Consider the following 60,948-nt stretch of genomic DNA (forward strand, 5'->3'; position numbering starts at 1 on the left):
TCTGGAATGAGACTCAATGAAAACAAAACAAAGTGTTATGAGGTTTTAAGGGAGGAACAAGGCTAAGTTGAACAGAATCATATTGGCTGACTTGCAACACAATGGAATAGCCTCTCTGCTCATGAATGTCACTTTCAGACAGTGATATATTTCGTCTATTTTCCTTACCATTGTACATATTTTGTGCACCTCAACTGTTTTGAGGTTATGCCTTTCAGAAATCAAGGTGCTGATGGAAGTATGCAAATGAAGTGTAAGTTTTTGTTCCTCAAAATGATCTTGGAACAAAACCTTTGAATATGAATAGGTACCGGTGAATATTTTTTCCATATCTGTTAGTAATACTGTATTGGTGGTATTTAATTATTTTAGCTTCTGGCATGCAAATAGAAATTATTCCCTGCTCATGTTCTGCAACCTCACATGCAATGGATGGAAGATAAAACAATTGGGTATGGTAGGGAAGGAGGTAAGGCTGTTAGGAGAAATCCAAAGAGGGCAGGAAAATTGGAAGAAGGGCATATGGAGTGGGAATCAATATTGAAGTTTGATGGAGGATTGTTGGATCAGCAAGATAGAGTGAGGTAGGGATTAGGCATGCTGGATGTAATGAAGGGTGGAAGGAGGCATGTGAAGTTAGAAATGATTTATTGTGATGTAAGGTTCAAGATAGGGTGTTCAATGGCATGTTAAGTTGGACTTAAAGTGTGGTATAGTCTAGGTTCTGACAAGGACGGTGCCAAAAACATATGGTAACTGGTAAACTTTTAATGATAAATAAAATGTTTCCAAATTTTCATATTCCATAATCAATCCTGAAATGAAATAATAACCAAAGAGATTATATTATCATAAGAAGCATAGTTAAGTGAAGTATATACAAGTACATGCATATATTAGGAGTAAGTAAGTGGCTATTATCCTAAAAAAATTAAGGAGACTATTTCTCTTTTTATAGATTTTGTCTGACCTCAAGTGTATAAGTCTGGGTGCCTTGAAGATGGAGAAGCCCACATTGTTTTCCAAACCCTCAAAAGTTGAATTTGGTAAGTATAACTTTATAAGCAAAGTATTATAGAAATTTATGGTACAGAAAGGCATTTTTGTGTAATGGTTTGATATATGTTACATTAATTTGAAAACATGTGCCTTCTCTAATGATATAATTTGAATACTGTGAAATTAATCAAAAAATATGACTTACAAATAATATTCTCATTGACAGTATTGTATTTCAATTGCTCTTTGTTTATTCACATGAGAAGTAACTTTCAACATTTTTTGAGTGTATGTAACCATTACGTACAATGGGTAACCATCCGTACCATTACAAAACCATGGGGGAGGATTGTGGGTACACAAACTCACAAACATGCATCCCAAACACTCGTTGATCCACCCCTCCTATACAACCCTCTTTTCCCCAAAAATGTCAATGTAGAACTCTGGAACAATTATTAATATAGCCACCAACAGTGGCTACAATCCTAATCTAGTTGACAAAATACCTTGGTAAAAGCAAAAAGTAATGTTCACGAATAGAATTTCCTTCTCTCGATTCAAGAATCGAAAGACTTCAAGTGGTGTTTGGTCCCATTCCTTGGAGATATCACCTATAATATCTCCAAATTCATAGCTAATGGTAAAGACAAATAAAGTTGCTGTTGCGGCATCTCCCACAGTTTCTTTGGAATTTAAGAAATACTTCTCAAATTGGGCTTTAATAAACTGAAAGGTGATAGTTGCAACATCACTTATGTGAGTCAGATGGAGAAATTTTAAGAAGCAAGCCAAAGAACATGCTAGGTGTCTTAAAAATCAGAAACCCTATTCTTTCTTTCCAAGGCACCTCATAGAGTTCAACCAGAATAGCAATTGTTTCCCCAAAATACTGCATATCCTCCATGAAGGATTAAAAATGGATGCTCTTCAGTAAATTGACATTAGAAGGCACTTGGCAACCCCAAAATGATAATTTATAATGAGCAATTCTACCCACAACCATTCCCTCTCCTTTACAAGAAACTAACCATGAGGGGAAAAAACAAAACAGACCCTTAATTGCACCTGATTGCCCCCTCCTCCTTTCCTATGCTCTTCCACCTCATCTCCACACCACAGCTTCTTTCTTTTCTCTTACCCAAATAACCCCAACTCTCAACTTCAAAATTACACCCTTCCTCACCCCCCAAAATTAACCACCCCCTCCTCTCTGTCTTAAGCATATATATTCCAATGCTGTACGTACAAGGTTTATGTAAAAAGTATTGGGAAAAGTTAAGAAAAAATAAATGTATTTCAGATTTTGCTACAATGCCTCAAAATTCTTCAAAGCCCATCCCTCGAGCTTCAACACATTTTGTCAGTGGTTTTTCCACGACTCAAATGATAGACCCCTGATAGGAGGATTCCAGAGCATCCTTAAGGGTACATGTGCAAGCTTCTTTGACAGCAATTAGGGTCCCATGGTGGTGTCCTTTGAGGGAGGATTTCACTTTTACAGAAAATTACAAAATCTTTTAATATAGATATCAAATACTTCATCAAAGTGAAGCCTGAAACTGTAGAGTAGGCACAGAAAGCATTCTACTCTTTTATACATATATATTTTTTTATGGTAATAGAAATGCAAATTCAAAATCCTCTTTTTTCCAGCCTCAACATCAATATCCACTGTCTTTTAGATGCTCCCCAGTACTTAGTCTAGTACCGCGAAAGACTGTGGGTTTCCGTCTCCCTCTTATTCATCAATAACATCTTGGAATGATTGCATAAATGGCTTTTAATATGATGATTTGGCTCATAATGCACAATTGAGTAATCATAGCCAACTATTAAACCATCTTTCCAGTTTTCTCTAATGATCTCTTGGATATGCTTCACCTGTCAATGTGTGAATTTTAGGAGAGCTTGTGGTGTATTCCACTAAACATCGACCTCAAAAGTCAATATTTTATTAGATTTGAATATTTTTAAGTATGCGCTTAGCTGGGAAGGATGAGAACACCTGGGTCCACGATCATCAAAAAATTTCTGTAAGCTACAAGTGGTATTGAGGCAGCATGTAGCCTCTGGGATTGAGCTATAATATCCTCGTGCTGTGTTTACATTTACTCCCTTGTTCATCCATAACATTACCTCTACTGTGTCAGCCGTTTTAATGCCCATGTCATGTAGTCTCTCTTCAATGTTTACCCTTATCTTTTCACCTGTCTTTGACTCATCAGGAAATTCTGTTGTGAAAATGATGCAAATTCCACCCTCTGGTAGTATTACATATGATGTGACTGTCAAATAGTGGCTCCTTTTATACTTTTCCATCCCTAAATTGCAGTCAGAAGCACATTTATTCCATTGAAGGGATACGTGCACTTTAGGCCACACATTATCCTGGATCTCCTTATCATTTACAAAGACATGCCTTGTGATCATTGTATTGTGTATTATCTTTCAAGTCAATTTTGCCAATTTGATTATCTTGTGCAGCTCCTTGAAAGCCATTACGGCTTACAGCCATGACAATGACACCATTCTCCATAAATATTCCTTACAGCATATTTTTTAGGACTGGGGACATGAAATGGTGGATTTTCTGTCTCAGACCTTAGTGATATGCCTCATCAGTTGGGTAGTACTTGATTTTTACACAAATATGGAGTTCAAGTCCATTTTTGTGTGCACCCAATACAGTTTTTCACATATTTGTTGCAAACTGGAATAATTTTTGCCCATACAATGGCAGGGGTGTTTTTCCTTATCAGAATGAATCAGCCATTTTCTTATCTGTCAGTTATTTCTTTCTTCTCCATGGCCACATTTGCCAAGCTGTAATTCCTAGTGTTATTAGAAGACAAAGGGAGTCAGAAGATACTGAGAGGCGTGGAGATGCTGAAGAAAGTAATAGAGGGAGAGATTCTTAGTGTATAATGTAGAGTGAGAAAAAGAACAGGGATTTAGGTAGAATTACGAAAGGTAGAAAGTATGCAGAGGTAAAGAAGTACTTATTGTAAAATGTAGTTCTGGATTTAAGGTAATTTTTTTATGTTGTATTAATCAGGGATTGCAAGGACAGTAATGTGTAATACCTGGATCTAGTGGAAAAATACCATAACCTGGTAGTATACTGATCATTCATAATTGGTGTGACATGTGAATGAAGAAATCTCAATATTTTATGTGAAACCTTGCCACATTTATTTGTTTCAGTGATACCTGATGGTACAGAAGATGAATCTACTATACTTGCCACTCCCATGATTGATGCTGTATCAAAACTGGGTATGTTTGTTGGTGATAAGAAGTATGCAGTGGATTTTCTTGGAGATATTTTGTAAATAACTGTTCCTTTATTTAATTGAATTGTAATTGTACAATGTAAATAAAAAAATCATTTGTGCAAACATTGTTTGTGTTAATGATTCCCTATTTCTGTGTGACTAATTTAATGTAAGTATTGTATAAGCAAAGAAAAGTTATGTATTTTCAATTTGAACCGTATATTTCAAATTGATTTACATATCTATTTCTGTGCCAAATTAAGTGTAATGATAACTTGACTTATTTCTATATTATTTCAAAAGTAAAACATAGACCAAGTTGCAGCATTTTCAGATAAGGATGCAAAAATAATACTGAAGGGGCCCTTTGAGTATGCTGTATATGAACTATGTGTTATATAAATGGCAGGTTTGGAGAAGGTTTCATTTTAGCAAATATGTATTTTTTAGCTCAAGTAATAAGTATTTTGTGGCTCATTTTCTTTCATGTAGTGGTGAGCAGAAGACATGATTGTTGAGAAACTAAAAAATTGCAAAAAAAGTCATGCATAGGTGATCATGCAAAAGTGCAAAGAAAGCATTCAGATTGAGTTACATATAATTAATTGGTGAAAGCATACAGGAACTTTTTGAAGGTATTATATTTGGACAAAGAATTTTTATCAAGGTATGGAGCAAGGATAACAACTGTGGTCCTCTCTCAGCTGAAAATTTTTCTCCTATTACAAAATGTTACATGAGTAGTTTTATGATTCCCAGGAGCTAAATAAAATGAAGAATGTAATGTGCAATAATTTTCTCCAATCTCCCAGAATTAGGTAAGGAGTTTTAATGTATGTTTGAGTTCATTCTAGGCTTCACTGCCTATTTTCTTTTTGTGGGGATTACTCTGGCCAGAGTAGTATATGGGGCTGTTGTTTTTTAGTAATTATTACATAGAAATGAGTGAGGTATCTAGATAAATATTATTCTGCATTTCAATGCAACAATTTCAGAGCATAAAAATCATTCGCCTTGACTGGGAATGACTCCGTTAAAAGTTACTGTTGCGGCATCTCCCGCAGTTTCTTTGGAATTATTCTGCATGTTAATTGATCCTTATGTACATAATGTAAATTACAGTTGTTAATGTTGATATGTTTTTTTCAGAAAGTCATAGATTGAAGTAACTCACAGTATGGAAAAGATTGTGATTAATTTCCTTCTTTTGAAAGTTTACAGTGCCCGACAAACCCACTATGAAAAGATGTGTGTTAATAGAAATGATAGGCCATCATATGGCACAGTTTTGTGGTGGAAAAGGAATTTTCAAACTAACCATATGTTGATCACGGATGATCCGAAATGTAGAAGACATCACTCACAGACAATGCTGCCACAGTGAAGAAAGTGAACTTTACCCAATGAGACCGAAGAGCAACTATCCAAATGATCATAAATGAGACTTATCTTAGCAACAGCCCTGTCTAGGAAATTATTCACAAAGAACTGCTTATGTCAAAGGTGTCTGCATGCTGGGTTGACTTCTGACTCTTTTCAGAAGCAAATATGGTGTAACCCTTCAAGGGAGATGTTGAATTTTTTGGAACAATATAGAAGAATTTTTTTGGGTCCCCTGGTAACAATGGATGAATCTTGGATCTATCTATATGATCCAGAGAAATAAGAGATAAGGAGTGAAAGCACAGTGAGTCACCTCCTCCCAAGAAGGCTAAAGTGCAGAAGTCTGTAGGGAATGTCATTGTCTAGTTTTTGGGACTGTCGTGGAGTCATCATAACAGACTATGGGGAGAAAGGTCTGACCAACTGGTGCCTATTACTGCATGCTGCTGAAAAAATTGTTAAATGCTCTAAAAACAGGAACAGCATGGCATTATCACCAAAGGCTTCCATCCTCTTGCCGACAATGCACCAGTTCACTCATCTTAAGGTGCAATTGAGGAATCAAAGTAGTGTGACTTTGAAATTTTGTCTGATCCCCCTATTCTACTGATCTCGCCCCAAGTGACTTGCTCACTCTCAGAACTCAAAAACCATTGCGGGGTTGGAGATTTGACAACAAAATTGATTTCATTCAAGAGGTGGGACAATGGTTTTCAATGCAATCTGCTGAGTTCTACAATGACAGTCTTCAAAGGCTCAAGAAATGCTGGGAGAAATAGGTAACTGGATAGTGACTATGTAGAGAACTCTTAAGAATAACAAAAATTAAGTTTCTAGCTCAATTATGTTTTAGTAATAATCGAAAGTTTACAATACCTACTCATTTTGCAGTCCTCTCTCCTCTTCTAGCACAAAGTATTTTACATGGGAGATGTACAAAATCCAAAAAATTAATAATTTTCCTTGATTACCTAGCTTTTGAGTGATATGGGAGCAATAATTCAGCATGAATGATATGTAAAGTTGCATATAAAATGCCATTATGGGTAATGAGTTTTTAGTTAAAATACAGGTTTACCTGTATTTAAGGCAATTTGCCCTCCCATTTCTTGGAATGCAATAAGATGGCTCATGGGAAAGAAATTTATGATTTTTGATGATCTTCTAGTAGCTTTTCAGTTTGCAAAGAATATATAGATTTATGGATTAGCCAAATGTGAATTCTTGGAACCACACAGAATGTCTTGGAAAGATAATGGGAGCAATCCCCTGTAAAACAATGAGGGGATAATGATTTCTGAGGGAGATTTGACTTGTCTGATCCTTTTCCCCCTGCTCAAGGTTTTTATTCAGTTTTTCTTGTATGCCTATTTTTTAAACTCTTGAATGATTTTTTAAAAAGATCCCAAGAAATAACACTTGGATGGCATATCATTGAATAATTGGCTCGGGCACTAAACACTTGTCAGTTGTTGATAAATAGAACATAATGGTCATAAATGTGGGACAAATATTTTTCATTCGGTCAGCTATCATTAAAGCAGATCAAGAGATAGATCTTCAACTATTAGGGGAAGAGAGAAGGGATAAATTTGAAGATGTCAAAAGGGGATTTTTTTGCTCTTATTTATTTAGTTTTTGGCATGAACATTAAGTGAAAATACATCAATTTAAAAATGCTAGTCACATGAGAGGGGATAGAATATTGGATCATAAAATTGAGATTAAGCCTCATCATTCATCTAAAAAGCTATGTTAAGATCATTGATTTAATCAAAGATCATACCATTACTTTAATTGGAAATCAGTTATATTTCCTGTGTTTTCAATAGACACACTCTCACAAAAGGATCAATTGTTTGGCAATCAGCCCTTAAGTCATAGCCTAGAAATAATGAGAGGGCAATTCCAAAAGTACGTAACCCTACAAAGAAAAAACAAAAATTTTGGGAAAAAATTTATTAATTTTGCAACCTAATCTCCTATCAGCTCTATTCACTTTTCCCAGCGATGTTCAATAAGTTCGATACCCTTTTCATTATAAGAACTGTCAAGCTCCTCAAAATAGCCATTAACTGCTGACATCACTTCTTCACAGTTGGAAAATCTTTGACCACCGAGCCATTTTTTTAAGTTTGTGAACAGGAAATAATCTGAAGGGGGCCTTTTTTGCTATACTTGCATTTTTCAAGTATTCAATTGTTCCCAGCTCAACTTTGTGAAAGTTAATGTTCATTAAATGAAGAACGCAATGCATATTTCCACTGTTCTTTAGTGGAAATATACATTTGTGTTCTTTATTTAATGAATCCCAGGGGGCTAAATCTGGCATATAGGGTAAATGAGGTAGCAATTCAAACTTTAATTCATGATGAATAAAATTGTCTGAGGCGTCACTTTGTGGAAGCGATTCATATATTCCCCATTTCCCTTTCTCTTTCCCCTCCTCCCTCTTCTCAAACACCTCCCCTCTCCAGTTCTCTATCCACTATATAAAGCCCTGTGTCTTCTGTTCTTTACCTGATGATGACTTTGTAAGTCGAAACCTAGGTCGTGTTAATAAAATATATGTGGAACAACCAAGTATTTCTTTCTTTTCCGATTTAATTCATGAATTTTGGCCATTGTAATGACAGATTTGTGAGCTGGTGCAATGTATTGATGAAACGTCACTTTCTTCTCAGCCAAATACGGCTGCTTTTGCTTGATCTCTTCGTTCACCTGCTTCTGGTACAACCCATGATTATCCCCATGTTATCATTTATTATTGTGATGAGCTTTACATGGTGGCTGTTTGTCAACGTGGGTGTGCAGCACTAAGCTGCAGAGTACACAAGACAGACTTGTGGCATAGAGAATGGAACCAGAAACTTCCGAGTTGCTTTCACCATTCCTGTATGATATCATTATAATTATTGAACTTCTTTAATTTGTATCCCAGGTGCATTTTGCCTGAAGTGAGCGATGTACTCAGAATTATTACTGTATTTCCTGGACCTTGAGACAGCAGTGCGCAAGAGGCACTGTGGATTTTCAGGTTAAAATTTACAAAAAATACTTGGATCTGATAGAAAAGATTGGATAGTTTTGATGTAAATATTGATTAGCGTCATATCAGTATTTTTTTATTGTCACTGGGCCAAAACACCTTTCAGCTGCCTTGTTTCCGTGTTTTGAAGCATATACTCCCATCTCCGTAGCATAGGAGAGGGTTTGTGTGAGTCAGAGAGGACAGTCAATTGATGATTGAAACCGACAACATTTTTAATTGAGGCAACAATTTTCTATGTCTAATGAAGGAAAATGTATATCGGGCCAATCAGCTGGTGTTTGTTTATAGGTCAAAGTCATACCCATTTACACCCAGCCCATTAGACACAGGTTGATTTTAGAGCACATTTTGGAGTTTAAAAAAAGTGCATCTAATGGGCCAGGAAATATAGCAAGTGAAAAGAGTTCATGTCTTATTCATATTGGTCTCCGTTCAGCAAAGTATCTTCCTAGTACCAATGGGCCACATTGAGTAATTTCACCCATCTGTTATCATTTGGTGCCTTACTGTTAATGGTAGGTCATATCTGTACAGTCAAATTTTGTAGTTGTGCCCGACAGGTCTCACGTCAGCTCAGGATTCAACTTTCATTGTCATCCGAAATACAGAAGTAGAAAACTTGGTTGGATTCATAATTATTTATTGGAAAGTGATCTTGCTCTTCATTGGATTTCTCTTGAATTAATTGCCAGTTTACACAACCCCTGTTTACACAACTTTGCTCAAGGAAGGACTGAACCCATAGCCTTTGGATTGGTAGCACTTGCTATTACATACCGGACTATACTTACCTAATACGAGGGTAATTTGAAAATTTGTCGGAATAAATAGAAATAAATCACTTAACTCAGTGAAACTCTTTATTTTTCAATATAGCCTCCCTGTACAATAATGCACTTGGTCCAGCACTGTTCCAATGTCTTGATCCCATCTCAAAAATTGGATTCCTTCAGGCCTGCAAAATACCCATCTACTTTGGCTGTGCTCTTTGCTTCAAGAGAATCTCTGTCCACCGAGGAAAATTTTGAGCTCTGGGAAGAGATAGAAATCTGATGGAGCCAAATAAGGTAGGTGTGTCAACAACTTATATTTTAGTTCATGTATTTTTGCCATGGCAATGACAATTCTGTGAAGTCATGCATTGTCTTGATGAAAGATGATGATCTTCCTAGCCAAACCTGGCCTTTTAAGTGTATCTTTAGCTGTTGTTGGTGTATGAGGTTGGTGTTGTATTGTCCAGAAATCGTTTGACCAGTGGGAAGATAATCTATTGGTAAAATCCCTCACTTTCCTGTCAACCGTATTGCCTTTGCTTTCTTTGGTGGTGGTGAATCAACATGTTTCCTCTGCTTTAATGTTGTTTTGTCTCTGGGGTGTAGTGGTAAACCCAAGTTTCATCTGTGGTCACAAACCAGTGTAGAAAATCTTGTTAGTTGCCCTTGAAACGCGTCAAACATTGTTTGGAAGTTTCCATTTCATGCGTTTGTGACCTTGCGAAGAGTCGCAGCACTCATCTAGCTGATAATTTTCTCATATCCTATCCCTGTGTTAAAATGTGATATGCCCGATCAGATGACATCCCTACAGCTTCTGCAATTTATGGCAATTTCAGTCGGCAATCTTCCATTACCATTTTATGCACTTTGGCAATAGTGTCTGGAATAGTGGCACATATTGACAGACCACTGCATGGATCATCATCTAAGCTGTCCCAACCAAACTAAAACTTGTTCGTCCACTTGGCAACAGTTGAATTTTAAGGAGCAGAGTTCCCCAGTGTGTTCTGAAAGTCGGCATGAACTTCCTTCACTTTCATACCTTTCTTCACCGCATATCTCTTCATAGAGCACTGATGGGTTACATGTTTACTCATTAAGGATTGTGTATTACTAGGTGAGGAACTCGTGCTAGCAATGATATCTGGTGGTTTTTCCAAAAACCTTTCAAACTACCCTCATACATGAACTGCTGAAAGAAGAGACTTAATGCAACAAATATGACACATGATATAAGGCATTTGACTTTTATTTTCATTTTTTTGAGATCAAATAGCATTAAGGGCTAAGTAATTCCTTTGGAAATTTTCAGGTCCAGGAAAACTTTTTTTTTCTAAGGGGCTACTTTTGAATTGGTTTATTTTATAGACTCAGAAATACTTAAATCTAGTGTGTACATCTTATGTGATAACCTTTCTTTTAACTGCATTAATCTAAAATATGACTAATGTCAGATTCACATATATTTACTATACATACAAGATTCCATAACTCTGATGTGATTAATGTTATTGTAGCTGCTGGCATTCTAAAGTAAAGCATGGAAATGTCAGAGAAGAGTTTATGAAACTGATAGTCCTTGGAAATAACAAATCATTTCATCTTGAACTTGAATGTAGAAAGTACAATACAGATCCTTAAAAGATGTAGAACATGACAACTTTGAAGTCAGTAATAGGAATGATTCCTTGGGCAATCTTTGAGGGAGAAGCCATGTTCCATTTGGAGAAATATTTCTATTTATAAATTTTTGTGTAAATTAATTTTAGATTGCACATTTCACTTTACACTACATGCTCAATTTTGGATTTATGGGACTTCACTAGTTGGCAAAACCGTAAACAAAATTATAAAAGAGCATCTGTTTTGTAAGTAAAAATTTTATTCAAATTAAATGGGAATGAATGATGATACTATGAAACTAAATATAATCTAGCAATTCCTCCAACCGAATTTATTTACATTACCTGAATGCAATGCATACATATCAATATACTTAATATGACGTGAGTTCAAGTTCATACAATATTTGAACCATCAACAAGGACCATTTTTCCTTAACTTCAAATGGAAATGTAAAAATTATGAGACCACATTTTGAATTAAATGATTTTTATTCAATTTTATCAACATGTTAAAAATACCAATAATAACAATATTTCTCTTACAAAAATAAAAGATTAAGTCAAGTACAAATATTTTTTGAAATGTAGAAACAAATTATTAAATTATTTCATCCAACAAGAGAAAAATCTTGTCAACCAACATACAATAATGCATAAAATTTTCAAGTACATAACTTTTGAGAATATATTAGTTTTTCCAGTTCAATGCATGGCCCTCTCCAAATGGGGCTGTCATGCGGATGAACCAAACAATTTTTACAATTTAAGTCCATTGAATCAAAATATCTTTGTAAAATTAAATGCAGCGTAGAGTTTAAATGGCCAAACAATTTAAAGTGGAAAGATAGAAACATATATTAGTGCAGTAACAATAGATTTAAGTAAAGGAAAGAAATTACCTAAAATTTAACATCTGTCATAGAATACTGAAAGCATTCACTACAATTCGTTGTAATTTCTCGTCAGCCTTTAAATGTTACCTATTGACACTAAAAATGATTTCCCTAAAAAGCTTCCTATTTAAGTGGTATTATGTCTTTCAAGGCATACACAGGAGATATAAAATCACGCATTTACAAAAGAACTCCCAATGTAATAAATGTCTCAAATCTTCAATACTTCTCTATTTAAGGTATTATGAACCATTATATCACCCAAAAATTTCTCTGTAAAATTTAACAATCAACAAGCATTCAGTGATCATTTCTCAGGCTCCCTTGACAGTTCTACAATCCTGACTGTGTAACTGGCAGCTCTATTATGCATAAGAATGTGCATTATTTAACTTCCAGTTTGCTGCATGATCTTTGAAATATTTCTCATATCAACTGGCTTTGAGAAGTACGCAATAATAATACAAATTTTGAGTTTCCCCTATTTTAATTTTAAATCTCATGATGGAGATACCTTTATTTGAATGTTAGATGTCACAAAATCAAAACATTTTCTTCCTATTTGCTGGTGGCTATTTCTCGTCAATATGGGTGCAATCATGGAAATGTCCAGCAAGCAGACAATGCATTCATCAGCACAACATCCAAGTGACTATAAAATTACACCATGTAGAGCTTTTGTTTTACATATTTTCTAACAGCTCCTTGAATAAATCAGCGAGAGTAATATTCTTATGATGAAATAAAGTAAACAATGAGCTGGTCCCATTAAACTGTACGTACATCACACTACATATAACATTATGTTCTCAGTTCCATTGAACTACTGATCTGTATATTATTTAGAAATTCTTTTATTATCAGTTTGCATTTTCTTAACTTGAAAAACTCATATCAACATTTTATCAAATTAAAACAGAGGAGAGCTAGAGCAGATAGCTTAGCAGCTAAATTAGTTAAATGATTAATTTATGGCTGTTAGGTGATTTCAATGAGACAGAAATATTGGATTCAGGGAAGGTAAAAAAAAAGTTCATGATCATCCATTAAATTGTTTAAAAAAGTTTATAAACCATTGACCACTGGCTATATGGCTTCATTCATAACAACCCAATATCTCCTTTGATAAATTTTATTTGCGTAAAGATTGATGTTTATGAGAGTATTCAATAGCTAAAGTAGAGCATGCTGGTAATTACAATAACAAGAAAACGTTGCAATATAAAAAGGAGAATCACCATATACAGAATTCCAACAAAGTGCATGAATCACATTGATAATAGCAACCGTATTAATTAATGCATACTTCACTGGGGCGAGGGTATTTCATGTTAGGTTACATAACAAACACAGCTACTGAAATCCCTCTACATTCCCTGATAATCTAAAAACACCGACAGATTTTGTTAAAATCAAGATAAAGGCAAGAATGAACTTTGCCTGGGTCCCCATGCTCAAGTACTAGATGACTTTTTCATTACTACAAGCTAAGAATAAAGTCTAAAGATAAAAACTTGGTCTTTTTGACACTTGAAAAATGAAAATACTAAATTTTGGTTGCCGATACCATTTGACTAAAATAAATTAAAGTTGGAAAAATTTAGCTCCTCTTGTGTGTCCTCACTGAATTCAGTGGAATAAATCAGGCACTTCATGCGAAAAATGATCAAATTTTCCATTTTGTCTCCTCAACTTATACCTTTAATTCCGCATGTACTTTTTGTTTCTCAGAATCGAGAGGATTGGATTCAATCAATCTTACACCATAGGATTGGGAACTAGTGGCTCTTTCAGTACATTACTGTACATACCACATCAACCTAAGGGTTAGGTCAGCTGCTGATTGTATATAAAGTATGTATTTATTTAGTGGTTTTAATATCACACTTAAAGCCCATTTCCTCATGACAAATTCTAAAGTGTTCCTAAAAGAAATGTCTCATACTATAGACATGCACACAATCATTCAGTCTAGTCACACATCTACCTATCCATCCATGAATTTGGCACCACCCATAAGTGATGTCACAAACGTAAAGAGATAAAGACTCATTTCACCTGATGCTATGTTATCAGGAGGGATTTGCCTATCCTTGACATTATGGTAAGCACACTTACACTATATAAATTATTAGCACTCTTCCAACCTATAACCTGGAGCTGGCATCAAAGCAGTACTATGCCTAGAAAACCTCAAGGGGAGGGAGGATGCATTTTCATAAATGAACAAAAATAACTTAATGAATTTTTTTTACAAAGAAATTTGAAAATTATGTTAAATTTTAAAATATTTGTGCTAACTTAGTGGCTGCAATGCATCCTACACTAAATAATGTAATGCTTGAGGGGCAAAAAGGTGTTCAAAAGTAGTGTTGAGCATACAAGAAACATTAATTTTGAATTTTATTAATGCAAAAAAATATTCCACAAGGGGAGGATAATGGCCCTGCATCAAAGTTGTTATTTTGCAGTGTACTTAAACTTTCATTTCAGTATTGCAACAGGAGGTTACAATTTTTTATTCTGTTCCTTCCAAACATAGCTCCTTGTGAAGCATTTATTTAATTTCATTTTGCAAGCAGAGAGAGACAAAAATTTCTCATAATGTGCACATGAAAATTAAAGCCAACTTCTACCGTCATCCCTAAGCTAGGAGTCTCTTGAAAGCATTAAAATGTGAGTTGTTTGTGAAATGGGTATGATAGCATTTTAGAGGGCAGCCTACTTGAGTGCAACATAGTGTGGCAATTGGAAGAGAGGGATCAAATATGACGAAAAGAATTAATGGCATGGGTGGTGCCTTTTCAGTGGACATGGGCCATCACTGGACATGACACAAATCACAGGTGGAAAAGCAAGCACGAAAATCACATTAAAAACACTGTAACATTTAGAAAAGTTAAATTGTGATTGAAAACACTCAAAAATTCCAACATAATTCCACTTATTCATCATGTTCCCATTAACTTTGATGGGAAATTCAAAATTATAGATTTTATGAATTTCCTAATCACTAGACAACCTCAACAGGCACACTCGATGTGAAGTATATGTTGTCTTCCATAAATATCTTTCAGTAATGAATGAAATAAAACATCCATGCACATTTATAGAAAGTAAACAGATAAATAAAAAGAAGAAAACCTTGACTTTTTTGTGGTACCTATTCAAAACTTGGACAACAAGCTAAATTTTAGCTTTAGAGGCACTTCAATCGATTACTTGAATTGAATTATTAAATTACAGTTTACCTAAGTACCTGGAGGAAAAAAATAGCTGATGTTAATAACCAATGGACTTGTTATTGTATGTAGCCCTCAACTAAATGCACTTGATAAGAAATGTATATAGTTAACATTCATCCCCATACTCTACAGCACTCTAATGCATACAAGTAGAAAATTTGTTTGTGCAAATAATGGGCCCTCTTTAATGTATCTTGATAAGGTTATTATTATAAGTTTATTATTTAAAGTAGATTTAAACCCTATTAAATCAACATATTCCATTTTGCTGTGAGAAAGGGTAGTGTGTATAGTAAGTTTTCCAAATAGTATAGCACAATAACTTATCAGCCAAACAAGAAACAGGTTCTGATTAATATGACCATAGTATTATTATTTTTCTCTTTTACCTGCACTGGAAACTTATGTTTGATAACCTCACCTACTGAACAGAAATAAAAAGCGTAGAGCAAACAGATGCTAAGCCAATTACACTTTTTTATTGAGTGTACCTTTGATATTATGATATGAGTGCCAATGGTTTGAATTTCTTGTAAAATACATATTGCCTGGATAATGGTTGAGAAAAATCGTTAAGTCAAGGCTATAAAATAGAAAATTCGTATAGTCAAATACGGTAAATCCTGATAACAGCAGAATGATCACAGCCAAATGTAGCTCTCCCCTTGTATGCATCCCTCATTCAATAATAGTATGACATAATAGCCATGTCACCAAAAGAACATGTATACATGGTTATACTTGCAAGCAAATAATTTTGCAATACTGTATTTTTTGGCATATAAGGTCGGTCATTTTTCCCAAAACTGTCACATAAAAATCACCTTCCACCTCAAGGTAAGCTCATGTTTAACCTTTTGGCTTTTAGCGAGCAGTGGTTCCAAAGATATCGTGCCGGTAATCTTAACTCCAAATTAGTTTTTAAAAACTGGTTCAGAGATTAATTTAGAATTTAAAATTGTCATTAGCTATTATCTAAGGCAATACTAAATAGCCTTTTATTCACCCAAAATTATGGTGAACTGGCTATTTGCATATTAAAAATGAGAGCTTTCTGAAAACAGAAGATGGGCTGCTCTACGTTGTCAGAGAGGACAGAACAAATTAGGCCCCTTAGAGGTGAACTCCTAACTACTTCTAAACTTCATGCTGGCAAGAAAATTATGTATTTATTAAGGTTATTATTGTCAGTATCATTAATCATTGTTCAGTAAATCACTTGCATATTTAAATAAACAGCATTACATTCATATTGATACTTATCAGATAATATTATGGTGGGATCAGCAGAAAGGCATGCCTACCCAATTGCATAAAAATCAGCAGCAATAAGGAGCATGGGAACTGAGCTACTTCAAAATATGCTGTGGCATCCCGAAATCAAAAAAATGTTCTTGACTGGGTAAGAAACTGAAACAATCAAGAAAGTCAATATACAACCTAAATGAATATACAGATAAACAGTATGAAGACAAAGTTTCATGTTAGAGGAGCTAAGGTGTTGAAGTGACAGCAAATATAAGCATTTTTTAGCGAAACAATAATGGCTGCTGAAAAAGAGCATAGTGTTTTTACTGATAATATGGTTTCACGGAGAGTCATAACCGAGCTTCAAGAACAAAAATAGAAAGGAAATACCTGAAGGGAATGAGAACCAAATATTTCTTTTATTTCACTAATATATTGTGTAAAATATATAAAATCAATCTAAAGTCGAATAAACAGCAAGCATGGCTTGAATTCCACTATGTACCATCTAACAAGACAATTATTGGCAAAGGTGGTGAAACTGTGACCATTAAAATGTCCAGCTACAAAGTATCTCAGTTTACTGCACTACTGATTTGCTACTGATAATATCATCATTATTAATATGTTAAAGGAAAATATTCCACCATAAATTTTGTACATGGAGAACATGTCATATGCTAAGGGCTGGTTTCGTGTGCCATGATTTCTTGTCTATAAAAGATGTAGTCTAAATGCACTTAAGAACAGAGTAGAGGATGAACAAAACAATTAGTTCTAACACACAGAAGAATAAATGGTGAACTGCTGTTTTGATAAGCAAGCAGTTGAAGGGGTATACAACAAGAATTGTATGGGAAATGTACCTACAGCACAGCATCACTGGGCCATATCGAGAGACACACAGTAGCCCAGGTTTGCCAAAACATTAGGAATGCTTGGAATAAAGCATCAATTGAGAGAGTTGTACGGTCGTTTAAAAATTGGGACATCCGCAGACACAAATGTTGAAACAACCCTGAGGATTTAATGGGTAAGAAGTTGATAATGAATAGAATTAATTAGGTTACTATAATGATGGCTTTATTGGGTTGGAAAATTGATAAAAATGGTTGCAACTTCCTCATTTTCTAGTTAAACAATTTCATTTATTACCTTATGTTTTCTCAATTTAATTTTTAAAACTCCTTATGTGTAGTGAAAGTGCACTCTTTCAAATTCTCTGCGTAAAAACATATAGATGATTTGATTTTAAATTTCACTCATGTATATGCAACCAAAAATAATTTTCTTGTAATATGTTTTTAGTGTTTGCAGTAACATGAATCAGCTTGAGGCTTAGAAATTAATGAGTTCCATACTATGAATAACATCTATGCAAAAGGGAAAAAATGTAATTTTATTTTTCAAGAATATGCATTTAAGATTGAAATTGTTCCTACCTTATATGCCAGTAAATACAAAATGTTAACCCATGAAAGGAACCCTGAATATTCAAGTGATAGATTTTAAAATGAAGGATTTGACTGTTACATTTTTCTCAGTACACCTGCAAGCATGGATAGGTTCTTTAATTCCCCATAATAACCTAATCTGCACCAGGTGGGCAGTTTCAAACATAAGAACTTACATTACATAATGTATAATTTCCTATCACCCTACTAGCAAATTGTGGAAAGTCCATTGACTCCCACACCCAAATAGAAAATCATTTCCAAATTGTGCATATTTGTGATCTTAGAAAATGTTGCAAATATTTGCACTAAGAGTGTCTAGTATCAACTTTGCAATTACTACTTTCTACTATATCCATTATGTCTGCAATCACATTTAACAAAGATTCACACGACTTTCCCCAAACAAAAGGGGTAAAAATATTGTGCAGCAATTTCAATTAAATACTGGCTAAAGTACAGCCTACATAAGACTGGAAAGTAGATAATCACATAATAACATGTGTGAGATAATTGACAACTAGCTTTGGCTACATTCACACGCTAAGCACCAATTTTGAATTACCTATATAATTCAAGTATAATTTGAGCTATTGTAATTATCACTGCTGGGTGACACTATGTCACACCTTATCAAAGGCTAATGATTACATCTGTGAGTAAGCACATGTTCTAGCATTTACATCAATTACAGGGATCCCCAAAATTTGTTTGTTGCCTTTCTCATCCATAAGGAAATTTCATACACCCACAAAATGCCTCTTAATTTAGTTTTTAAAAACAAACGATCCATACAAAATACAAAATTGGGAAATGGACTAGAATTTAAAATAGAATGTATTTTTTCATAAATAATATAATGTTCGTTGTTAGATAAATTCAGTGACTTATATAACAGTCAAGAAAAAGCTTTCAAGAGGTAGCGATCAATTTTGCAAATTGTTAAACAATTTGTCACAGAGTAATAATAAATATAAGATTCTCCTTTCAAATTTCTTTTAAGCTTTTGGCTTCTCCCATGGCATTCACAGCTTCTGCACATCCCTTCCCCTGGAGTCATGACACAAATTTTGGGAAGCACTGATCTAAGGTATAAAATTCTAGAAAACATCTTTCTTGACAATTCCACTTATAAGTAAAATATCTATGGAAATAAAGATCAGCAAAAGATTAACATGTACTCCAATGTGCTATTAATCTAAATATTAGCGTTGATAAATTCCTACAAAAATATATCCACCTAAAATATAAAGCTCTCTATGTATATTCTTTTTTTTCTAAGGCCATGGATGAAGCTTTAACTAATTCCAGCAAGCACAGGGTCTCCAACCTTTACCATGCCATGCTTACGCAATCCCAAGTGTATGCCCATGACAGGAGATTCACCAATGTATTGCCGAATTTTTTCATCCATGATCAGTTTGTAACTGAAAGAGATTTTAACAAAAAGTGATAACTCAGTTTTGGCAACATAACAGAATTCACATTATGTATAGTACGTACCTCCTTAATTCCTTCAGAGGCTGCATATCATCCGCCTTCTTCCCTGAAAATGGGTCAACAGTGGTCAACACACACCTGTTAAAAAAAAGATAATGGGAAAAATAAGCAAACAGGCAGACCATTGGGTGATTCAATAAATAGGGAATGGTGGAAGAGGACAATTTTTTTGACCTGCTAAACTTCACAAAAAATTAATTAAAAAATTTTTTTTGTAACACTCACTGTACTTGTACAAATGTATTTTGGTGATCCCAACCACCTTCATCAGGGCAAAAGGTGTAACTGAGAGGAAGATCAGGAAAAGAGGGGATATTGGGGGGGATAAGGATAAGCAGGGGCGTATAGTATGGGCAAATGGATGCTGAGGGAACAGGAGAGGAAGGTGTTAGCTAATGGGAAAGGTTTGATCTGGCATGTTCGAAGGATTTAAATAACCAAATTCAAGCTACCACCAGAGGGAACATTCTCAAATAAAATGTTCGTGTTTCCCATGAAAATTCAATTGTGAACACATAATTCCGCAGAACTCTCATTTTAAATGTCATAAAACCATTTCATTTCCATGTTCCACCAAAATATCCCAAGTATTAGAAGTATAACCTTAGACTTAGAAGCTGATCAGGTCAAACTAGATGTATCAGTGGGAAATACTTATGTAATCTGTTGGTACAGATCCCTAAGTGGAAATTTAGATGAATTTTTTTGAAATTTTCGATTAACTATTTAAGTTCATCACAAAAAAGAACAAAAACTACATTATCTGCGGTGATCTTAATATTCATACATTAATTCAAAGCAAAGTTTTGCTCAAGCTGAGCCACCTATTAGAATTTTATGGTTAAATATCTTTGATAAACTTGCCTACATGACAAACTAAAATGATGGCTATCAATATTCATTATATAATTAATAACAAAAAAATTGGCTGACAAAGTTGATGTTTCTGTAACTGATCTAAATCTATCAGATCACTATGCCCAACTGGTGGCAGGGACTCCTCAAGTTATGGCAACCCCAAAAGTTTATAAAAGATTTCACACCAAAGAAAAATTTGAAAACTTTTGTGATATATAGTACTATCAAAAGTGTCTTGGGTTAATTTGTATAACTTAACATGTGTGCACGAAAAATACAAATTATTGCTCGGAAATATTAAACCAGTATTTGAAAGCTTTCAAAAAAAGCTAGTAGAACATTTTCGGTAACAAATGAAGTTAAAGCATCTGGCAAAAAACTCAAAGAGTTAGGTAGGATAAGAGATTTAAGGGATGTTCTCATCCTTGATATTGACTACAAGATGGCCAAGAAAGAGCACCCTAACCTTTTAAAAAATTCCAATAAAGCTAGCAATAATTATTTTCTTGCAAATACCAAAAATAAAACAAGAGCTATGTGGAATTTTGTAAAAAGGGGAAACGTAAAGAAATGGTGTGGAAAGTATGGAAAACTTAATGCTAAAATATAAAAATGGTGACCAAATCTCCAATCCATAATGCTTAGCTAACTTTATGAATACTTACTTCATAAACATACCCCATACCTAAAAACAGGCCCAGTCCCTTATGAATCATGCTGACTCAATGTAAAAATCATGTATCCACTTATTTCTATTTTCCCAGTCACCAAAAATGAATTACTGAAAAGGACCCCTTTATGAGGACATTAAATTTTATAACCATTAACCAGTAGGCATAAATGATAGGTGGATCATATCAGGTGTTTAAATCTAGGCCAAAATCTTTTTTAATAAAGAGTTGCTTTTCTGACCTCAATAAGTAATTTTCGTCAAGGTATGACAAGCTGTAACCATTTACTTTTTATTATAGCCATGTACGTACATTTTTTGTTTGTATGACATATCTTATATTTTACTGGTAAAATAACGAGATGAAATAATTATAAATAAATAAATTTCATCCAAGTAAGGGGAGTAACTGATGGGGAGATTTTGGGGACAGAGAAGGGGGTATATTGTGGGTAGGGGGAATGGTAAACGGAGCAGCATGCATTGCATGGTTGGTTATTGAGGAAACAGGAATGGAAGGTGTTAGCTAATGGGATACGTTTAACCCGGGAGTTTGGAAGGATTTAAATAGCCAAATATAAGATGATTCTACTGCCCTTAATTGGAAGGTGTGGCTTTAGAGGGATGGGAGGAAATAACAGGTACATTGTAACAATAACCTGTAATAATAACCAAAAGTTTTGCTGTGGGTAGCTGCTTGCTGAGGTTACTGGGAGAGAGGCAGACAGGGAGGATGAGTTACAGGATGCTCAGTGATTGATTATACATCTTCAAAATATATACACACATGAGTGTGTGTACATGCATATGTATGTTTAGGTACATGCATGTGTATATATATGTTTAGTTTTGGATTTAGTGAGATGATTTTGAAGAAATGTTGCATAATTTTCCTGAATACATTCCAAAAATATTGATTGGAGTAAAAAATAAACTCTTTCAAGATTTAACTCTAGTTAATTTACTGGCAGGGGAAGCCATTACACTGATCACCAAATGAATTTGATCCCATCATGACAGTAATCATTTGGAAAACTGAGCCTCTCATGAATTTGACTGATTACCTGGTACATGGTCTGATGTTGCGAAATACAGCTTCGCCAATTTGAATCCATTCCCAATTCTCTTCCTCATATGGTGAGTATGTGCCACGGACAACAAAATTTGGGCGGAACTGCAAAGCTGTCACTTCTTTTTCCAGTCTACGATTCAAATCAGCAACAGATGATTCAGAAAGCAGGGAAAATGATGTTTCATCAGTTAGGGATCCCTAGAATGGATCGGAAAAAAATAATTGAATTTGCTAAAATTATTCTGGTTCATTGTGCATTCAAGAAAATAAATGCACAGTGAGAGTGAGAGAAAATGACAAGTGACAAACAATTGAAACTGAGCAAGTGGCCTATTTTATTTCCTTAGAGGACTGATATGATTGGGGAATTCTGGAACTAGTATAGTACTGTCATTCCAGTGATTTGTCAGGTAGTGTTGTCGCAATAAGTGAGGTGAACAGCATGGTCAAGTTTGTTAGGGAGAATGAGATCACATTTTCTACCGTGGGAATATTTGATACCTATGCATAACCATAGCTAATTTTATAAGTGATGAAGCTAGATCAATTTAATAAAGAAATATGTACAGTGGTATATCACTTTAACAAATATTGGCTGGAAAAATATTGAAATGGTCAATAAATTAGTCAAAACCACTAAATATTAACATAGTTAAAACTAAACATAGTTGCCGTAATGATTGGAGGAATCTGTTACCTATTACAGTAGATACGATGGAGTGAGAAATATTACATTACTATTCAACTGTAATGCCAAGAGGGACACCTAGTATACCCTTACTACAGATAGAAAAAGTGTATTTTACTTTTTCTTAGGATCTACGTATCTAAAATAAACTGTACTCATGGCTATGTTCATTGTTTATGAGTAATAAAAACAAATGTCTCACTAAGCAATGGAATGCACAATCCACTGTTCACCAAGTAATAATAAAATTAGTAACTAATTGATCCTTTGGATCATAATCTATAATATAGACACACAAAAAGTACATTGAAGTTATAAAAATTCCTTAGTTAACTGGGAAAACCATGGTAGCATAGGAATTAGTGATTGACGACTGACAACTTAATCATGTAATGAGTCACTATGGAATAGATGGCAGAGTTGATAGGAAAGAGCGTGAAAAGGTGGCATAATTTGGTTACTGCCAGTTGGAAGACACAGAAATGCAGTCACAAAATTAAAATACATGTTTTTAGGATCCAAAGGTTGTTTAATAATGGAAGAATAAAATTAGTTTTGCCTTTTAAGGCATCATCAGTAAAAATTAAATCATAAACAAATTTAGAGCAGTTATATATGTGTAGTGATAAAAATGAATGGGGGAAAATCAGGGTGAGAGCTGGAGTGGAGAGGGTGAGGGGAGTCGGATAAGGCAGCATAGGGGTTGCAAGGAAGAAAACATTGGGATATTAGAAAAAGGGGAGTGTCCATGGAAGATGGCATTATTCATCAAATGTTCACGCTTTTGCCATTGTACAATGATTTCTATTTGCTCTAGGCTGCGGAGATGAGCAAATTTTCCTCCCAAGAGGCAGGCAAATGGAATGAAGACACTTCAGGACATGTGGTCAATTTAACACCTAAAAGAGTGAAATTTTCAGACTGGTTGTGTAAGAGGTGTGGTTTCTTATGCTCTCTCCTTGAAGTTTCTGCATGATTGTCCTCTGTAAATCACAGTCATTACATGTGAGCTTGTATATGCCTGAGTTTTCTAAAGGATCACACTCGCCCTGGAAACAGGTGGCCAGGCTGTTATTATTATAAAATCCAAATCTAACAGACTCTCTGGAAAAGTGCATAGTAATATTTGCCAAGGCTGTGTGGATCCTCACCAAGTTTATTCATATATTTTGTTGTCTCCGGCATAACTTTATGGAATTTGCATAACATATTGAAGTTAAATGAAATTATTGACTTAGTAATTCCACACAATTTTTTCAAAAACATGAACCAGGTTTCGATGTTGAACGTAATAATCAGGTGACGATTGATGACATTGAAGCCTGGGTTGTGTCTATAAATAAAGTTTGTGGAATTACCAAGTTAATAATTTCATTTCAATTATTTATATATTGTTATAATATACTGAGTCCACAAAGAAACTCCCGCCAGTGTCACGTATAAAACAATGCAGATGAATTATGTAGAGAAAAAAAAACTACTGCAAATATTAAACCAAAAGCTAATAAATCCACATAAGTAATCAAGAGGTGGTAAAGGATTAAATACCCCTAGGGATGAACCCATCAGGCAAGAGTGCTGTAATGATAGAGATCAATAACAATTAATCAACAGAGTAGGAATTTAAGATATAATGAGGTACATGAAGTGTACATAAGACCACAGTTTATAGAAACACACAATAAGTCAATTGTATTTTCAAGCACAGGTGAACCATGATATTATAAAACAAAAAAAACAATGAAGAATATTTGCCTGTAAAAACTTAAGAAGGATAACTGAGTCTTTATATCAGAAAAGACAATACTTAGTTCTTCCACATACATTTTATTATGCAGCACTTAGGTTTCAACTGACAAAGTCATCATAAGGTCAGGGCTTTGTAAGTCGACACTTATGCCGTGCATAATAAAATGTACGCGGAAGAACAAAGTATTTTCCTTTCCAATATGAATCGCTTCCACAAAGTGATGCCTCAAACCACTCTATTCATTGAGGCTTTATATTAACATTATCCAGTGATAAACTGAGCACACCAATGCCTAATTTAATGATTTTACTAGCTGATTGGGGACTGCTTCGAAATCCCTATCAGGAATATTAAATAATGTGATACCTAATGATGATGAAGGTAATGAGATTCACAAGGAGATCAGAACCTATTCGAAGGCGGACAAAGTATGAATCCCAGTAGCCAGCAATTCGAACACAGTTCAACATATCATTAGAAATAACATCCTTCATAGAGAAGGAAAAATGGAAGAGTATATTATCCTGGTATCTAGCTGGAATACTTAGCAGGGTCTAGTAAGGTCCAGCTAGATAAGGTCACTAGCAGGATCATATCTCATAGGACACTGGGAAAATCTCGGGAGATCCCGCTAGAATTTTAGCCTTAGATAGTATCCATTGGGAATGAATATTTCCTGCTCAATTCTTTTGGATCCAGTCAACATAGCATATTCACTATGGCAGGTTCTTGACTTTTGTTATTCAACAATAATTTTCACTTGATTAAAAAACTCTTTGTACATCATATTAAAAATGTTCAGCTCCTGCTGATCCAGCAGGGAGAGACTAATATATAGTTCGAATCTTCATTAAGTTACTTTTTCAATATTAACAAGAATGGAGCTTCCTAGTAATTTTCTTAGATGATATACATTTTTTAAACGGTGAAGCATATATGAATAATCTCAATTGATAATATCCAACTTAATTAAGATGCAGGCAACACAACTCCCCTTATGTGAAAACATTTCCTTACCGTGTCTTCTTCTAGTATTGTTTCAAACACAGCATTTTTTGGACGTACAGGGCGACCAGGAGCTGAAAAAGGAAAGTAAACCAACCGAAGTCCCGAGTCCTCACCGAGTAAGCAACGTGAAAACCACGTAGCTACCTCCTCACCACAATCAACTGCCTTGACAGATTGGCCCCAAACCCTGATAGAATAGGAAATAAAAACTATAGAAGCTAAATCATAACCTCGTGTTTTGTCTTTCCGATAATGAATGTCATTTAAGGAAAATATGTAGCATGAATCTTCCAGTCCCGATTGAATTCCCAAGACTTTATACCTCAAATATGAATCCAATACGGTGATCTGATAAGTTGAGTTTTACTTACTTAGCTATGATTAACTTTCCTCCAGTAAGCATCTTCATGTCAATGCTAACACTAAGCATTCCAGGGGCTTCAAGTGTTAGTATTGCCTCGTTTACACTAGGACGTATTTGTAACATCTTCGGATATGCTCGTCCAGTTACGAAATTTCTTTTCAAGTCCGTAACCATAAACACTCTGCATGGAAGAGAGGGGATCATTTTATTGAAGGTCGTGTGTTGCAGTGCAGCATCATTTTGTTGGCATATTCATGCGTCAATTTCACGACAAAGAAATACTGTCGGTATTATTACCTATCACGTAGCATCCCACTTTGCAGACCTAGAGTTGTGCATTGGCCTGCGTCCAGACGTATCACACCGCATGACTTGACTGGGAAGCAGTAGATATCTATTATTTCTCCGACACGCTTCCATTTCGATGGAATAATGCCTCTTGCCTGTTTTTTCCTCCACCAAGTTGTCAACCCAGCAATTGCAACCGAAACCGCCGCCAATGTAGCAATGCCAATAGTTGCGGAATGTCGAGTCAGTTGAAAGGACATTTTAAAATAATGGAACAGGGAGTACAATGAAATCAAATTATTTTATAGTAAGAGATGATAACATTTCAGCCGTAAAAGTTTTAGAAGAAAAGTATAGTTTAGGCCGTATAGATTTTCGCCGGTGATATACCCCAGAGCGTTATTATTTAAGTTCAACAGACCAAATAGAAAGGAATAGGATCCCAAAAAATGATGACAAATCCTTTACGACACATCAAAATAGTACACCATTCCTACATCTCTTTATCTAAGACAATTCGCAAAATCGAATTATTTTGTCTGAACAAGTACTTGATACACATAGTACACATTTTGCCGGTAGGTGGCTGGAGGGTACCCATTTGCGCCTCAGAGCATGCTTGTGTGACGGTCAAAGTTTCAATCTTGATATACAGAGGATGCTACCTTTAATAGCGTAGTAAGCATGTTGTGGCGGTTTATTTGGTGCATAAAAGTGCTGCGTTTCATTTCGAAAATCTGATTTCGTTTAGTCTCACTCATATTTTCAATGTAATATTATGCATATTGCATCAAGAAATTGTTAATTAATTATGTGGTAAGTAATTTTTTAATGTATCAAAATAATAATTTAGTGTAGTGGTCGCTAATACCCTAATGAATGATGAATTTTCTTCTATGATAACGATTGTGACCAATTTTAAACTGTTGACTGAATTTCTTACTGAAAATGCCCAGTTAAAATACTGATTGATTGAAAAAACCTACTATTGTTCAGGTACTGCGACAAACCTTAACAATAACTTTGGATTTATTGTACAGGTCATTAATCAAAATGGCCGAAGTCACCAGTTCGAAATTTAGTCCTTACACTTCAATTCATTTTCCGATGCTCATCGCTAAAGATCCTTCAAAACACACACCAGGTAATTGAGCTACCAGTCGCTATTATATATTAGGTTTGTTTACCTGTAACTGTAAAATTTAGAATAATGTAACCATTAATCGTAATGCATACATGGTTTGCAAAATGTAATAATTATATTTAAGTAATTTTCAATTTCATTCTCGCTATTTGCATTCATTATCATAATTATGGCACAATTTTTGCCTGCTTTTGTAGTTGGAACACTCTTATTACCAAAACTGAAAGTTTCAAAGTCGGGTGTTCCAATTATCATTTACTGTAAAATGCAACCAATAACGCCCTTAATTTCTAATCGGTAGAAATAACCTAATTTATCGCTAAGCCTAATTTTAACAATTTGCATAAAAATATATTTACTTCTGTTAAAATACTTATGTGTAAAAAACAGTCGAATGATGTTTACTCACTTTGAACTTATTACATTGCCCCATGTTTGAAATTCAATCAATAATAACTATAATCTGATCGTAAATTTAACTAATTAATTTATCTTTAAAAATGTACCTTATTGATACTTTAAATTTTAATTAAAAATTTAGAAAAGCTATTTTTAGTGGCACCAGGTACTTTTTTGGTGACTACCCTTCATACATATATAAGAATGAAATAATGGTAATCATCATGTAATGAATGCAAAAAACATTACCTTGTCCATTTTGCATCAAGATGTTTTTCTTCTCAATAACCGATAGGTACATTCTGTTGAAACCTCCCAAGATTCCCATTTTATGCTTACAGATTAGTTACTTAGAATAGTATTTTTGGTTGGTGATGATGATTGACACAGCATTGCATTTTCTATTTGTTATTCATATTACGAAATTAATATTACAAGGGAAATGTTTCAGTGTATCAGGAAGATTTTGAGTTGCTGTGAGGTAAAAGTGAGCGGGACAACCAAGTTAAAGGATCAGGTCACAATGAATTTGACAGATATAGTTTTCTGATTATTATTTCAATTTGTATATGTATATAAATTTGAAGGCTCATAATTCAAGTACCATGAATAAAAAACTCAGACGTTTCCTCATGCTGCATAAAGAAAATAAATGGTCAAGATGGAAAATAAGTTTCCATGAGTGACAAAATTTATCTTTGCTTAACTGGTGTCATCCTAGTTTTAAGCCTTGACCAATTATAGTAGACAATTACAAAATTTTAGTTGCTTTTCCAAAATCAGTGACCACTCTCCCAAAATAATTCAAATTTGTAAATACAAAATATATAACTTGTGTGAAAAATATTAATATAACCACTGGGGAAATTTGGAGAAAAGATTTCAACAGATCAGTGATAATTCCATCACCTAAAAAAGGATGCCACAATAGGCGAGTGCTATATTAATCACATACAAGTGAATTTTCCTGTATATAGGACTATGATTTCTCGTGCAGAAAAGGTAGTAATTAGGAACATTAACAAATGATAGAGAAGATAGCCAACAACTTAGAGAAAAATGAGTTAAGTTTAAGAAAAAAGATGGGCATAGACGATACCTTCGCAGTAATGAGGTTACTGGACCAGAGTGTATTTGTATATTTTGTGGATTTTGAGGAGGCATTCAATAGAGTGCATTGAACAAAATTAATGAATGTGTTGCATTAGATGGATATGAACTTGAGGGATAAGAGGCTTACCAAAAACCTGAATACATGTGAAACTGCAAAAGTGCAGACAGAGGATGGAGACTCAGGATGGGCAGTGTTAGGCAGAGATTTAAGACTGTTTTCCATTGTGACTGATATTTTTCAGCATATATGCAGAGAATATGGTGAGAAAAGCACGGAAAGGGCTGGAAGAAGGAATGAAAATAGGTGAGCACTAATCAATACAGGCTTGTAGATGGCCATTATTTAGCTTTCCAGGCTGTAAAGGCATTGAAATCATTTCCCATAACAGAATGACTGAGAAATGTATAGGATAAGAATATATCATAAGAAAATGAAGGTTATGAGGTTCTCAAGAAGTAGGAAGGCTAAGTACAACATAAAATCTGGAGGGAGTAAATTTACCTGGTAGAACACGTTACTCTACTTATTTAACCAGTGGTTTAAACTGACATGGACATAATAACAATTTTAAAGGTAGAATTGGGTAAAGAAGCTTTTGCAAAAATTAGAGCTGCTGACAAGGACCTGGAGTAAGGATATAAGTAAAAGATTAGTGAAATCTTCGCCATGGAACATACTTTTAAATGGATCCAAAATTTGATCAGTGTGGTTAAATGGTAAGCAGAGTTTATGGAAGCAACATGTGGTGAAGAATGGAGGAAATGTAAGAGACGGAAAGGAAAAGAAATGAAATGCTTTTCATGGTGGGAAAAGAAAGAATGTTATTGGGGGAAGCTCAAAGAAGGCATGACAAGTGGAAGCAGCCAATATAATAGGCAGGCAGTGAAAGAGAAAAGATTGTGATAAAGGGTTGAATATGAGGTGAGATTGATTGATAAAAAATAGTTAATTTGGATGAAATTAAGACGCTAGAAAGTATGTAGAGCTAAAGCAAGATTTATTGAAAATTGTACTATCTGGTTTAAGTGTTTTTGTGCATCATTTCAGGCAGGATTTAAATGTGTGACACACATGCAAGGTGCCTGAATCCATCAAAATTCTACTCTAGACTGTAGATTTCTTATACAGGGTGCATTCTGAAAGTTATGCAATTGTATTTCCCACGCTGCTGGCTTACAGGGACTCTGCTCTGTCCTATTAAAAAGTTTCAAGGTGCTTAAAGGCCTTTAAGGAGAGCTGGGAAGAGGTTCACAATGAACAATGCTGTGGGTGACTGTCAACCAGCAAAACCGACAACATAATGTGGATCGTGTTCGACAATTTTTGGACTCTGACCGTCGATTGAGTATCAAGATGGTTTCTATTGAACTGAACTTGTCATCTATTGTTGTGTTTTGCATTGTTACTGAAGATTTAGTGATGAGGAAAGTGTGCGCCAAGTTCATGTCCAAGGTGTTTGTCACAACGTGCTACGAGTCAATGAGTTCCTGGCCAAACACCAGGTGCCAATGCTGCTCCACCCCCCTATAGTCCTGACATCACCCCAGCAGATTTCTTTTTGTTCCCTCAGATTAAGGCAGCCCTGAAAGGAACCCGTTTTTCATTCATAGAAGAGATCCAATCAGCCATGACAAAGGCCTTGCGAGAGGTCCCCGAAGATGCCTTCCAGGGCACGTACCATTCATGGCAGAGTAACTGGAAAAAATGTGTTGAGGCCCAAGGGCAGTGCTTTGAAGAATTTTAAGTGTTTGCCCAAATCTGTTCAATTAATAACGTTAAAAATAATTGCATTACTTTCGGAACGCACCTTGTATACCAATTACTTAACTTAAGTGATAAAATGGAGCTAGTTTTTGGTGATATGAGAGTTGCACAAATGATTAATAAGTTAGCTGTATGTATTCCCATGGAAGGGATGATAAAGAGAATAGAACAGTTATTGATAGTGGCACAATAATTAAAACTCAAACTATGCATTCCTCAAGTCTCTTGTTGTATGTGATGATTTTTTTTAGATTAATGAAAAACAAAGAAATTTTTATAGGTTCAAAAATGTTTCAGATGTTTAGGCACATTTTCAGATGCATTCATTTACGTTGAGGCTTATTTCAGGCAGGTAGAATCATTTTGAATGATAAATGCCAGATAGGAGGGCATTAAAGTTCATGAATTTATTGTAATTTGTGGCAAAAAACAAGAATCAACATAGTTTATTCATATGTTGTGGAGAGGATTGCGAGAGATATTTGTTTGTTCACCCATTTTCCTGGCCATTCCTCCTCCTGCTGAAGGTTATTAAAGTTAGTTCTGAAACTACATGAGATTGCAAGGCCTTGTGCAAAGAAGTCATCCCCAATGGTTACAACCATGATGTGGTGGTGGGAAGATAAGAAGTGAAATCCAAAATTGCACGGTTACCTACCAAGAGTAAAAATTTTACTAAACAGTACTTATCAAGGGAAACAATTTGCCCTCTGTGATAAAAGAGTTTTGATGTGGAAATGAAAGGGCCTACAAAAAATTATGTGGCTATTTGAGTGGAACACACCTTAATAAGGTATCTGTGTAATACTGACTTATTTACCGCGGAAAAATAATCGTTGTGCATTAAGAGTAAATTCTCCTTAGCTAGAAATTGAAATTTATTATTGGAATTTTAATTAAAATTTGGAAATATTCCCATTTCTAGTCAATTTCCCTTCTCAATATTAACATCCCTCTCCAGATGCCTAAGGATTCATAGTTTGATTGCCAACATAGCCACCTTAAAGGCAGGCATAAAATCAGTGACCTGGATGGACAATGGGTACTAGAGGTTGCTGAAAATTTAATTTGAAAATTCAATTATTAGAATCAGTGGTATTGTGGGCTGCTACTGCTAACCCTGAAAACTAACCAATACATCATTTGGTTTGGTGAAGATGATTGTTCCTTTCTTCTATTCTTGCACTTCTTGAATCCAGTGAAATAACAGTGCCAGCTTCTGGCTTGTGATGTGTTGACTTCTGGTTCCTATTTAGCTACTCATGCTACCACTTGAGCTATTTGCCTTTCAAATGGCTCATTTGACTTCTTCCTAGATTCTTATTTACTAAACTTTGCCCTCTCAAGGAAAAACACAGTTCTGTTTCAATAATTACATTTATTAAAAAACTTAGGTACATTCTTGAGGATATATGTATGTCTTTTTAAGCAATGATTACTAATGCAGTGAATGTCACAGCCATTAAATCATTTTCAGTCAGCATACCTGATGTATTTTCTGATGCAATCTTTATGAAGGAGCTGAATGTTATTACAAATGAAAGTTATACTCTTAAAAGGTTAAGATGAAGTTGACATTTGATGTCATTAGTATTCAATTCAATTCATGATTTGGATTGCTACTGAGAGCTTAAAGCAAAATCATTGGAATTTATATTTAGCCCAGAACATATGGTTGATACAGTGAATTCAGAGGAGTTGAGAGATACCAATACTGTGGGTGTGTGGTGTGGGTCATGTAATAATAACTGGGCCAAATCAAACGAGATGTGATCAATGGTTCAGCAGTTGTAGTTGTGTTTCCTGCTTTGTTGTCTGTAAAACAGTCAGCAGTGAATTTCTTCTCCAGGGCTTCCTGGGGACCGCTGCAATGATGTCCATACACTGCCCAAGCTGAGAACCCTTTGCCACCACTGACACGGTCATGGGCTCTTTTAATCCTTTTGGCACATTTCACATCATCAGCCAAGTCATCATCCTCCAGTGATGAGCATGATATTGCACAGGCATATCCTTCCCCAGGGGGAGAACACCAGTACTTGTCACTGATCTGAAAGGTGATTTAAAAAAATATTTAGCATTTTTTTATTCATTGAATCAGAAATATGATAATTTTAAAATTTATTTCTGTCCATATTGACCTGTTTTAACTTTAAAGAAAATTTTGATAGCTTGTGGATAGGTAGGTCAATAACTTTCATTGATGGCAATTTTTGCATTTGTTTAATTCACGACTGCACTCGCTAGAAATGAAACTCGCTCCTCAGCAACTTTGTGGTAATCCACTGCAATTTATTCACTTTTGGGCAAGTTGCAAACTGAAGTTATGAAATCAAACAGCCCACAGGGGTTATTTCCTAACAATGGTGCCAGTAGCTATTTGCTTAAGGATGCCATTTTGGCATGGGCTACATCAAATCACATCAGTAGCTATGCCAATCCTGGGTGCTATATGAGTGCTAGACTGGGGGGTCTATGACATGATGGAATCACTGTTAAAGCATCGTCAAATACATTGCTCTGTGGTGGTTTTCCAAATAATCATACAAAACATACTTATTTAATCTAAACATGAAAATGCACCAGAATTCAGGGAGCTGATGCAGCTGTTTTTGTCTACTTGCTACAGATAGTAGAAAAATGGGTTGTAACAATTCTAAAGAGAAAACTAAGGTATTAATCAAACATTTCATAGTGCGCGACAATGATTTTATCTCCTACTTTGAGTTCTCTGTGAATATTACTGTGCCAAAGACTGTGATAGAAGAGAGAATGTTAGGCAATTGAGGAGGGGACATGGAATTGCAAGCGTTATTAAAGAGGAGCCTATTGTAGTACTGGATGTCAGGCTTTGTTTTGCTAGCAGAGGTAAGTTAATAATAATCTACTTAATTCACTTTGATTAACAGTACAACCATATTAAATGTCATCAATATAATTATAACTCAATATATACACACACTAATTCTTAAATGTGATGAAGATTTACAAAATAATACATCAATTGAGTCAAGTGGGTTAGCAAGTAATCAAGTATACGAGGGTGGACCCAAAAATAACAGGTTGTTGTTATAGATTCTTTAGTTCTCAATATATTTATGTTCAATATTGTTCACCTTCAAAGTATTCCCCATTGGCCACAATGCACTTCTCCAAATGATGCTTCCATTGTTTGAAACATTTCTGAAATTCATGTATCGGGATGTCCTTTAGGCCTTCAAGCGATTTTTTTTTTACCTCCTCCACAGTGTCAAAACGCTTTCCTTTCATGTTCCTTTTGAGTCTGGGGAACAAAATGAAGTCACAGGGAGCTAAATCCGGTGAGTAGGGGGGTGGACAATCGATGTCATGCCGTTTTTTGTCAAAAACTGTATCATGGAGAGGGCGGTATGAGCCGGCACGTTGTCATGATGGAAGAACCAATCCCCTGTGTGCCAAAGATCTGCTCTTTTCTTCCGAATACTCTCCATCAATCTCTTCAAAATCTCCAGGTATAACTTTTGGTTGACAGTTTGACCCAGGGGAATGCACTCCGAGCGCACAATACTTCGGCAATCGAAGAAACGATCGATGAAATCGAGCATTGTCTTGATTTTTGATTTCACTTGGCGAACTTTTTTTGGATGAGGAGAGCCAGCTGTCTTCCATTGGCTTGATTGCTGCTTCGTGTATTCGTTCGAATAGCTCTCTTTGCAGTATCAAGATTTGTTTAACGTGTGAGGAATGACCCCATAACTCAAATTGCATAATTCAAATGACATTAAAAGAAGGCAAGGCATTCCACTGATCCTCAACTTTAAAATCATAAATACGCAAAGTTAATTAAGAAAGTCTATTGCACATGATAATCTGCAACATATCACTTCATAAGATTACCATCACTTTGTAAGATCACTTAGAATTCTGACTCTATGAGCTCCCCATCTACTTTCATTCCTATATCTAGCTCTTCACATATTCTGCTTATCATTACTCAGTATATATATTGGTCAAAACTCTCTTATCTCCCTGTCTATCTCTGCCCACCCCAATTCTCCATCTGATAAATGTGCAGTCTGATACATTTACATATTTTAGACAAACTACCATTCTCTCAGGTCTAATCCCATCTTATGCCATGCATTTATTTAGTTTAGGTATCCAATATAATCTATCCAAAACCTTTAAAGCAAGCAAATGTATCCCAGTTATACTCTTCATTCCTTTCTATTAGTAGCACCAAGATTGTAATGGCATGCATTGCTGAACTTTAAGTAGTCATCCCAAAAGCGGTAATTGCCCTCTTTTCTATTCCTTTGTTGGTAGTCCTAAGCACTATCTTGGCTATGTGTGAAATCAAACTTATGGTTCTTGTGCATATCACACACGGTGGTTATTCCGGGAACTTTTTGATCAAGGTAGTATAACATTGACCTTAGAAGCTGTGGAGCCATCTAGTAAATTTCTATCCATCTATATCTATGTAGATCACATCACACTAGATGAGTCGTAGAGTAAATAGTTTGACTATATTCAATAATATTTCTTTAAGCCGTAAAGGGTTTTTTACACCACTATAAAAGGAAAAAAGGAGGGAAATATTGAGATTGGTGTGGTGATTTACGAAGGAAGTTAATCCCTCAACAATGATCAGGCACACATTCAAAATATTGAGAGGTTCACTTTTACGCAGGGCGGGGGGTGTTTCTGATCAAAAGATTAAAACCAATCAGATATGCTCTGGAAAGCATCTATTTAAGTTGGAAAAAAGTGGTAATTTTTGTGCTAATATGGAAATACTGCCAAAACAGAAGGAATTATTGGAAAAGTAATGGTTATATGAATAATTGTATGATTTAAGTCATAAGAGTCAGTGGCAAAACAAATGTTAATATGATATTGGACTGAGCAAACAAGTAAAAAAAAGTGCAATAGGTGGTTAAGCGGAGAAATAACAGGAAAGGCCAATTGGGAAATGATACACTCAGTGGTATCAGGCTTGACTATCTGGTAATTCATTTTTGAATGAAAGAAGAATACTAAGTGTTTTGCCCAAACTTTTTTGCTGGTGAAAAAGTTTTGTGGAAAATACATAGTATTCTTCTCTAATTGGAAAATGATTTTGGTTTTCCTTGCCAAAAACAATTTGCTGTTTGAAATACTTTTTTAAGCATATAGAGTAGATTTTGAAAATCAGGGCAGGTAAAAATAAGACCAATTAAGTGTGTGCATACTCAGTTCCACAGAAATACCATATCTACCAGTAACTGGTGAATGTGAGTTATGGAAATGCATGCAGAAGTATGATGATTTTGCAGTTTATTGACTGTTGATATCATGGAGAGACAAATAAGATAAATATTTCTTAATAAAAAGAGGAAACATATGTTGTTGGAGAATTCTTTCTGGAGAAAGACAAACTGGTGTATTAGAAATTTCAGTAATATAAAATTATTGAAACAGAGAAACCTAATTGAGAATATAATTCAGAGGAAAATAAAAATTAAGAGTGAAAATAAACTCCCTGGGAAGTTTGAATGAATATAAGAACACCAGTAGATCAATCTAGCTCTCTATTATCAAGTACAAGAATTTGATAGAACACTGCTGAGAAAGACCAATTACAAGAAATATAGTAAGAATGAGAAGGAAGTAATCCAAGCTTGGAATGACTCCTATGACGTGAGATTATTATAATAAACTGAAGAGAAGAGCATATGAAACATGAAGGCAAAATAATGAAGGCAATCGGGAGATCCCTCTCAACTTTATCATTTCAATCAGCTATTAAAGATAACCTCAAAAAGTTCATGAAACAATTGGAATTTACCTACAATTTATTAGATATTGAGTTTAAAAAAAATATGTATTCATTCACATTGAAATAGATGTTAGGAAAAGGGATAGGCATACATACAAAAGACAAACACAGGAATAGTGGGGGAGGGTGGAATCTAGCAGATCACAAGTGCAAAAAAGTCCACTGATTAGCACAACTCAACTCTCCAAAAATAGACCAGAATTCATATCCTTTTAATGGAATATGGTGATGAGGGCAACTCTATTGAAGAATATATCCCAGTCAGAATGGGAAGTAAGGTTAGACCTAATTAGATATGGAAAAAATAATTTTATATGGTGGTGATTAGATGACAAAATGTAGCTATTTATCCAAAAGCATTTAAAAATTCATTAATAAAATTTGGAATGATTCTCTAGTATGTTAAGATGTTGAATATACAGGATCTGAAGTCTTAATGCAGATGACATAAATAGTGCAACAGCACTATTTACTACATGGGGGGCCCATAAGTACCTGGCCTGACCTAGAGATGACTGCAGTTGTTAGAAAAATATCACTATATGACAAAGCGCGCAATCTATAAAGCATATGTTTCAAGTTTGAAGGCGCCACATTGTTTAATGTTTGTTTGGCAGCCATCAATAGTGAATGTTTTCAGTGAATTTGTGAAAATGGAGAAAATTGGTTATCGTTATGTGATACCATACTTTTATTTGAAAGGCTTCAGCCCAACCAATGAAAAAGCTGAACTGGATTCCACTCTGGGTGAGTCGGCTCTTTCATTTACAACTGCAAAATATTGGGTGGCAGAATGAGGCCGCACGAGCTGTCAAGAAGACCATCGCATCGGTCGACCAAATGACGTGACGACTCCAGAAATGGTGAAGACAATCCTCAAAGTGATACAGGATGATCATTGGCTGAAAGTGCGCGAGCTAGCAGACATAGTAGGCATTTTGAAAAGTGCAGTACATTTCATATTAACTGAAAATTTGGGTATGAGAAAGCTGTGTGCAAGATGGGTGCTCACCCTCGAGCAAAACCGGTGTCATGAAGATCTTTCAATTGAGTGTTTGGCGAAGTTTCACAGCAACAAAGCAGAATTTTTGTGCCGTTTCATAACCATGGATGAAACATGGGTCCATTACTTCACACTGGAGGCAAAAGAACAATCAAAACAATGGATTGAAAAGGGAGAACTGGCTTCAAAGATGGCAAAGACCATTTCATCTGTAGGCAAGGTCATGGCGTTGGTTTTTTGGGATGCAGGTGGGATAATTTTCTTTGAATACCTTGAAAAAGTATCAATGGCGAGTATTATGCTAAGATTTTGCAACGTTTGAGTGAAGAAATCAAGCAAAAGTGGCCGCATTTGGCTAAGATGAAAGTGTTGTTTCATCAAGACAATGCACCAGCTCACAAATCCATTGTTGCAATGGCCAAAATTCATGAATTAAAGTTTGAGTTGCTACCTCATATACCCATTCACCAGATTTAGCCCCCTTGGATTATTTTCTGTCCCCAAGCTTGAAAAAATGGCTCGGTGGTCAAAGATTTTCCAACCGTGAAGAATTGATGTCAGAAGTTAATGCCTATTTTGAGGAGCAAGATAGTTCTTGTTATAAAAAGGGTATCGAACTTCTTATACATTGTTGGGAGAAGTGTATAGAGCTGAAAGAAGATTATATTGAAAAATAAATACATTTTTTTCCAAAATTTTTATGTTTCTTTGTTGGGTCGGTTACTTTTGGGATTACCCTCATAATCTTAATGGTCAGTGAAATTCACACATGAGGGCAGAGGGGCCTTTGCAATGTCCTCGCTATCCCTGGCTACCTGTTTCTCAGGAAGATCTGGTGGATAAAAATCAAAGGTCTTGTGTGAAATGAGGTTATCACAGACATTCCCCAGAGTTGAACCTGATTCCTCAAGCCAGCAGTTTAGCAATCTAACTACTGGATACATATGACCCTACATTTCAATAGCCTGCCAATCGTAAATATACCTGCAGAAATAAATGGCAATGTTGATGAAAATATTCATATAGGACATCACCAAAACAAAAAATCCTCAAATATCCTTGCTGGGACGTACACTGATGGCTTTCATCCCTAATTAGCAGAAATTCCCCAAATTGACGATTCTTTTTTAGATATGGGGAAGATATTGTTCAGATAGATGTAAAAACAAAAAGGGATATGGACTGTGTTCTTAATATTATCTGGTTAAGAGTTAAATATGCACCATCCACTACTTTACATGCTCCTATGTGTTCAGAGAAATAAGCAGAGAAGGAAAACTTATGAAGAGAGAATTCACAAGTATGTATTTGATGGATGAAAGGAATTCAACAAACTTAAAGAAAATATCGGAATGACTACCAAAATGTCAATGAGGAAAACAGAAAAATGTACATGCTTTGAAATTGCTCACAAAATGCTGGCATAGGATGAAAAATGAGGCAGAGTTATTACTTTCATAAAAAATATCAAAGGTAGTAAAAAGTAGAAACACAGCTAATAAAATGTATACTGTAGGCCCATAGGTGGTAAAAAAGTTACTAACATGCAAGATAAAATCAGCTATGCTTTGTAAAAAAAGAAAACTAATGTCAAAAACAATGTTGAATGACATTCATGAAATATCAAAGACTCACTCCATCAATGAATAAATGCTAAAATTCACTATCACTAGTCATACGTGAATGACTAATTGGTGCTAAACTTAGTATAATTTGAGGTATTAAAGCTAGGTGGGTGAAAGCATCCAATAATCAACGAAAAGTAAATGGGATCACTGAACTGATTAATCTTGGAGTCACAGAAGGAAGGATAGATATACGCAATCCCAATTTTGGCAGTTGATGTGTAATATTAAGGAAACTGATAAAATGTTCGATTTTTTAGAAATAGTGCAAATCTTAAAGAGCATCATTACCTTGAGTTTTTCACTAACTGCTACTACAATCTAGTTCCCAATAATATGTCATATTAAAAATTACTAGTAGCTTCATGAAATGCCAAATGTTGGCACCAAGGTGCCTACATTTGATTACATGTAATTGTAATTATTAGATTGAATAAATATTTGATTTTGAATAAAAAGTATAAGAATTATGATGGAAAATGATATATATCAACACAAATTACTTCTTAAACAAATCACTATGAAAATCTATGTCAAACTGATAATAGCTCTAATGAACTACTATGAGATAAAGACCTAAAAATACAAGTCTTGTATGTTCGGTGGAGTGGAAGATATTTCAGGAAAAGATGAACAATTATACATGAAGGTAACTAACAAGGAGTCATGAATTCAAAAGATACCTTGTCAGGGTTTTTATTACCTCCTTAATTTCATTTACTACTAACTATAATTTCAATTGCTGATCGAGTTTACAAGTAATTGCAAGAGATTACCAACTAAGCTGACCATAAGTAAGTGATTACTTTGAACTGTGGATTTTGTTGTCACCATTGGTGTATCCAAGGGGGCTCATGACCCTCCTCCTAACTCCCAAGCGGAATATTTTTGGCTCAGACAGAAATGACTTATACGCCCAATACTATATTTGAACAACTTATATCCTTAGGCATAAAATGGTCTATCTTAGGGTGTGTTGCAGTCTCAAAATTAGTGTGATTAGTTTCAAATTTAGCATGATTTTCAGCTTTCTTTTGAGTAAAAGTTTTTGAAATTGTTTTTGTTCGTGTATAAAAATTGCCTCTTTAAGGTCAACTGGATCAACTATTGGTTATAATACAAGGAGAGTAAACAATCTTCTTGCACAAATGTGTGATTTCGAATATCACGAAGGTCAGCAATACAGTGATCTCTTCTCAGTGACATCGTAGTGATATCTACCCTGTATCAACACTGTTACTTATGAAATTAGTTTTCATTTGATAAAAGTTACTCACTAACTTTTTTATCCATACGTTTGACTGGAAAAAATGAAACTCCATTAAGAATGGATGATGGCATAACGAGAAATAGTATTTATGATAGCCCGCGGGTATGAGGAAGCAACATTTCAATCCAGCAAGCGCACCTCTTATCTTCACATTTTTCCATCCAAACAATAGGTCTGCCAATGAGATGTTGTCCGAGAGCACTTTCGCCCACACCCCACGGGAGGAGAGGGCACCGAAGGTGAATGCGGTCCGATAAGAACGGGACGGGACGGCTAGGTCAGAACGGTGCTCGTGTCTCGGGCGGCTATGGGTTTGTGGGGAGGAGGAAGGGAGGGGTGGGTTGTAAGAGAGGAACAGTGCGGGGGGAGAGGTTAGCTTATAGGCTGGGTAGCTTATGAGCAGTGAATGTAGGTCGTGGCCTGAGTTGTGAAGGGGCGGGAGGAGAGGGGGGGGGGGCAGGACAAAAACGAGGAGGAGGCCACCATGAGGAGCGGGGCGGAAGGGGGCGGGGTCTTCGGAAGAGAAGAGGGGGAGAAAAGAGAGTTCCCCTCACCTGGAAGATGCCGTGGTCTTCGCTGCCATCCCCGTTGAGACGACCCACGGCCGAAGAGTTGAATTCGGACTCGTAGCGAGCGATGCAGACCCACGTGGCCAGCTCCTTGGCCGGTATCTTGTGGCGCTCCTTGAGCTCCCGGGCCAGCTCGCACCGCTCGAACACCTGAGGGAGAGAAGAGGGAACTGTCAAGCGGTCGGTGGTGGATATCGGAGTACCGAAGTGGTGGGAGAACTAAGAGGACCCTTCGCACGCGATCCCCAAGGTATCTGCCAACTGTTTATTAATTGCTTCGGTGCAAGCCCGTTCGTTAGCACGTGTGCGACAATGCTTGAGTGATTTATTTGTGCACAGCCGCCGATGCTGGATATTTATTCCTAGGTTTCCCCGTTTGTTTGTTCATGTTCCTCCCTTTTCTTCGCTTCCTTTTCTTGCAAATGCATTCCCATCGCCAGTTTCAGTGTGAAAGGGGCTGTGCAGTTGGGTTCTGTGTTGTGATGATGCCGGATAGGGTGTATCACAATGTTTACTATATCTTACGTGCCGGCTAATAGCCACCAATCTCTACCAAATGATGAACGTGTGTACGTAATAATATGGTTTACATTGATGGAATTCCATGGTGCAAAAAACCTTAGCCATAGTAGTAATCTGAAGTGATACATAGTATGTACTGTTCGTACTATTAAAATTCTCACTTTATTGTCAAAATGTAGGAAATTTTGACAGTAAAGTAAGAAGAGGATGGGGCGAAGGATTTTTGCACAAATTGTGCATATTTTATCTACATTTAACGCTGAGCGAATGTTTCATGCTTACGTTTTACCTAATGTGTTTTCTCCTGGGTTTTTGGCAACATGTTCAACGAGTTTTAGAAGTTTCTGTTCGACGCACCACATTCTTATTGCTGTTAATGCGTTTATTATTATTTACGATTTCGGCACTTTGATCTCGCAACGCCTGGATTTATATTCAGATTTTTCTCCCGGGTTGTAGTTAAGGTGTTAATATAGAGGGCTTAAAATTTGAGCGCGGCAATGTGAATATATTTGCGCTCTGATTGGTATTGAATTGCCTTTTTACGATCAATTTTTTCGACATTTCCTCCCGTGTCGGTCGATTGGTGGATGCAGTGCAACAGTGTGTGGGAAGTTGATTTGCATTCTATATGGAGGGAACGCTTGGAGCTCCATTTTTTTCATTTTGCAATTTTGTCTCTTTTATCCAAGAAAGTTTTCCCAGCTGTCTGCAGAATGTTCTTGTCTGTCGTATGGTGTGTCGTATGATTGCAGTTGGACCCATATCGTGTGATTGGATGCAATAAAAAGTGAAGTTAATGAATCTCCTCAGATTCAATTATAATTGAGTGTGCCATGTACGTAGGCACCAAGTTTATTTGAAGTGAGATGGGATGATTACGTCTAAATTTTTCCACTCAAATTAGTTTTGAGTATTCACACAAAAAACAGTTTCATTACGCCAAAGAACGTAATCATTTTAGAAACATAATAAGTCACTCTTGCCAGCGTTCCATCTGATGAATGACTTTCTAATACTAAGATCCAATATTTTAAGTAGCATCATACTTATCCCTCCCTCATTTGTAACCAGATTCGAGAAAGAAGATTTTCTTTCTCCGGATAAGCCCTTGGATAACTCAGCCGCTGAGTTAGCCAAGGGGACATTTTCATTGATTATCCACGCAGGCAGCATTTACCTTAATGAATTAGAATAAAATGTCAGGTCAAATAATATATGTTGAAAGTTCGTTTTATTAATTTTTGAAATTTACTTTATTGCAGGGTAAATGGAAATTTCCCTGTCCTACAAATTTATCCTTAGAAATATTTAGATGGTTGTCTAACAGGGCGGAATGCATCATGTCATCACGTGTCGGTAGCAGCCGAAAAGAAGTTTAGCGGCTCATAATCGCGTATATCCTTTTAAATAACATGTGACAATGATTGAGGTTACTGTTCATACTCTAGAAAATGTAAAAATACAAATGTAAACCAGACAATGGTTTAAGCACATTTGATGGAACCCTTCCAATGCACGCCTGGCCGTTGCAAGGATGCATGCGCAAACCCATTTCTGTCCAGCCTATATGGGATCTGTTGGCTGGGTGCCGAATGGCCAGTGAGTTTTATCATTTATGAGTCTTTCGGGGGATGCTGCCCCTGGAATGAAAATACGGCATACAGGATATTCTTAAAATTTGACGCCCTAATTGGCAACCTAGTTCGATTTAGAGTTTATCATTAGAAACATAGTTACTGATGATAGCACTGGTGACTATCAGTTCCTGTCAACTGTTGAAAGCTGACAAGTTTGTACCATTGACTTTCTTTTATCAGCAATCGATCCGAAAAGTTTGGGGATCATTTTCAAAATGTCATTAAACATTCAAAATTCACCGTTTTTAGGGCCTCATAATCATTTAAGGGTTTGGACGTCGACTCATTGCCATCAATGCTATGAAAAATCTGAAAATACGTTCAAATACTCGGACACTCCTGCTTCGCCTTGAGTTTGCGCATCGTTTATTTTTCGTGCTCTGTTTTCTAAAATCAGCAGTAAATAAGTAATGGTACACTTATTAGAAATATTGCATGGGTGCAGTGTCATTTGATACCTCAATCGGTAGTAATGTTGCGAAATGCGAATGGGGTAAAGTATTTAAAATCTTAATGTTAATCTCTGTAAACAAAAGATGGAATCTTTGTCAAACATTGACCTAATTGTAAACTAAAATGCTGAAGTACTTTAAGGGCGTCTAATAACCTGGAATACAGGGAAAATCTGGAAAACTCGGGGGATTTCCCTCCTCTGAAAAACTCGGGAAAGACTCAGTACTCGGGATGTTTTACGTAGCATAGTTCCTCGCCTATCATTTTTAGATGCGTTCGGAGGATGCTTATAAATTACTCCTAGGTATCTATATAGTTCTGCGCCACCCTTGTTCTACTTGGGCCTGAATTGAGCGACCCTGCACTGACATTGCACAAATTGAGGCAGTGGCTCATGTGAACCATGAAAATAAGTCAATATCTCTCTGTGAATTGAATGCTCCAACAGTTTTATTTTGTTCATTTTTTCAGTTAAAGTACTCGTATATTTGTGATTTTTGTTACTAAATGTTTCATTTCGTTTATCAGCCGTTTTGCTATCAAGAATTGCGAGTGCTTTTGTGTGGTTGTGAGTGTTTTTCAGGCTTCACGGTGATCGATGAGAATGGTAAATTTTTAATAGGACTGGAATGATACTGATCTCGCCACTCTTATCACTGATCTGATCACTCCACTTGCATTCGGGTTCAGGTGTGCCATTTAAGTGAAATTCTGCTCCACTATTTGCCGACTTTTGGTTTCATTTTCCACGAAATCCATTTTCTTCTAGGGTAGTCCCCAATTTCAGTACTTTGCTATTACGATAGAATCCATGATTATGTTGGTATACTTGCACGATATTTTTTTACGTATTTACACATAATTCCAGCATGCAGCAAAGTGTTCTCTACGAATATAATATGAAAAAGGAACATTTTCTTTTTATTTCTCTTACTTGCAGTGAATAATGATTAGCACATAACTAGTATTCTCCCACACGTTAATGTTTTAGGGGGTGTGGAACGCGCTGGGAAGCTGAAATTATTCCCTGGATAACCCGAAATATTCAGAAATTTCTTGATAGTTGGATAGCGGACACCTTGATTATTCTGTGTATTTAAATTCAGTGTCTATGAAAGTTGCCTTTTCATTTTCATAGCCATTCTATGGAATCAAAAATCGACCAAAGGACTTAAACCAGTTGAGATCGGATTTCCTTGAAGTTAATTACAATCAGAAGTTATCAAACATAATATTAGTTTGCCATAGCCCTCTGACCTGTTGATTCTTTAATTGGGTAGCTCGTTAATGCTTTCAAAGCGCATCACTCTTTCAGTATGTATTATTTCTGGGCGAGTTCCTGTCATGATCTTCATGTATTCTCTTCCATTCTTCCTTCGATTTTAATCTTCAGGAGGTAATTATGCTTTTACAAGTTCTACGAAAGTAATATGATCATGAATTTTGGAAAACAACAGGAATATCGGAAGTTACGGTTTGGATCTTGATCTTTTGTAGCCAAGTACTGTTACCAGTGTTAGTATTTATTTCTTCTAGCATATGAAAGTTTTATCCTGCTTAGGCCACTAGAATTTGCTGATAAATGCTATCCCGTAAGATTTTCTACTTCCCTTCATATCGAGACTCAATCATTTTTCGATGTTTTAGATCATAATAGGCACATGTTCTGCTAATATGAGGATGAATTAGAGAAATTAATGACATATATGAGAGCCTTGAAAAGGTAACTAATCAGTTGGGTACGTCTTGTATTGTAGACTTTTAACGTGATTGGAAAACTTGCAGGGGGATCGGGATTGATGCGGTGGCTGTCGTACTGGCTTCCCACCCAGAGGGCTCGGGTTCAAATCCCGGCGGTGTTGAATATTTTTCAGAGGTATCTCGATCCCTACTTGAGGTGCTTTATAGAGGGCACTTTGAGTGAGTACGCCGTCCGTCGGATGGGACGTTAAAATGCGGACCCCTTGGCGCCTTTCGTAAAGAGTAGGCTAATGCCGACGCTGGGTTTCTCTCCACCCTTCATCCTTTCCTGTCCATCCCCTATGGCGCAAATGACCTCAGCAGTCGATCGCCTCCCCTAAATACTACTACTACTGAAAAACATGGAGGCCGCAACTTAATAGTTAGTTATCTCCATTAATTATGTTCCACTCTAATGCGGAACTTCGCTTCGCACCTCAGACTATGGGACCATAATATTAGTAACGCGATAGGATCAATGCTGCCCAAACTTTTTCTGGTGCCGGGCACTGCCCAGCCATTTTCTTCAGTCCAAAGACGCTTTAATTGGTCAGGGTAGAGCTCACCCTCTTACTGAATTCACACGTTGAAGATAGGGTGACCAGGTCCTTTCTGTGCACCACACGAAAAGGTACGGAAATTTATATCAACGTTTTCAAATTAAGTAAAAAATTATATTAAAAAAATGTCCCATATCTCTTCATGCTGTTTAATATGCACGCTGTGGAAGAGGTAACAGAGGGGGGTACTGGGGGTAGTAATAAAAGTGAGTGGGGAGGTGATTAAGTCAGATTTGCGGTTGATAAACCTTTAGTTTTTCAGTCATGCAATGGTTCGCAACAATTTTTCAACGCTCAAAACGATCAATGTGAGATGCATGGGATGAAGATAAGTCATAAAAGAAAACAAAATTACGATATTCTGAAGGAGTGTAAAGACTAATTTAAACATTAATTTAATAAATTAGAGTAGGTGGAGTGTTCACTTATTTGGAAAAAGTATTGGTCCAAAATGGACTGTTAGTGATGCATTAAAAGATTTGGGTATATAACCCAAATATACGCAAAAAGTATTTGAATAATGACTGCAATAGTAGGGTTAGTAATGGAAAAAGAATATTAATGAAGGATTTAATACGGGGCGAAGTATTTTTTGGTTCGGAAAATTGATTTTTGAGAAAAGAGAACTTGCGTGAGTAGATTGTAAGTGTTTGATGTTTTGGGTATTGAGAAGGATAGAAAGATTGAGCTTTAGAAGGAGGAAGGAAAGCTAAAATACGTGGGGCATTAAAGGGGGAGTGAGATTGGTGAGGAAATAATTCCAAAGAAATAGGGAAATTGGATTCAAGGGATGTTGCGAGCAGGTGGAATATGGGTCGCTGAGAGCAAAGGAATACTCTCAGGTAAGAAGGGAAGAGAGGTGAAGGGAAAGTGAATTTTGTACTGCGCGAGGGGGGTTGAAAACTACATATGAGGAGCTGGAGAAGGAAATAGTACGTGGAAAAATGAATTGCGTGTTGATATTTCGCTGGCGTGTTTCGGAATGGCACAATTATGCAGTAGATTCTAAACGTCCTCCTAAACCTACTTCTGCTTATAAGAATAATTCCCTTGATGCTGTGTTTCGAGAATGTCGATTGCGTCCTTGAGGGGCAGAGCTCCGCGCCTAAAGTAGCAGTATTTCGAGGCTCGGTTGTTTCGTGATGCTCCGAATCATGGCCTTCTCTCTGTACGGACGTACATAATGGTGATTGATCGTACAGATGTGGTCATTAAATTATGTAAGAGGTTATCCAGAAGTTACGTCAGGCTCTGGCATGGACGGAGAAAGATCGAGATTTTTGATTCATCGTGACGGAAGGGCGAAAGGTGTTCTATCGTGTCCTTCTTTTTCACAAAAATAATGAGCACACTCGAAAGATTAATATTTTGGGGGGGTGAAATAAGTATCGAATCGTTTCTACTGATGATGCGTTGCACGAAATCATGAGGGCAGATACACGTAGAATGTCGAAGTAAAATATCATCCCTGCTGGTGGTTAAGTAATTGGAGGTCGGATTGTGCAGACTAATGTTTCAACCTCAATGTTGCTATTAGCACTTAGTTTCTGAATGTCAACGCCTATTGGATACGCTAAAGGTTTGACAAGAATAACCGAATCCTTCGGGGAATGATTGATCTTTTGATTGGAACATTTCTTCAACTACAGAGCGTACACTCAGGCTGAAATCGTGGATACGAGCTGAGCTATTTTTATAGCTTTATGGGCACTTCTTACAATTATTTTCGAGGTCTTTATTTGACTATATGCGAGGTGACTGGTATGAACTAGCAGTAAGTAGCGAGGAAATTATATGGAAATAATCGGTTATGAAGAATATAGCTATCTCCACGGTATTAACATGCCATTCGCTAAATGGTTCACTGCACGAAAAATATTTCCCACAGAAGACGTTCTCTTTCATAAAATAGATGTGTGGCACCAAGAAGATCGAAAATTCCGATAAAATACCATATTTTGAAAGGGAGATGGCGAGAAAGATTGCTGGGAAGTCAACGCAGTTTCGTCTTCCAAATAACTATAATTTATGAAGGAGTTGTTAATGCACTTAAGTTAATAGTTAATTTAATTATAAATTGAATTAAAAAGTAGATTGCAGGCATTTAGAAAAGGAAAATCCACAGATAATATTTTCACCTGGATGCAATTGGTAATTCGCAATTTCGCAAAAATATTTGAACATAAATTCTTAGGAGGGTAATTATTCTGTTTTAACGCTTAATTTTCTCACTTTAATTTCTATTTATAATAATTTCAACGCCATTATCGGTCATTTAGGATGGTACATAAGGAGAAAAAGTAACAAATGAGGAAACGGTGCAAGTATTCGGATAGTTTACATATGGAGGGAATGTATTAATTAGAAACAGCGAAAATTTGTTTTAAAAGAAGAGTCATCTTTCATGTGAATTTATATTAATATTACCATTAGAAAGTATTTCCATTATGGAAATGTAATCTGTAATCAGTATATTTTTATGGAAAAAAAATGAAATTAAACTTTTACTGAATGAAATTTTACCAGGATGCTGAGTAGTAATGAAAAGAATCTTATTTTATAATTGTATGAAGTGCCATACATGCAACTATAAAAAGAATCGTCTTTCTTTTGTATTTCCCTCAAAAAAGCAGAATTAGAGAAGCGATACTTCGAATATTGTTAGTTAGAACATTCCTACTAGAACTAAAAGCACGATGTTTAACATGGCATTCTGAGGTTATAAATATATTAAATAAAAATTCTTTGAGGGCATAGTGAGATTTCCTTTTACAGATAAAATGCTATCAAAGTAACCTACCTTCTACACTCTGAAGTAACCTTTGATACCACTTGACGTTCATCGGACCAGAATGAGGGTAAATCATTTTCGGATTTGGATCAGGTTCTGGAAATTTTTGAATTCGATTTGAATTGGAATGTCCGGACTGCTCGATTGGCTGATGCATCTAGAGCAGGAGGCTTGCAACAGAAAAAATCCATGAAGTCAAACCCAGGTCACGTTTTTTTCGACTTATTATCGATTCGGTAGCTTTTCATTGTTCGCCATTTCAAAACTTTCGTTTTCGTCGGTATTAATGATTATATCTGCGCTTCCTTCAACTACTGTCCCACCTTTTCCAAGCTGGATGGGGGCGGGCAAAATGATGGATGTCCTATATTTCCATCGTCCACCAAGCCTGGAAAATTGATTTGTCAGAAGGATTAAATAAAAAAATGACTCGCTTCAAGAGATTTTTTTCTTCGGGGGAAATGACGTGGTGCTGCTTAAAATGGAGTGATTTCAACAGCTACTGTGTAACCTATAGTTACGAGATGGATAATAGCGACCTTCGAGGTAGGAAAAATGGAGCACTTTTTACTGCCAAGGTGAGAGGAGAGTCGTCATCACGCGTAAATAAATGCACATGCCTAATTTAATTAAATGTGATATTTAGGTTTGTTGTGCTGCGTAAACGCTTATTTATTCTTAAAAATTACTACGAGGGTCATCCGGAAAGTAGTACCCGTTCGTGAAATAAAGACACAAAAGTAAATATTAACAAACATAAAAAATTTTATTTGAAAGAGGATACTTTAAACTACTTCTCAACATAATCTCCAAGCAAATTAAGGCATTTGTCATAACGTGTGACAAGTTTCTGTATTCCTGCTGCATAGTCCTTCGCCGCCAGCTCATTGAGATACGCGAGGGACCCATCTTGCACTAATTTTTGCATAATGCAGATGGTGTTTAACAATTTCATGAACAATTGTTCGAGAAACATTGGGAAAATGCTCACAGATGTCATCAATTGTGACGCGCCGATCGTTCCTCACGAATTCGTCAACTGAGCTCACCAGTTGGTCTGTAATGACAGACGGTCTCTCCGAACGCTCATCGTCGTGTGTGTTCCCCCTCCCCATGTTGAAGTTGCGACACCACCGCCGAACAGACGACTCGTCCATTACATTGTCTCCATACACCTCCTTTAATTGGCGATGAATATCACATGGGCGAACGTTTCTTGCATTGAGGAATTTAATCACTGCCCTCACTTCACAACTGGCGGCGTTCTCAATTTTTTTAAACATTGTAAACAATCACAGAAACAACGCAGGCAATGCTAGCGTCACGCAACTTGGCTCAGAGTAGGCAGACAAGCCACTGAAGCTATCTGACCTCGTCCAGCGGCTACTCGCGTCGTCAGCACTTCATGCGGCACGAACGGGTACTACTTTCCGGATGACCCTCGTATATCGCAGGACTTTCGGTTTGGCAGGGTTATGGATTAAACCTTCCCCTGTGTGTGTGTGTGTATGTATGTATATATATATATATATATACACATATAATATATATATACATATATATACATACATATATATACATATATATATATATATATATATATATATATATATATATATATATATATATATATATATATATATATATATATGTGTGTGTGTTCGAGTCCCGGTCAAGGAAATATTTTTACTCTTGTGATCCGTTCGATTCCGCCTTCCCCACCTGTATTGTGTTCGTCCTTTATATGTGTTCCTGTCCGTTTTCCTTATATCTAATTCCATGTGAATGAATATTTGTTCGCCGTATGGCGGGATTTTGTATTTGAATGTATATATATATATATATATATATATATTTATATATATATTTATATGTGCATTCCTTTCTTACTCTCAGTCCGTAGCCTCCGTCTCTGCGACAACAACCCCTCCCAACAGAAATATATGGACCAGCTACATGACCCTCTCAGGAAACGCGGGTACCCTGAAAAACTACTGAACAGTAAAATTCTCAAACCGTCAACCCATTACACTCCTCTCCCTAAACCAAACTGCCCAAAATGCCCTAACCTTATGACCACTTTCTTCCGTGGAACCCACAAAATTAAGCATATAATCCGTGAACTCTCCCCAATTATTAATAACAGTCAGTTCACATCACTTATTTTCCCACATTGTCCCTCCGTTTCGCTTAAACACCCGTCGACCTTTCGAGACATCTGCAAGTCAGCAAGATCACCTGCGGGCCCCCCTGTCTCCTCTCCGTCCCAGTCCGCATCGTGCAACCATCCACGCTGCAAATGTTGCCATCTTCTAAATCTCCCTTACTACCAACTCCCCACCCGATGCCACCTGCACCTCAAAAAACATTATATACCACCTCTTCTGTAACTTCTGCCCTGCCTTTTGCGTGGGTGAATGCACCACCACTCTTTCCCTCCTCTTGAATAACCACCGCTGTTCCACCAAATCTCCCATCTTCCTTAATTATTCCATTCATCCATCTCCTTCTTCTGGCTGCGAGTGCCACGAAACGCACTGTTTCTATCCTTCATGATGTTGTATGATTGCTTTCCCACTGTCCTTTTCTCTTCTGTGTGGTTTATTTCTCCTTTGGTTGGTGAAACAGCTCCCTAACGCCATCTCGTGGCCAAAGAATTGGGGCTCTTGGTTGCATAAACCCCACGCAGAATTCAGTTATAACTTACGTTTTCTAGATTGCTCAAGTGGTTGCAGCATCGGACCGGCAAGTTGAATGATCTGGTGTTCAAGTCCCGGTCAAGGAAATATTTTTGCGCTTGTGATCTGCTCGATTCGGCCGTCCTCACCTATCCTGTGTTCGTCCTTTATATGTGTTCCTATCCATTTTCCTTATATCCATTTCCATTTATATATAGTGGGCCGCGGTAGTCCAGGGGTAGAGCGTTGGACTACTGACCGGGCCGAGGTCCCGGTTTCGATTCCGGGTGTATACATATATAAACCATGAAATTGGGCAAAACCGGGAAAGAGACTCATGAAATGCCCAAGGCAGCTTATGGTGATAACGCCTTGTGTGGATCGAATGTTTTTGAGTAGCACAAGTTGTTTCGGGAGGGTAGAAAAGATGTTGAAGACACGGAGCGTTCAGGACGCCCTTCGACCACAAAAAGTGACGAAAATCTTGCATGAGTGAAGGTTTTGCTGGACAGGGATCGCAGATTAAGTGTTTGCATGGTTTCTCATGGACTTGACACTCCTAAGAGTGATGTGCACCAGCTTCTGCCCGAAAACATGGGCATGAGAATGATGTTTGCGAAGTTGGTACCGCGAGTGCTCTCGGACGAACAGAAGGAAACTCGCTCGCGAATCTGCCAGTAGCTTCTCGACCATGTAAGTGAGGATTCAAATTTTTTAGACGCCCTACCAGACTTATTCCTCTTCCCCCACCTCAAATCCGTGTTGAAAGGAGTCACCATTGGTCGGTGGAAGCGTTACAACAGGCTGTGACGAGAGATCTCTGCAGCGTTCCTGGTGTCGCCATCCAGGGGGCGTACGAGGCGTGGAAAACCCACTGTCAGCGGTGTGTGGACGCACAGGGGTGCTGCTTGGAAGAATTTGGAGTGAATGTATCAATTCTGCCGATAAATTGTTATTAATCTGCTCAGTCTTACTACTTTTGGGACAGACCTTGTGTACATGATATTTTGGCGATCAAGAATTGGAACTTATTGCAGTGTTTTCCACTTATTTCAAATCTAGGAAAGTATATCCTGATGTAAATAATTAACATTATTAGAACCAAAACCTTTTTGGGAACACATGAAAATGCGGTCAACTCCGAACTAACATGTGAATACAGGTTACATATTCGAGGCCCTTCATGACTTGAACCTTGAGATATCTCTGCTATGTTAAAGGAAAGGTGAAGGTGCACCCCTGAAGATGTAAAAAATCAATATTGTGCCTGAAAAATGCGCAATGAAAAACTCTGGCGCTGAATCTGGATATTCGTCACGGCTCGATGAGGATCGAGTCCACTCGTGTTGCATTTATGCTGTAAACACTGACCCGCTGTTCGGATCAAGGACAAATGAGGTGCAAAATTTAATCGCAATGGGTGCCTTTTCTCTCTTAAAATTTGGATTGAATAGTTGCGTAAAATGCATCCAGATCAGCTCCAAGACAACATCCTTATCCATACCACTGCCCATATGCATTTGCAATTTGATTCTTTTTGGAAACTTACATTCTTAGCAAACCACTGTTACCTTGAAGCCCTATCACCATTTTCTCTCAAGATAGTATCACCACGTTGAAAAATATGTTAAAAGTGTATTTTAACTTAAATGATTAAGTCCATAGCCGGAATCCCTCTTTATCGAGAAATATTAAAAGTAAATTTTTCATAATTTCTGCCAAGAAATGCACTCAATTCTTAATTTTTTCCATTCGCCTTATGGGAAAAAGGCAATCGTGGCGTGTTATCTCTGGAAAAGTTAACCGAAATAATTATCTGGTGAAAAACTGAAAATACGTACTCCTGACAACATTGCCGGTAGATACTTGTAAACAATCTCTCTCGACTGAGAGATCAAGAAAAAGGATGTTTACATATGTTAGAAGGTAATGTTAGTCTGGACTTATCGTATGATCAGATGTTTGAAACGAAGAAATGGTGAATATTTATTTGAACCGCATTATTGTGAAGTAGAATTGATTCATTTATCCAAGGACAGAACAGATGCTTCGTGACGTTTGTACCCACGGCAATAAGTAGCCAATAGTAGTATTGTTAGCCAAAGTTTTTGACATCTTCTTTTCGACAAATATCCTGTTATTTATGTAGGCAATGATTATTTGTTTCCGAGATACTGTGAAGTTATCCCTGCTTTGGGAGTTGAGGTTGGGGAAGACTTATTTCGGTGATACATTTGTTTTCACTCGAGTCGAATCTAATTTGCATCACCAAGCATTATGATAGTAAATGACAAGTTCTAACAATTTCGAATGAATTAATACATAAATATCAAAAATATAATTCTGATAACTTGTCCAATTAAGGGTGCTGGAAGTAACATCACGTAGGAAATTTTGCAATTAATTTTATCATTAACCTTTGAACCCTTTCTTACGTCACTGTTTCGGTTACCTAAAACCGAAAACTCACTCAGTGCAATGTTAACTGAAGTTGTAAATATCCTCTCAGAGGCTGATTCCAGTCACTTGTCAAATATTCTGACGGAAAAGAGTACGTTAGGAGCAGAAGTTTCGACAGCCATCTATTGGATTTATTACATTTCAAGACATAGAAGACCAATTTGACTTTTCCGTAAGTGACGCAATTGATTCAATCGCTAAGTGAATAAACTATAGTTTTTGATTGACTTAGTTTCCGCAAGCGGAAATATTTGTTATCTTTATTTAAAATGATACTAACTTACAACATTCTACAAACACGCAAAATCTATGTTAAGTATAGACATTTATCGACGCGAAAACTATTTTGGACTCGTATAATATGTAATCCATTGATTTTTGTTCAGCTTTAGATTTAATTGACATGACTGTCCTATATTTTCCGATGCTATTCGATATGTAATTCGCAGTAGATGGAAAAAATATATGTTGCCTGTTACTGAAAATACACAAATCCTATTACGATTTACTAATTTCCATTCAAGGGCTTCAAAAAATTAGGGCTTGATCTCCAATTTCGATTAAGGTATGAGTTACGCATGGCTACTTGGACCATGTGTATAGTTCAATTTTTTTTAATTTTCAGACATGGTCACAATTGCCATAGATATTTATCACGAACATGAAATCAAGAGATTATCTCCTGATGAGTCATCCCGAAATTATTTCTGGAATACTTTCTCTAAAAAAGGGATCAAATAGTTCGGTTCGAATTTGAACGTCATAATGAGGGCTGCTTGGTCGTATTACTACAGTGTGCCATAGATTGAATTACTTTCCAGAATGTCGAAGGACGCGTGCAGAGGATCGTAAGTATTGTCTGTAAAGCCCTAAAAATATTTTTAAGGGAACTCCTGATGTATAAAATGTGAAATTTGAGTCTTATCAAGTTTATATACGCACACAATCATTGAGATCTGTTACTTATACCCTGGACTGATAGTTTAGCGAGGGTAAATTCGTGTTTGTTAAGGTCATGTGAGGAGAAATGCCTCAGTAACCCTATCTGCTATTGTATCCTTTTGGTTTTGAATTGCTAAATTTGCCGGTCAATGTCAAATGATACAATTTCTTTGGAACCATATAGCATTCCGAGGAGTAAATACTTTTTCTCGGGGGCGAGGTAGTTTTTCAGGTTTAATTGACGCCTTATTCGGTATCGTGTGGGATGTGACGTACTGAAAATCCCATGGCGGCCTTCGGAAACACAGAACTTAAGGACAATGTGATCCATCCCTCATCCTTTCTCTTTTTCTTCTTCGCACGAATTTCTAACTCGTAAATAATGGTGGAGAATTCTTCATCCGTCGGAAAATGCGTATTACTGCAGGTTTAACTGTTATTTCAATGCCCCAACTCAATAAATTTCCATTGTAAAGAATCATTGTGACATTTCAGTTATTTTGAGAAGTATTTGTGATGATCGGGAAGTTTTGAAATCCCACGGTATAAATTTAGTTCAGGTAATAGAACATTTTCGAGCATTCACTCTTAAAAATGCCTAGCGTGGGCATTTTCAGCGTTACTAATCGAATATATTTGATACCTTTGCTGTGCGTCGAATTAAAAGGGAAAAAATAATACAAGTATATAAAAATATACATTTAATTTAAACATTTTTACAATTTTGGAAACAGAAGATGTACAGTTTCTTCAAACTCTAACGTTATATTTTTGTAAGACGAAAATGTATGTTACGTGCGTCCAAATTGGAGAAATTTCAAGTTTGAACGTCAAGCTCAGTATTCTGACATACACACGACCATTGCATTTTAGCTTCAGTAGACACCTATAACCTAAGGTATCAAGCTAATGATAGTGGTTGCCTATTCACAGGAATTTCCTAAATCGTCATCAGTGTGGCGACATTGCTACTAAAAGAGGAATATTTAAGGAATTTCCAGCATCATACTTGAGACACCCAGAAGTGAAGGTGCAATTTTTTAGCATAATAAATTCGGTGGACAACTTCTCGAAACAGCACCTTCATCCATGTCTAGTTCAGTCATTATCCTCTCACCATATATCACTCTGGGAGAAATTGTATACTATTAGTATTGATTGTTAATATGACCTCTGAATTTTACTAAATCTGACTTAAATTTGCAGATTTTTCAACGTTTGGCAATAAATGAGAACCCTCCTTCATTACATTTTGCTTATCCTTATCTTAATAGGACAACGCGTATTTAAGTATGATGAGATGAAATGAGCAATTGATAAGTGCAAAGAAATGTTTCAAAGGTATAATCACGCATGCGACCCATTAAAATTCATCCAAAGATCTTAAAATGTTCATAATTTATCGGGTTATTCGTAATTATTATGATATTAACTATTCATTACAATTTCAATTATAAAATATACTTCACAATTACCTTTTTAAGATTACTTTAATTAGAAATACTAATTTTTAAGTACCTTTGTTGAATGTGAAATTAAATAAACATAATGCCAAGAAACAATTTTTAACAAAGATTTCTTCTGACCCAATTAACTGATGAACCTACTGATAATAGTGGGTCGGAAACAATGGGTTTGCATTTCAATCAAGATTCGAATCCAGTTAACGTAAAACTGTTTGCACTCTCGATATTTTTTTAGTGTCGCACCTCTTCGAGTATCGTAAATATACCTCAATTTCGAACTGCTCTTAGGTCCTCCATCGACTATCTCCGATGCTGTAAATTGTCATGGAATCAATCGGAGAGCTCACGGAGATGTGAGCAGAGAAGGGCTTTCTGGGAGTGGGGGCAGAGGGACGTAGGGGGGCGTGTGCCCTTGTTGCAGCGCCGCGGGAGTCATGCGGTCCGCCCCAATTCGTGACGCGGCCGCACGGATTGTGTTGGCATGCGTGAGAGAGTACTCCATGTGCTCTCTGGGCAGGCTCCTGTTCGTATGTTTCTCGTCCTTAAATGGAAACCCTTGTTAATGTGACGTGTATCGAAAGTCGCTCCATTCTCTATTCAGTCACAGTTGACAGTGTTATTATCATCATCGTGGGTAGCCTACCGAGACAGATTAGGTTTTCAGGCTGTCCCCTGTAAACTATTATACACTCACGATGAATACTAAAATGCTCCTCTCCACTACTGCTTCAGGTTCTCCATGCCATTTCCTTTTTCAACTCTTCATATTTCATGCCCCTCCCCCCTTTCATGTCGTCCATAATTCCTATTCTCTTTCGTCGTCCTCCCCACTCGTAAAGCATTCTTCCAACAAGTGTTATTCGAAGATTATATATCAGTTGGTTATATCGAGAGAAAATTGGGCGTTAAAGAATGTGATATAAGAAGAGAAGGTCGAGTAAGCGAGGGAGAGTGAGAAAAGAAGAGGCTTTTCAGACTTCATGAAGGTGTAGAAAGCACATTGCACTGGAAAATGATTTCATTTGAGTCAAACAATTTAGATTGTTTATGTAGTGTTATGTGTAGTATTGTATGTGTTTAAATTGTTAGATGTGTTCAATGATTCTTAGACAACTATGGAATTGTAAATTGCTTATATTGTCCTTTTTAATATAATGTGATTATTTAATAATTTCCTGTGAGAGATGAATTTCTACTGGTAATATTATTCGATTGCAAAGTTCATTATTTTATTTTTTTGGAGAGGACTGCAAGACACAATCGTCGCTGCTATACTAGGTGTAGAATCCGCCGTGGTTGTCGTCGGTGTGGTCGGAGGCTGTTCAGTCAATAGGTCAATCAGGATTATAAGTGGAGTACCAAAGTTTATGCTGGGCGCATACTAGTTTTTATAGACAATACGTACAGTTCTTAGAGATCTACGAACACCAATTTGAAAAAATCGCGAGCAAGATGTCGGTGGACAAGGTTGCGAGTAATAATGACCATATTGAGTATATAAATAAGTTGATTGAGGCTGTTAAATGGAAAAGGCGGCTTCCTCTCATTCATCAGACGAATAGAAAAGACGCGTTCAAGCCTTTTTAATTGTTGCGAAAATTTAAAAATTAACCAAAACCAACGGCGCTTTTCATTCGGTGGCAGTGTGAACGGTCGTGTTTGATCGTGACAAATGCGACTCGAAATGACACGTTTTAGTTTCGATTTAATTATCAAATCTAATATTATACGATATAACCTTCCCTGCACGAGACGCAGAATATCTCTTATGCGTGGTGCCTAGGGGAACGCCAAGCGAATCTTTATCGATAATATATCTGTACCAACTGGTATTTAAATTTGTGGCTTAAGTGTTTGACTACATCTCTCGCTCGTTTAAATTGCCTCAATCCGAGAAAAAGTCATCAATGCTCGCTAAATACATATTCCTTTGTTAGTGAGAATATCTGGCGGGATCAAACGACAGCTATTTAATCAAAACTGTGGTTTTGTTATAGTGTTTATATTTATTTTTTTATAGTCTTCCTGTGCCTAAATATTTTTAGTTTCGTAGTAACTGAAAATAAATGTATACATTGCTGTAAATATTTACCAAACTTCAGCCCAAAGTAAGGGGTCACTAAAGGCATTCAGTGTATGAGTATGTGTGTCATTCGATGGACCTGTCGAAAATCTCGAAGGCGAGATCGTACGGATGAACAAGAATTTTTAAGATAATGTAAAGTTTTGGCAATCAATTTGAAAATGTAATCTTCCATCTTTAAAATCCACCAAAAATATTGTAAAAGATGTTTGTTCCGAAACAATGCTCTAATCATCTCGTAGTGGGATACGCTAATGCTGTGATTGCTGATTAAATATCCATAGCTTCCTCCGGACTTCCCAGCCCTCAGGATAAATCCGTATACTACTCTTATAAGAACTTGCGGTAATGAATGAATGTCTATTAGAACATCCTTTTTATGCTTTTCGATTTGGAGTTTTGCTCTTTTCTTGATATATCCAGAGTACCCTCCAGGGAACCTTGATTTTCAACCTTAATTCTGTTTATTGTGTCATGAATGCTTAGCACAAATTTATCATGCTAGATTATTGGCTCAATTCAAAGCCCTTTTCCTTCATGAGGCATAATGGAGATTTTATTTGTGATTATCATCTATTTGAGGTGGAAAAACACGTAATTTGTGAATAACATTCAGGGAAAAAGAAGATTCCTCGATACCCTTGTTGAGGATTACACATCTGTAGGACTCAAAAAAGATGAGAAAATTAGGCGAGACAGCTTCCTGCCAGTAAAAAATATGTATCGACATCCTTATTAGTTAGCTTTAATTTGAAATCAATATCGGGGGAATAGTGGATTCGATTAATAAGATGACAGTTCCTTCATCATCTTAATTTGGAGAGAATTGGAGCGGCGAGGTTGCTTCCACAGTAGCGGCGAGGGCTTTATGATTTAAATAAAATTAACGCTGCGAAGCCCTGCCATTTCCTCCGCCCACCTCTTTCCGACGTTCAACGAGGGAGCTCCCTCCTCCCTGCCAATTCATCGACGAGCCACTCCTCCGCCTTTGGGCGGAGAATATATCGTCTGCCATGGTAATTGAATCGAGCGTGCGAAATATTTTTCGCCCTCGACACCTCCTCCCGGGATTTGCCAATGTCGTGACATAGTGAACGACCTTGACTCGAGGGGCTCCGTATAAGTTGATCTGTTTCCAGGTTCTGCGGTGGGTTCCCTCTCCCTCCCCATTGCATCCCCCCTCCCCGCGAGCCCCCTGCTCAAGTGGACAGGCAGCGGCAGGCAGGTGGTGGCGGCCACGGCCACCGTCGGAGCAGCTGTTGATATTTGAGGATTGCGAGAACCTGTTCTTTTTAAGCTTGTGGACTTAATAAAATTGATGGTGTTTACCTCAGCTCCGTGAAATTCCCTCCAGCTTCAAGGAGGAAAAGCGAAAGGAAAAAAATGGATATCGCTCCGATTCCGCGGCGTAAAATATATTTTAAGAACTCGATTAGTATTTTCCGATCGCGTGTAAATGTCATGAGAGGTCCGATTACCCTAATATAGATTTCAAATTCATCTTTGCGTTTTTTTATGTTGTCACGTAATGGTGGATGACGTGATGCGGTGGTTATAATGCTACATAAAAGAATGATGAAATTGAATTGCCCTGAAAAAGTTAAATTATTGAAACTAATAACTGTTTATATGATATGCATAGGTACGAGCGTCCTAGATAATGTCAAGTAGAGTCAATTATTATCATCGGGCTATTTTAACTCTCATTTTCGGCAAACTCGTAACTGCCATGAAACGATCTGGAAATTGTATGCAAAATAAGTACGCACTTAGTATCTTATAACCTCTTTTACAGCTTATGCAAAACCAATTTAACATATACAGGTACCTTCACTCATTAAATTCCTAAAATAACCCAAGTACGAGGAGAATATTTTCAGCCACTCTCTAAGCTGGTCTAAAAATGTTTAATCATTAGTATATCATATTTAAATTATTTACTAGTCCAGAAAACAGTGGTTTTACTCTTAAATGTGCGGATAAAATAATCGAGGATGCTCGGAAATAAAATAAAATAAGAAAATAATAGGTTAGAATGCAAAATAGTTTAATATTTCGTCCGACTACAAGAAGGAACCATTAAAATCATATTATAAATTACAAATTAACCATATGTCACCCTGCATAGGCGCCGCAGTTCGGTAATAAATTATTCAAAACTGGAGTAGCATTTAGAAGAGTCGGCCGTAGCAAAAAACCCTACTAAAAATATAACCAAGTCCTGAAAAGATTTATACTATAATGAAATTACATGTAAACTTTTAAGTTTATTTTATAAGATTAAGTAGTTGGAATAAAAAGGGATAATTTTCTGAAATAAATCAAAGTGAGATGATCTTAATTGAATGGAAATTTATGGATCATATTCGAGATTGTACCATGGGCCAAGTATTGGAGGTTCAAAGTAACTTGAGCATAGCATTTTCCCACGGTGATGTTAATTTCTGCATAAATATTGAGTGCTTGAGCGAGACCAGCACCAACCCTTAATCATTTAAGTTCATCGCGTGCGTCAATGGACTTAACCAGTTCAATTTTCTTTTTCATCCTTCGTGAAGCAATCAATCGGACTCGCTGCGATATAATGTTAAATGGCGTTTCTTCTCTTAATGTCTTATTCATATTGTTAGTGAAAACAAATTGTCATAATATTATTTCAGTAGAGATAATATCTTCACTCCTTGATAATGGGTTTCTTTGATAGCCATACGACCGTTCTATCGGTCCTACCGGCTTTCAAAAAAGGCCAAAATCCGAAACATAGGATGTAGTAC

The 60,948-nt window shown here is 36.4% G+C and overlaps 3 protein-coding genes across 7 annotated transcripts in view; 1 reads left to right on the forward strand and 2 right to left on the reverse strand.

Annotated features, from left to right (window-relative positions):
• The window catches only part of LOC139697789 (general transcription factor 3C polypeptide 1), a 71,722-nt gene extending 67,383 nt beyond the window's left edge, over window positions 1-4,339 (forward strand). For all 4 annotated transcript variants that reach the window (XM_071596632.1, XM_071596635.1, XM_071596633.1 and 1 more), the window contains 2 exons: window positions 959-1,046; window positions 4,207-4,339. In XM_071596632.1, the coding sequence (XP_071452733.1) occupies window positions 959-1,046; window positions 4,207-4,334 (216 nt within the window). In that variant the 3' untranslated portion in view covers window positions 4,335-4,339. The remainder of the gene's footprint in view (window positions 1-958; window positions 1,047-4,206) is intronic.
• Window positions 4,340-11,604: 7,265 nt separating this feature from the next.
• Window positions 11,605-26,698, reverse strand: LOC139697530 (mitochondrial amidoxime reducing component 2-like). Of its 2 annotated transcripts, XM_071596260.1 has the most exons (7): window positions 26,573-26,698; window positions 26,161-26,306; window positions 25,871-26,044; window positions 25,509-25,686; window positions 22,046-22,251; window positions 19,457-19,531; window positions 11,605-19,380 (listed from the first exon to the last, which is right to left on the reverse strand). In XM_071596260.1, exons 1-7 carry the CDS (start codon window positions 26,624-26,626, stop codon window positions 19,251-19,253), a joined length of 963 nt encoding a protein of 320 aa, XP_071452361.1. In that variant the 5' UTR covers window positions 26,627-26,698; the 3' UTR covers window positions 11,605-19,250. The 2 variants fall into 2 exon arrangements, with proteins under 2 accessions (XP_071452361.1, XP_071452360.1); XM_071596259.1 differs by having other exon boundaries at window positions 26,161-26,675.
• A 5,463-nt stretch (window positions 26,699-32,161) lies between these two features.
• On the reverse strand, window positions 32,162-48,621 carry LOC139697972 (lysozyme C, milk isozyme-like). The gene is made up of 3 exons (XM_071596826.1): window positions 48,555-48,621; window positions 40,825-41,009; window positions 32,162-32,622 (listed from the first exon to the last, which is right to left on the reverse strand). Exons 1-3 carry the CDS (start codon window positions 48,619-48,621, stop codon window positions 32,230-32,232), a joined length of 645 nt encoding a protein of 214 aa, XP_071452927.1. The 3' UTR covers window positions 32,162-32,229.
• Between the last annotated feature and the right edge of the window lie 12,327 nt (window positions 48,622-60,948).

This window comes from Hetaerina americana, unplaced genomic scaffold, assembly GCF_022747635.1.
Source record: "Hetaerina americana unplaced genomic scaffold, ioHetAmer1.1.p SCAF_8, whole genome shotgun sequence".
Classification (NCBI taxonomy): domain Eukaryota; kingdom Metazoa; phylum Arthropoda; class Insecta; order Odonata; family Calopterygidae; genus Hetaerina; species Hetaerina americana.

Excerpts from the sequence above, each read along its gene's own strand:
- LOC139697972 (XM_071596826.1), bottom strand. The coding sequence starts at position 48,621 with ATGATTTACCCTCATTCTGGTCCGATGAACGTCAAGTGGTATCAAAGG. Across the intron at positions 41,010-48,554 it reads GTTACTTCAGAGTGTAGAAG|TTCCCTCTTCTCTCCCTCAG; the intron begins GTAGGTTACTTT and ends ACCGCTTGACAG. Across the intron at positions 32,623-40,824 it reads AAGACCACGGCATCTTCCAG|ATCAGTGACAAGTACTGGTG; the intron begins GTGAGGGGAACT and ends ATCACCTTTCAG.
- LOC139697530 (XM_071596259.1), bottom strand. The coding sequence starts at position 26,411 with ATGTCCTTTCAACTGACTCGACATTCCGCAACTATTGGCATTGCTACA. Across the intron at positions 26,045-26,160 it reads AGTGGGATGCTACGTGATAG|AGTGTTTATGGTTACGGACT; the intron begins GTAATAATACCG and ends TCTTCCATGCAG. Across the intron at positions 19,381-19,456 it reads CCTCTGAAGGAATTAAGGAG|TTACAAACTGATCATGGATG; the intron begins GTACGTACTATA and ends AATCTCTTTCAG.